Source organism: Argopecten irradians, chromosome 10, assembly GCF_041381155.1.
Source record: "Argopecten irradians isolate NY chromosome 10, Ai_NY, whole genome shotgun sequence".
NCBI classification, from domain to species: Eukaryota; Metazoa; Mollusca; class Bivalvia; order Pectinida; family Pectinidae; genus Argopecten; species Argopecten irradians.
This window is the reverse complement of record NC_091143.1, coordinates 15,784,155-15,856,243: the sequence shown is the minus strand read 5'-3', so window position 1 is coordinate 15,856,243 and position 72,089 is coordinate 15,784,155. Positions and strand designations below refer to the sequence as shown.

Below are 72,089 nucleotides of genomic sequence, written 5' to 3'. Positions count from 1 at the left end.
GACTGATTGGTGAGACAGACAACAGACTATGTGGTGACTGATTGGTGAGACAGATAACAGACTACGCGGTGACTGATTGGTGAGACAGACAATAGACTATGTGGTGACTGATTGGTAAGACAGACAACAGACTATGTGGTGACTTGTTGTTGAGACAACAGACTACGCTGTGACTGATTGGTGAGACAGACAACAGACTACGCAGTGACTGATTGGTGAGACAGACAACAGACTACGCGGTTACTGATTGATGAGACAGACAACAGACTACGTGGTGACTGATTGGTGAGACAGATAACAGACTACGCGGTGACTGATTGGTGAGACAGACAACAGACTATGTGGTGACTGATTAGTGAGACAGATAACAGACTACAAGTTGACTGATTGGTGAGACAGACAACAGACTACGCGGTGACTGATTGGTGAGACAGACAACAGACTATGTGGTGACTGATTGGTGAGACAGACAACAGACTACGCGGTTACTGATTGGTGAGACAGACAACAGACTATGTGGTGACTTGTTGTTGAGACAGACAACAGACGACGCGGTGACTGATTGGTGAGACAGACAACAGACTATGTGGTGACTGATTGGTGAGACAGACAACAGACTATGTGGTGACTGATTGGTGAGACAGACAACAGACTATGTGGTGACTGATTGGTGAGACAGACAACAGACGACGCGGTGACTGATTGGTGAGACAGACAACAGACTATGTGGTGAGTTGTTGTTGAGACAACAGACTACGCGGTGACTGATTGGTGAGACAGACAACAGACTACGCGGTGACTGATTGGTGAGACAGACAATAGACTATGTGGTGACTGATTGGTGATACAGACAACAGACTATGCGGTGACTTGTTGTTGAGACAGACAACAAACTACGCGGTGACTGATTGGTGAGACAGACAACAGACTACGCGGTGACTGATTGGTGAGACAGACAACAGACTATGTGGTGACTGATTGGTGAGACAGACAACAGACTATGCGGTGACTTGTTGTTGAGACAACAGACTATGTGGTGACTGATTGGTGAGACAGACAACAGACTATGCGGTGACTTGTTGTTGAGACAACAGACTACGCGGTGACTGATTTGTGACAGGTATGTCGTTATCCCATTGATTCTGTTACAGTCTGAAACACAACCTAGTATGATTACATAGCCTTATTGACCGCTAACTGTCCCCACTTCTAGGATACATACTTAGTTTTTGTATTCCTTCACTGAGATCTATTCACACCAAACGTGATGGCAAATCCGATTACAGGTTAACACAGGATAATAAGTTTATCTTATCTGCGTGTTATGTACCTTCTGTTGACAACGTGGTTTAGAAAGAAACATGTAGAATGTAGTATCTTTGTAATTTTAAGAAAAAGACGCAGATACGATTTTGTACATTGTAATGTTAAGAAGTCGTTTTGGAGAATTTTTTTAAAAACATTTCACTTCAAGAAGGAATAATTCTGATATGTCTCTTTTTGTCATTTTTCTAAAATAATGATTGAAATATTTCTACGTTACTATCAACGGATTGGTATACATCTTTAAGATATTTCTTCAGAGTAGACACATATACATGTGATTAAGGAGCCAAGTTCAATGATAAAATGCTTCTAGGAAATATTCAAAGAATTATATATGGTTGGTCGTTCTCTCAATCACTATCATTTCAAAACACTGCTGGTATTGACCATGGCGACAATGTCTTGTAATGTTTAATGATTTTGAGACATTGTTATTATTCCTTTTTGATTTATATATATTTAAACACACATTGATGTTGTTGGAAGATATTGCTTTGATTTTATATTTGAAGTATTCTTAGATATTGGTAACCACCATACCTTTTGTACATTTCCATCTCGTAAAGCAATCTTTCTCATAGTTAATTGCGGTCCACACATGTGGTGACCGCAATGCACCCTGGGAAAATTGGTCTTAGAGGTAATGTGAAGCGTATTTGAAGGAAAATGTAAATATTCACATTTTCTAGATTTAGAAAGGAAATGTTTTATAATCGGTAGATACCTGGATGGGAATGTATAGCATAGGAAGCTGTATCTTCATAATGTTATTTTATAGAGCTAATGTTTAATGACTAATAGAACTAGTTAACTAGTAAGAAATACATTTTCTCAATTCTTTACTTGGTAATTTTATAGGATATACAAAAATTTATATATTCTTCGATTTATAGGACAAGAAAAACTGACGAAGATAAACTTAACTAGCGTCTAACATGGGTACTATTACTCTCGGTATTATGTATCATTGAAATTCAGGAAAAACAGTAGAGTTTTTAGAATAAAAAAACCCACCTGACAGTTGCTATTACGTGATGTTATTCATGTTTGTAATGCGAGCAGGTGCGTATCTGAGTGGTAAAAACCAAACTTCCTATTTTCTAGGATACAATACGGATCTGTATATACAAACATTCGGGCTCTATTCAAACCGCACTTGAATGGATGACAAAATGACTGATTTTCAGACAGGAATCTGCACCTGCATTTAAAGATCATCCGCGTACCATATTAGATTGGGTTGCTATGACATATATCATGGGAAGGAAAACTCATATTGAGCTTTGTAACACAGATGTGAATTCGATTTAGTAAGGACCGCGTTTGTGAAGCAGTTGTTACTATACACGATACATAAATTGTACAAGTTTCATTATCAAAAGATATATTAATAAAACGTTTAAACCATTTGATTTATAAATACATACTTTGTCTTCAATTCAATCTGACTTCCTGTTCGGCCGCTTTCATTTTCTTACATTGATATGTAGATATTGCGAGAATGGTGCGGAATCACACAGTTTGTAAACAATTTTTCATGTCCTTTTGAAATTAAAAATAGTGATATCATATTTGTAAACTGTATGTATATATTCTTCAAGTTTAATGAAAAGTATTGTTAAAATATTAACAAAACACAGGATACGATACTCGAATTTCTGGCATGCCTGTTCTCAAACAGGTTTGCTTTTAGTCAAAACAACAATTTTTTTTCTTCTCTCGCAGATGTGATAGAAGTTCATGTCCCGGTGAGTTGACGTGTTACATAAAGGTGGTCAAATATAATTTATACATTTAACTGGAGATAATTAAACGATAGATGCTAGAATGAATATACGTACCCGGCTTACTATACCTTTAGGCCGGGTACGAATTGGTCCCTATGTGTCGTAGTGGAGCACTGCCTCCGAAAATTACTCGGGCATAGGTTTTCATACTTTTTTGTAGGTTTCCGATTGTTTGCATTTGCATATTATTTTTGTCCAAAACAAACATAACTACCATTCTTAATATCTACCGTACAGCTCACAAGACGTCAAATTCACAATTTGTGGACTTAACGTATAAATTCCCTTCAGAAAGATCTTCAAATGTAATATGTAAAAAAAAACAATAAAGCCTCGATGAGAATTTGATATTTTATGTGGTTTAGTTTTATTGCCTAGTAGGTAAGCGATATCAAACAAGTACGATAAAATTCAAACAAATGTTTTATAATGGTTTGCATAATCATTAATTTGCTCCATTAGCAGTAATAGGCACCAATTATAGCTCTAAAGACGACACCATTTTCTGTCTAAAAGTCTTTTGAGCTACAATATTGCAGCTAGATAAATGCGTGTATAAACTACAACAGCTTCTTCAAGGCAATATTTTAGAAACATGTGAGATAAGAGTAAGGTATGGCACGAATACAATGACACCGTGTTTAATTTTATAATTATCTAAGTGTAATATTGATGTTGGTCAATTATACATCTGTATAAAACATTGATTAGAATTGTCATATTTCAATTAATCTTGTCATCTTCGCCTCTTCCACGCTACCATTTTAAGAAAAAGTATTTTATAATTTATACATTTTTTGTGTTGGTTGTTGATTAGGTTGGATATGCTGACTGGGAGTGTATTTCGGGGAGGCTGCGGTATGTTAACGTTGTGAGCTCTACTTGTAATGGTGGAGCCATATTTTATAGTACTATCTCACTGAAACACACGATCAGTCTATAATCTATTTTTGTACACCATCGTTACATATGTTTCCATGATAACAGGAAAAATCCAACAATTGAAGGTCAGCAAAAGTCATAACTTAGGTGCTCGTCTGATATGTACAAAAAGTTTCATGGAGCTGTATTGAATGGTTTTGGAATTATAGTCCGGAAACAGAAAGAAACAGTGATTTGGTATTTTTGAATAAGTGTTCCTTGGTAACGTAAAGCGTTCCAAAATTGAAGGTCCGCAATAGCAAAAGGCACAACTAGGGCATTTGTCTGATGAATACATAAAGTTTCAAAGTTTCAAGGAACAGCATTGAACGGGGGGTAAAAATGGGAAAGATATATAACCATACTACAAAATACTGCTGGAAACAGCTATGTCATTTCGTGGAATTCGTCATATAGACTATTTACTCCTGTTAAAATGGATTAAACTTTATCTGAAGGGTAAGTTATTATTATTGCTTAAGTTTAAGTTTAGCTTCATGATTCTGGTACATAATTACCTTGTTATGCATTTTCATTAAAAACCATTCTGTACAACAATACAGAGGTAAAACGCATAGAATAGAATTAAATTATATCAACAACATTTTTCCAAAAATGTGTTTTAAGTATATCACCTTAAGATATGAAAATTTTATGAATTCCACATTATTCACTACGAGGAATTCATTTTATTTACTTATTTTTTTTCAATTTTATGGAAATAAAATGTAAAATGCAGGGAATTCGAAATTATTCATGTTTAAACTAACTTTATTTGTAATGCGTATGTAAATAGAGATTTAAATGCCATAATGTACAAGTTTCATTCTGCATGATTGCATAAGCGGTAGTGAAATGTTTTCGACATTACGTAAGCAATGAAGTAACTGACAGGCAATTTTAACTGTCTTTAAAAATATTATGATCAATGAAAGAGTGGTAGAAATGAGAGGGCAACTAATCAAATTCTACATAACCTATATATTTTCATGTTTATTCCAGGCATATCATCGTAATCTAGAACTTAAAAAATATTTCCAAATACTTACATCAAAATCTCAGTAACGTGAGGTTAACGGAACCATGAAAATATTTATCCCGATAACAAGTCTATATGTCATCAATTACATATTACGGATCGGCTACTCGCAGTATTCGTTTGACCGTCAATAACATAACAAGGACTGTCTACACTCCATAACATAACAAGGACTGTCTACACTCCATAACATAACAAGGACTGTCTACACTCCATAACATAACAAAGACTGTCTACTGTCTATTATATAACAAGGACTGTCTACACTCTATAACATAACAAGGACTGTCTACACTCTATAACATAACAAGGACTGTCTACACTCTATTATATAACAAGGACTGTCTACACTCCATAACATAACAAGGACTGTCTACACTCTATAACATAACAAGGACTGTCTACACTCAATAACATAACAAGGACTGTCTACACTCTATTATATAACAAGGACTGTCTACACTCCATAACATAACAAGGACTGTCTACACTCTATAACATAACAAGGACTGTCTACAGTCTATAACATAACAAGGACTGTCTACACTCAATAACATAACAAGGACTGTCTACACTCTATAACATAACAAGGACTGTCTACACTCTATAACATAACAAGGACTGTCTACACTCTATAACATAACAAGGACTGTCTACACTCTATAACATAACAAGGACTGTCTACACTCTATAACATAACAAGGATTATCTACACTCTATAACATAACAAGGACTGTCTACACTCTATAACATAACAAGGACTGTCTACACTCCATAACATAACAAGGACTGTCTACACTCTATAACATAACAAGGACTGTCTACACTCCGTAACATAACAAGGACTGTCTACACTCTATAACATAACAAGGACTGTCTACACTCTATAACATAACAAGGACTGTCTACACTCCATAACATAACAAGGACTGTCTACACTCTATAACATAACAAGGACTGTCTACACTCCATAACATAACAAGGACTGTCTACACTCTATAACATAACAAGGACTGTCTACACTCCATAACATAACAAGGACTGTCTACACTCTATAACATAACAAGGACTGTCTACACTCTATAACATAACAAGGACTGTCTACACTCCATAACATAACAAGGACTGTCTACACTCCATAACATAACAAGGACTGTCTACACTCTATAACATAACAAGGACTGTCTACACTCCATAACATAACAAGGACTGTCTACACTCCATAACATAACAAGGACTGTCTACACTCTATAACATAACAAGGACTGTCTACACTCTATAACATAACAAGGACTGTCTACACTCTATAACATAACAAGGACTGTCTACACTCCATAACATAACAAGGACTGTCTACACTCCATAACATAACAAGGATTGTCTACACTCTATAACATAACAAGGACTGTCTACACTCTATAACATAACAAGGACTGTCTACACTCTATAACATAACAAGGACTGTCTACACTCTATAACATAACAAGGACTGTCTACACTCCATAACATAACAAGGACTGTCTACACTCTATAACATAACAAGGACTGTCTACACTCTATAACATAACAAGGACTGTCTACACTCTATAACATAACAAGGACTGTCTACACCCTATAACATAACAAGGACTGTCTACACTCTATAACATAACAAGGACTGTCTACACTCCATAACATAACAAGGACTGTCTACACTCCATAACATAACAAGGACTGTCTACACTCTATAACATAACAAGGACTGTCTACACACTCTATAACATAACAAGGGACTGTCTACACTCTATAACATAACAAGGACTGTCTACACTCTATAACATAACAAGGACTGTCTACACTCCATAACATAACAAGGATGTCTACACTCATAACATAACAAGGACTGTCTACACTCATAACATAACAAGGACTGTCTACACTCTATAACATAACAAGGACTGTCTACACTCTATTACATAACAAGGACTGTCTACACTCTATAACATAACAAGGACTGTCTACACTCCATAACATAACAAGGACTGTCTACACTCTATAACATAACAAGGACTGTCTACACTCTATAACATAACAAGGACTGTCTACACTCTATAACATAACAAGGACTGTCTACACTCTATAACATAACAAGGACTGTCTACACTCTATAACATAACAAGGACTGTCTACACTCCATAACATAACAAGGACTGTCTACACTCAATAACATAACAAGGACTGTCTACACTCTATAACATAACAAGGACTGTCTACACTCTATAACATAACAAGGACTGTCTACACTCCATAACATAACAAGGACTGTCTACACTCTATAACATAACAAGGACTGTCTACACTCTATAACATAACAAGGACTGTCTACACTCTATAACATAACAAGGACTGTCTACACTCTATAACATAACAAGGACTGTCTACACTCCATAACATAACAAGGACTGTCTACACTCTATAACATAACAAGGACTGTCTACACTCTATAACATAACAAGGACTGTCTACACTCTATAACATAACAAGGACTGTCTACACTCTATAACATAACAAGGACTGTCTACACTCTATAACATAACAAGGACTGTCTACACTCTATAACATAACAAGGACTGTCTACACTCTATAACATAACAAGGACTGTCTACACTCCATAACATAACAAGGACTGTCTACACTCCATAACATAACAAGGACTGTCTACACTCTATAACATAACAAGGACTGTCTACACTCCATAACATAACAAGGACTGTCTACACTATATAACATAACAAGGACTGTCTACACTCTATAACATAACAAGGACTGTCTACACTCCATAACATAACAAGGACTGTCTACACTCCATAACATAACAAGGACTGTCTACACCCCATAACATAACAAGGACTGTCTACACTCCATAACATAACAAGGACTGTCTACACTCCATAACATAACAAGGACTGTCTACACTCCATAACATAACAAGGACTGTCTACACTCTATAACATAACAAGGACTGTCTACACTCTATAACATAACAAGGACTGTCTACACTCTATAACATAACAAGGAATGTCTACACTCTCTCTATAACATAACAAGGACTGTCTACACCCTATAACATAACAAGGACTGTCTACACTCTATAACATAACAAGGACTGTCTACACTCTATAACAAAACAAGGACTGTCTACACTCTATAACATACCAAGGATTATCTACACTCCATAACATAACAAGGACTGTCTACTCTCCATAACATAACAAGGACTGTCTACACTCTATAACATAACAAGGACTGTCTACACTCTATAACATAACAAGGACTGTCTACACTCTATAACATAACAAGGACTGTCTACACTCTATAACATAACAAGGACTGTCTACACTCTATAACATAACAAGGACTGTCTACACTCTATAACATAACAAGGACTGTCTACACTCCATAACATAACAAGGACTGTCTACACTCTATAACATAACAAGGACTGTCTACACTCTATAACATAACAAGGACTGTCTACACTCTATAACATAACAAGGACTGTCTACACTCTATAACATAACAAGGACTGTCTACACTCTATAACATAACAAGGACTGTCTACACTCTATAACATAACAAGGACTGTCTACACCCTATAACATAACAAGGACTGTCTACACTCTATAACATAACAAGGACTGTCTACACTCTATAACATAACAAGGACTGTCTACACTCTATAACATAACAAGGACTGTCTACACTCTATAACATAACAAGGACTGTCTACACTCTATAACATAACAAGGACTGTCTACACTCTATAACATAACAAGGACTGTCTACACTCTATAACATAACAAGGACTGTCTACACTCTATAACATAACAAGGACTGTCTACACTCTATAACATAACAAGGACTGTCTACACTCTATAACATAACAAGGACTGTCTACACTCCATAACATAACAAGGACTGTCTACACTCCATAACATAACAAGGACTGTCTACACTCTATAACATAACAAGGACTGTCTACACTCTATAACATAACAAGGACTGTCTACACTCTATAACATAACAAGGACTGTCTACACTCTATAACATAACAAGGACTGTCTACACTCCATAACATAACAAGGACTGTCTACACTCTATAACATAACAAGGACTGTCTACACTCTATAACATAACAAGGACTGTCTACACTCTATAACATAACAAGGACTGTCTACACTCTATAACATAACAAGGACTGTCTACACTCCATAACATAACAAGGACTGTCTACACTCTATAACATAACAAGGACTGTCTACACTCTATAACATAACAAGGACTGTCTACACTCTATAACATAACAAGGACTGTCTACACTCTATAACATAACAAGGACTGTCTACACTCCATAACATAACAAGGACTGTCTACACATCCATAACATAACAAGGACTGTCTACACTCTATAACATAACAAGGACTGTCTACACTCCATAACATAACAAGGACTGTCTACACTCTATAACATAACAAGGACTGTCTACACTCTATTATATAACAAGGACTGTCTACACTCCATAACATAACAAGGACTGTCTACACTCTATAACATAACAAGGACTGTCTACACTCTATAACATAACAAGGACTGTCTACACTCTATAACATAACAAGGACTGTCTACACTCTATAACATAACAAGGACTGTCTACACTCCATTAACATAACAAGGACTGTCTACACTCTATAACATAACAAGGACTGTCTACACTCTATAACATAACAAGGACTGTCTACACTCTATAACATAACAAGGACTGTCTACACTCTATAAACATAACAAGGACTGTCTACACTCTATAACATAACAAGGACTGTCTACACTCTATAACATAACAAGGACTGTCTACACTCTATAACATAACAAGGACTGTCTACACTCTATAACATAACAAGGACTGTCTACACTCTATAACATAACAAGGACTGTCTACACTCTATAACAACATAACAAGGACTGTCTACACTCTATAACATAACAAGGACTGTCTACACTCTATAACATAACAAGGACTGTCTACACTCCATAACATAACAAGGACTGTCTACACTCTATAACATAACAAGGACTGTCTACACATCCATAACATAACAAGGATTGTCTACACTCTATAACATAACAAGGACTGTCTACACTCTATAACATAACAAGGACTGTCTACACTCCATAACATAACAAGGACTGTCTACACTCTATAACATAACAAGGACTGTCTACACTCTATAACATAACAAGGACTGTCTACACCCTATAACATAACAAGGACTGTCTACACTCTATAACATAACAAGGACTGTCTACACTCTATAACAAAACAAGGACTGTCTACACTCTATAACATACCAAGGATTATCTACACTCCATAACATAACAAGGACTGTCTACACTCTATAAACATAACAAGGACTGTCTACACTCTATAACATAACAAGGACTGTCTACACTCTATTATATAACAAGGACTGTCTACACTCTATAACATAACAAGGACTGTCTACACTCTATAACATAACAAGGACTGTCTACACTCTATAACATAACAAGGACTGTCTACACTCTATAATATAACAAGGACTGTCTACACTCTATAACATAACAAGGACTGTCTACACTCCATAACATAACAAGGACTGTCTACAGTCTATAACATAACAAGGACTGTCTACTGTCTATTATATAACAAGGACTGTCTACACTCTATAACATAACAAGGACTGTCTACACTCTATTATATAACAAGGACTGTCTACTGTCTATTATATAACAAGGACTGTCTACACTCTATAACATAACAAGGACTGTCTACACTCTATAACATAACAAGGACTGTCTACACTCTATAACATAACAAGGACTGTCTACACCTCTATAACATAACAAGGACTGTCTACACTCCATAACATAACAAGGACTGTCTACACTCTATAACATAACAAGGACTGTCTACACTCTATAACATAACAAGGACTGTCTACACTCCATAACATAACAAGGACTGTCTACACTCTATAACATAACAAGGACTGTCTACACTCTATAACATAACAAGGACTGTCTACACTCTATAACATAACAAGGACTGTCTACACTCTATAACATAACAAGGACTGTCTACACTCTATAACATAACAAGGACTGTCTACACTCTATAACATAACAAGGACTGTCTACACCTATAAATAACAAGGACTGTCTACGTCTATAACATAACAAGGACTGTCTACACTCCTAACATAACAAGGATGTACATAATAACAAGGACTGTCTACACTCTATAACATAACAAGGACTGTCTACACTCTATAACATAACAAGGACTGTCTACACTCCATAACATAACAAGGACTGTCTACACTCTATAACATAACAAGGACTGTCTACACTCTATAACATAACAAGGACTGTCTACACTCTATAACATAACAAGGACTGTCTACACTCTATAACATAACAAGGACTGTCTACACTCTATAACATAACAAGGACTGTCTACACTCTATAACATAACAAGGACTGTCTACACCCTATAACATAACAAGGACTTGTCTACACTCTATAACATAACAAGGACTGTCTACTGTCTATTATATAACAAGGACTGTCTACACTCTATAACATAACAAGGACTGTCTACACTCTATAACATAACAAGGACTGTCTACACTCCATACTCTATAACATAACAAGGACTGTCTACACTCTATTATATAACAAGGACTGTCTACACTCTATTACATAACAAGGACTGTCTACTGTCTATAACATAACAAGGACTGTCTACACTCTATAACATAACAAGGACTGTCTACACTCTATATAACATAACAAGGACTGTCTACACTCTATAACATAACAAGGACTGTCTACACTCTCCATAACATAACAAGGACTGTCTACACTCTATAACATAACAAGGACTGTCTACACTCTATAACATAACAAGGACTGTCTACAGTCTATAACATAACAAGGACTGTCTACACTCTATTAATAACAAGGACTGTCTACACTCTATAACATAACAAGGACTGTCTACACTCCTATAACATAACAAGGACTGTCTACACTCTATAACATAACAAGGACTGTCTACACTCCTATAACATAACAAGGACTGTCTACACTCTATAACATAACAAGGACTGTCTACACTCTATAACATAACAAGGACTGTCTACACTCTATAACATAACAAGGACTGTCTACACTCCTAACATAACAAGGACTGTCTACACTCCATAACATAACAAGGACTGTCTACACTCTATAACATAACAAGGACTGTCTACACTCTATAACATAACAAGGACTGTCTACACTCTATAACATAACAAGGACTGTCTACTGTCACTCATAACATAACAAGGACTGTCTACACTCTATAACATAACAAGGACTGTCTACACTCTATAACATAACAAAGACTGTCTACACTCTATTATATAACAAGGACTGTCTACACTCTATATATAACAAGGACTGTCTACACTCTATTATATAACAAGGACTGTCTACACTCCATAACATAACAAGGACTGTCTACACTCTATAACATAACAAGGACTGTTCTACACTCTATAACATATAACAAGGACTGTCTACACTCAAACATAACATACATAACAACAGGACTGTCTACTGTCTATAACATAACAAGGACTGTCTACACTCTATAATATAACAAGGACTGTCTACACTCTATAACATAACAAGGATGTTACACTCTATAACAACAAGGACTGTCTACACTCTATTAACATAACAAGGACTGTCTACACTCTATTATATAACAAGGACTGTCTACACTCTATTATATAACAAGGACTGTCTACAGTCTATAACATAACAAGGACTGTCTACACTCTATAATATAACAAGGACTGTCTACACTCCATTAACATAACAAGGACTGTCTACACACTCTATAACATAACAAGTACAGTCTACACTCTAATAACATAACAAGAATGTCTACTGTCTATTATATAAACAAGGACTGTCTACACTCCATAATATAACAAGGATTGTCTACACACTCCATAACATAACAAGGACTGTCTACAGTCTATAACATAACAAGGACTGTCTACACTCCATAACATAACAAGGACTGTCTACACTCTATTATATAACAAGGACTGTCTACACTCTATAACATAACAAGGACTGTCTACACTCCATAACATCACAAGGATTGTCTACAGTCTATAACATAACAAGGACTGTCTACTGTCTATTATATAACAAGTACAGTCTACACTCTATAACATAACAAGGACTGTCTACACTCTATTATATAACAAGGACTGTCTACACACTCCAAAACATAACAAGGACTGTCTACACTCTATAACATAACAAGGACTGTCTACACCCTATAACATAACAAGGACTGTCTACACTCTATAACACATAACAAGGACTGTCTACACTCTATAACAAAACAAGGACATTCTACACTCTATATATTACCAAGGATTATCTACACTCCATAACATAACAAGGACTGTCAACTCTCCATAACATAACAAGGACTGTCTACACTCTATAACATAACAAGGACTGTCTACAGTCTATAACATAACAAGGACTGTCTACAGTCTATAACATAACAAAGACTGTCTACTGTCTATTATATAACAAGGACTGTCTACACTCTATTATATAACAAGGACTGTCTACACTCTATTATATAACAAGGACTGTCTACTGTCTATTATATAACAAGGACTGTCTACACTCCATAGCATAACAAGGACTGTCTACTGTCTATTATATAACAAGGACTGTCTACACTCTATAAACATAACAAGGACTGTCTACACTCCATAACATACAGGCTACCTACATACAAGGACTGTCTACACTCTATAACATAACAAGGACTGTCTACTGTCTATAACATAACAAGGACTGTCTACTCTCTATAACATAACAAGGACTGTCTACACTCTATTACATAACAAGGACTGTCTACACTCCTATATATATAACAAGGACTGTCTACACTCTATAACATAACAAGGACTGTCTACACTCTATAACATAACAAGGACTGTCTACACTCTATAACATAACAAGGACTGTCTACTGTCTCTATAAATAACAAGGACTGTCTACACTCTATAACATAACAAGGACTGTCTACACTGTCTATTATATAACAAGGACTGTCTACACTCTATAACATAACAAGGACTGTCTACACTCTATTATATAACAAGGACTGTCTACACTCCATTACATAACAAGGACTGTCTACACTCTATAACATAACAAGGACTGTCTACACTCTATATTATATAACAAGGACTGTCTACACTCTATAACATAAACAAGGACTGTCTACACTCTATTATATAACAAGGACTGTCTACACTCTATTATATAACAAGGACTGTCTACACTGTCTATTATATAACAAGGACTGTCTACACTCTATAACATAACAAGGACTGTCTACACTCTATAACATAACAAGGACTGTCTACTGTCTATAACTTCTATTATATAACAAGGACTGTCTACACTCTATAACATAACAAGGACTGTCTACACTCTATAACATAACAAAGACTGTCTACTGTCTATTATATAACAAGGACTGTCTACACTCTATTATATAACAAGGACTGTCTACACTCTATTATATAACAAGGACTGTCTACACTCTATAACATAACAAGGACTGTCTACAGTCTATTATATAACAAGGACTGTCTACACTCTATTATATAACAAGGACTGTCTACACTTCATAACATAACAAGGACTGTCTACAGTCCTATAACATAACAAGGACTGTCTACACTCTAATAACATAACAAGGACTGTCTACACTCCATAACATAACAAAGACTGTCTACTGTCTATTATATAACAAGGACTGTCTACACTCTATTATATAACAAGGACTGTCTACACTCTATTATAACAACAAGGACTGTCTACACTCCATAAATATAACAAGGACTGTCTACAGTCTATAAACATAACAAGGACTGTCTACACTCTATTATATAACAAGGACTGTCTACACTCCATTAACATAACAAGGACTGTCTACTGTCTATTATAACATAACAAGGACTGTCTACACTCTATATATAACAAGGGACTGTCTACACTCTATTATATAACAAGGACTGTCTACACTCATAACATAACAAGGACTGTCTACACTCCATAACATAACAAGGACTGTCTACACTCTATTATATAACAAGGACTGTCTACACTCTATTAATAACAAGGACTGTCTACACTCTATAACATAACAAGGACTGTCTACAGTCTATAACATAACAAGGAACTGTCTACACTCCATAATATATACAAGGACTGTCTACACTCTATAACATAACAAGGACTGTCTACACTCCTATAATTATAACAAGGTACAGTCTACACTCTATAACATAACAAGGACTGTCTACACTCTCATTATATAACAAGGACTTTCTACACTCCAAAACATAACAAGGACTGTCTACACTCTATAACATAACAAGGACTGTCTACACTCCTATAACATAACAAGGACTGTTCTACACTCTATAACATAAACAAGGACTGTCTACTGTCTATTACAAACAAGGACAGTCTACACTCTATAACATAACAAGGACTTGTCCTAACACACTTATTATATAACAAGGACTGTCTACAACATAAAACATAACAAGGGACTGTCCTACACTCGTATAACATAACAAGGACTGTCTACACCTATAACATAACAAGGACTGTCTACACTCTATAACATAACAAGGACTGTCTACACTCTATAACAAACAAGGACTGTCTACACTCTATAACATAACAAGGATTATCTACACTCCCATTAAACATAACAAGGGACTGTCTACTCTCTATTAATAACCAAGGGACTGTCTACACTCTATTATACATAACAAGGACTGTCTACACTCTATAAATAACAAGGACTGTCTACTGAGTCTATAACATAACAAAGACTGTCTACTGTCTATTATATAAAAAGGACTGTCTACACTCTATTATATAACAAGGACTGTCTACACTCTATAACATAACAAGGACTGTCTACACTCTATAAATACCAAGGACTGTTCTATGTTTCTATTATAATACACAAGGACTGTCTACACTCTATAACATAACAAGGACTGTCTACACTCTATAGCATAACAAGGACTGTCTATAACAAGGGGGGGGAGGGGGGTGTCTATTATATAACAAGGGGCAACTGTCTACACTCTAATAACATAACAAGGACTTGTCTATACACACTCCATACATACACATAACCAAGGACCAGTCTAACTGTCCCATTTAACATAACAAGGACTGTCTACACTCTATATTATAACAAGGACTGTCTACACTCTATATACAGGACTGTCTACACTCCATATACAATGACTGCAGGGACTGTCTACACTCTATAACATGTCTACACTCTATAACATGTCCCAACAAACCATAACTAAGTGGGACTGTCTACAGATCCTATAACATGGGAATCTACACTGTATAACATACTTTATACATAGGGGAGTCTAGGTATTAACATAACAAGGAACACTGTCTACACTAGGGGAATATTACATAACAATGGTCTACTGAGGTATTGAAACATAACAGGAGGACTGTCCTACTCTCTTGAAACATAACAAGGAGTGAGTGGGGTACTACAGGGGAATACACTGTATTGAAATATAACAAGGACTGTCTACTCTATTAACAAACATAACAAGGACAATGGAGTGACTACTATAGGAACATAACAAGGACTTACACTACTAAACATAACAAGGGAGTGTCTGTAGGGGGAACTATCCTATAACATAACAAGGACTGGAGTGACTAACATAACAAGGGACTGTCTAAAACACTCTCTAGAAACATAACAATGGAGTAACACTACAGGAAATGTCTACTGTCTATTTAACATCACAAGGACTGTCTACACTATCTATGTTATATAACAAGGGATGTCTACACTCTATTAAAACTTAACAAGGACTGGCTACACTCGTATAAACATAACAAGGACTGTCTACATACTCAACATCTACAGTGACATATACAAGGAGTGTCTACACTCTATAACCATAACAAGGACTGTCTACACTCTATAAAACATATCTTGATCCTCTATAGAACATAACAAGTGACACTGTCTACAGTCTATAACATAACAAGGGACTGTCTACATATATTATATACCAAGGGACTGGTATACAAGGACTGTCTAAAACATAACAAGGACTGTCTAACTCTATCTATATCATAGACTCTAGGACTGTCTACAATCCAAAACATAACAAGGACTGTCTACACTCCATATAAAACATAACAAGGGACTGTCTACACCCTATAGTAACATAAACAAGGATGTCTACAGCTCTATAATTTACTATCTATAACATAAACAAGGACTGTTACAGCAATCTATAACATACTAAAACAAGGACTGTCTACTCTGCGATCATTAACGATAACAAGGACTGTTACAGTCTATAACATTAATCTCATAAGACTGTCTACAGTCTATAACAATAGATAAAAAGACTGTGTCTACTGTTATATATAAACAAGGACTGTTCTAAACTCTATTATATATACAAGGGACTGTCTTACGACTGGATACATAACATAACACAGGACTGTCCACTGCTGATCTATTACTAACAATGGATGTCTTACACTCCATAGCATCAACAAGGGACTGTCTACTGTCTAATATATAAAAGGATACTGTCTAGCACTCTAATCAACATAACACAAGGACTGTCTACATCCATAACATAACACACGGACTGTCTACACTCTATAACATACAAACAAGGACTGTGGGTACGTGTGCTATTAGTATGGAACAAGGATCGGTCTACTCTCCTATAACATAACAAGGTCTGTCTACACATCTTATCGCATATACAAGGACTTGTCTACAATGGTATATTAATATAACAAGGACTGTCTACCACTCTTATAACATAACAAGGACTGTTTTTAATGTCTACTCTATATACTAATCAAGGACTGTCTACACTCACTCTATTACATAACAAGGAGTGTCTACAGGAACCATTAACACTGACATAACTTACATAACAACAAGGACTGTCTACTGTCTATATATATAACAAGGACTGTCTACACTTACTATAACATAAAGGAGGACTGTCTACACTCTATAACAAAACAAGGATCTGTCTACACTCTACTACTACATAACAACTGTAGGGACTCTATAACATAACAAGGACTGTCTACACTCTATATACATAACAAGGACTGTCTACACTATATAACATAACAAGGACTGTCTATACATGGACTGTCATAACAATGGGACTGTCTACAGGAAAACATAACATCCTACACTCTATACTAACAAGGACTGTCTATGTCTAGTGACTACATAACATCCTCTCTACATACTGACACTCCTATTAACATTAACAAGGATGTCTACACTACATAACCATAACAAGGACTGTCAATACACTCTATAACAGGAACAATCCTGTCTACACTCTCTATACTGACAATGGAGTGACTACAACAGGTCTATAACATAACAAGGACTGTCTACTATGGAGTGACTATAACAAGGGACTGTCTACACCATCCTCTCTCTTATAACAAGGACTGTGACTACAGGAACACTCCTATAACTCTAACACTGACAAAGGAGTGTCTACACATAAAGGATAACATAACAAGGACTGTCTACTCTTACTACACATAACAGACTACAGGACTGTCTACATCTGTCTATACTGATAACAAGGACTGTCTACACTCTATAACATAACAAGGACTGTCTACACAGTCTATAACATAACAAGGACTGTACTACACAATAACATAACTACAGGACTGTACTACACTCTATAACATAACAAACAACTTACTTGGACAATGGAACATAACACAAGGACTGACTCTACAACATAACAAGGACTGTCTACACTCTATTACATAACAAGGACTGTCTGACTACAGGAAATCATCCTCTTAACATACTGACAATGGAGTGTACTACAAGGAACCATCTCCTCTTACTGACAAACAAGGGAGTGACTACAGGAACTACATCCTATAACTTACTGACAATGGAGTGACTACACCAGGACCTCTACACTCTATACATAACAAGGACTGTCTACACTCTATAACATAACAAGGACTGTCACTCTCATACTAACAATGGAGTAACTCTATTACATAACACATGTCTACAGTCTTACTCTTATAAACATACAGGAATCCTCTCTCTCTATTACAAAGGGACTGTCTACTGTCTACTGTCTAGTAAACAACAACTGTCTACTGTCCATACAATATCTACAAGGACTGTTAAACATAACAATAAATGGAGTGGACTGTCTACTGACTCTCTTACAACAATGGACTGACTACAGGAACATCCTTCTCTACTCTAACATAACAAGGACAATGGAGTGACTCAGGAACATAACAAGGACTACTCTCTACTGACATAACAAGGACTGTGACTACAGGAACAATACACTCTCACTAACAAGGACTGTACACTATAACACAAGGAGTCTGGGGGTACTCTCTCTTACTGACAAGGAACCATACAGGTCTACTAACAAACAATGGACTGTCTACATAACATAACAAACTGTCATACACTCTATCATGGACTTACTACTGACAATATATAACTAGGACATCCTACACTCTATTATATAACAAGGAGTGACTGTCTACACTCTATTATATAACAAGGACTGTCTACTCTCACTCTACTGACACTCTATAACATAACAAGGACTGTCTACACTACTATAACATATAACAAGGACTGTCTACACTCTATAACAAACAAGGACTGAACCATACACTCTATTATATAACAAGGAACTGTCTACACTCTTACTGACATATGGAGTGACTACTGAACCTACACTCTATTACATAACAAGGAGTGTACTACACTCCATAACATAACACTGTCTACACTTACTGACAACATGACAAGGACATCCTCCACTCTTATGACAATGGAGTACTACAGGAACCATCCTCTACTCTAGTAACATAACAACCATCCTCTCTTCTACTGACATAACATAAGATGTCTACTGTTATTATATAAACACAAGGACACTGTCTACACTAACAATAACAAGGGACTGTCTACACTCCATAACATAACTTACTGACAATGGAGGACACTACAGGAACCATCACTCATTACATACTGACAATGGACTGACTACACTCTATAAACATAACAAGGACTGTCTACACTCTCTCTCTTACTGACAATGGAGTGACTAACAAGGAACCTATCCTCTCTCTTACTGACAATGGAGTGACTACAGGAACCATCCTACTCTCTTACTGACAATGGACTGTGACTACAGGAACCATCCTCTCTCTTACTGACAATAACTACAGGACATCCTGTCTTACTCAATATGACTACATAACAAGGACTCTCTCTACTGACAATGGAGTATACTACAGGACTGTCTAATGACATCCATCCTCTCTTTACTACATAACAAGGACTGTCTACATCCTATACTTATAACAAGGAACCTACCCCACTCTCTTACTGACAATGGAGTGACTACAGGAACAACCTACTCTCTTACTGACAATGGAGTGACTACAGGAACCATCCTCTCTCATACTGACAATGGAGTGACTACAGGAACCATCCTCTCTCTTACTGACAATGGAGGACTACAACCATAACTCTCTTACTGACAATGGAGTGACTACAGGAACCATCTCTCTTACTGACAATGGAGTGACTACAGGAATACCTAACAAGGAACCATCTCTCTCTATACTGACAATGGAGTGACTACAGGAACCATCCTCTCTCTTAACTGACAAGGAACCTACAGGAACCATCTCTCTTACTGACAATGGAGTGACTACAGGAACCATCCTCTCTCTTACTGACAATGGAGTGACTACAGGAACCATCCTCACTCTTACTGACAATGGAGTGACTACACTACAGGAACCATCTCTCTCTCTTACTGACAATGGAGTGACTACAGGAACCATCCTCTCTCTCTTACTGACAATGGAGTGACTACAGGAACCATCCTCTCTCTCTTACTGACAATGGAGTGACTACAGGAACCATCCTCTCTCTTACTGACAATGGAGTGACTACAGGAACCATCCTCTCTCTTACACTGACTGACAATGGAGTGACTACAGGAACCATCCTCTCTCTCTCTTACTGACAATGGAGTCCATCTCTCTTACTGACTACAGTGACTACAGGAACCATCCTATCTCTACTACTCTTACTGACAATGGAGTGACTACAGGAACCATCCTCTCTCTTACTGACAATGGAGTGACTACAGGAACCATCCTCTCTCATTACTGACAATGGAGTGACTACAGTGACTACACAGGGAACATCCACTCTCTCTATACTGACAATGGGAGTGACTACAGGAACCATCCTCTCTTTACTGGACAATCTTACTGACTACAGGAATCTTCTACTGACAATGGAGTGACTACAGGAACCATCCTCTCTCTTACTGACAATGGAGTGACTACAGGAACCATCCTCTCTCTTACTGACAATGGAGTGACTACAGGAACCATCCTCTCTCTTACTGACAATGGAGTGACTACAGACTACAGAACCATCCTCTCTCTTACTGACAATGGAGAGTGACTTACAGGAACCATCCTCTCTCTTACTGACAATGGAGTGACTACAGGAACAATGGAACCTCTCACTTACTGACAATGGAGTGACTACAGGAACCATCTCTCTCTCTTACTGACAATGGAGTGAGGACTACAGGAACCATCCTCTCTCTCTTACTGACAATGGAGTGACTACAGGAACCATCCTCTCTCTCTACTGACAATGGAGTGACTACAGTGACTACATCCATCCTCAGACTATCTTACTGACAATGGAGTGACTACAGGAACCATCCTCTCTTACTGACAACAATGGAGTGAGTGACAATACAGGAACCATCCAAACTGATATCTTTACAATGGAGTTACTACAGGAACCATCCTCTCTCTTACTGACAATGGAGTGACTACAGGAACCATCCTCTCTTTTAAATCTTCTGACAATGGAGTGACTACAGGAACCATCCTTCTCTTACTGACAATGGAGTGATGGAACCATCCTCTCTTACTCATACTGACAATGGAAGTGACTACAGGAACCATCCTCTCTCTTACTGACAATGGAGTGACTACAGGAACCATCCTCTCTCTTACTGACAATGGAGTGACTACAGGAACCACCTCCTCTCTCTTACTGACAATGGAGTGTACAGGAACCATCCTCTCTCTTACTACAGGAACCATCCTTACTGACTCCAGAACCATTCTCCCTCTCTTGCCTGACAATGGACGTGACAACAGGAACGCATCCTTCATCTCTTACTGACAATGGAGTGACTACAGGAACCATCCTCCTCTCTCTTACTGACAATGGATGTGACTACAGGAACCATCCTCGGCCTCTTACTGACAATGGAGTGACTACAGGAACCATCCTCTCTCTTACTGACAATGGAGTGACTACAGAACCAATACCATTCTCGTTACTGACGATGGAGTAGACTACAGGAACCATCCTCTCTTACTGACAATGGAGTGAGAGACTACAATGGAGTGACCATCCTTTTCTCTTACTGACTGGACATGGTAGTGACTACAGGAACCGAGTCCTCACACTCTTACTGACAATGGATCGAGTGACTACAGGAACCATCCTTTCTCTGACAAATGACTCCTCTCTCTTACTGACAATGGAGTGACTACAGGAACCATCCTCTCTCCTTACTGACAATGGAGTGACTACAGGAACCATCCTCTCTCTTACTGACAATGGAGTGACTACAGGAACCATCCTCTCTCTTACTGACAATGGAGTGACTACAGGAACCATCCTCTCTCTTACTGACAATGGAGTGACTACAGGAACCATCCTCTCTCTTACTGACAATGGAGTGACTACAGGAACCATCCTCACTCTTACTGACAATGGAGTGACTACAGGAACCATCCTCTCTCTTACTGACAATGGAGTGACTACAGGAACCATCCTCTCTCTTACTGACAATGGAGTGACTACAGGAACCATCCTCTCTCTTACTGACAATGGAGTGACTACAGGAACCATCCTCTCTCTTACTGACAATGGAGTGACTACAGGAACCATCCTCTCTCTTACTGACAATGGAGTGACTACAGGAACCATCCTCTCTCTTACTGACAATGGAGTGACTACAGGAACCATCCTCTCTCTCTTACTGACAATGGAGTGACTACAGGAACCATCCTCTCTCTTACTGACAATGGAGTGACTACAGGAACCATCCTCTCTCTTACTGACAATGGAGTGACTACAGGAACCATCCTCTCTCTTACTGACAATGGAGTGACTACAGGAACCATCCTCACTCTCTTACTGACAATGGAGTGACTACAGGAACCATCCTCTCTCTTACTGACAATGGAGTGACTACAGGAACCATCCTCTCTCTTACTGACAATGGAGTGTGACTACAGGAACCATCCTCTCTCTTACTGACAATGGAGTGACTACAGGAACCATCCTCTCTCTTACTGACAATGGAGTGACTACAGGAACCATCCTCTCTCTTTCACTGACAATGGAGTGACTACAGGTAACCATCCATACTCTCTACTGACAATGAGTGACTACAGGAACCATCCTCTCTCTTACTGACAATGGAGTGACTACAGGAACCATCCTATCTCTTACTGACAATGGAGTGACTACAGGAACCATCCTCTCTCTTAAACTGACAATGGAGTGACTACAGGAACCATCCTCTCTCTTACTGACAATGGAGTGACTACAGGAACCATCCTCACTTCTTACTGACAATGGAGTGACTACAGGAACCATCCTCTCTCTTACTGAACAATGGAGTGACTACAGGAACCATCCACTCTCTTACTGACAATGGAAGTGACTACAGGAACCATCCTCTCCTCTTACTGATAATGGAGTGACTACAGGAACCAAACCTCTCTCTTACTGACAATGGAGTGACTACAGGAACCATCCTCTCTCTTACTGACAATGGAGTGACTACAGGAACCATCCTCTCTCTTACTGACAATGGAGTGACTACAGGAACCATCCTCTCTCTTACTGACAATGGAGTGACTACAGGAACCATCCTCTCTCTTACTGACAATGGAGTGACTACAGGAACCATCCTCTCTCTTACTGACAATGGAGGAGTGACTACAGGAACCATCCTCTCTCTTACTGACAATGGAGTGACTACAGGAACCATCCTCTCTCTTACTGACAATGGAGTGACTACAGGAACCATCCTCTCTCTTACTGACAATGGAGTGACTACAGGAACCATCCTCTCTCTTACTGACAATGGAGTGACTACAGGAACCATCCTCTCTCTTACTGACAATGGAGTGACTACAGGAACCATCCTCTCTCTTACTGACAATGGAGTGACTACGGGGAACCATCCTCTCTCATACTGACAATGGAGTGACTACAGGAACCATCCTCTCTCTTACTGACAATGGAGTGACTACAGGAACCATCCTCTCTCTTACTGACAATGGAGTGACTACAGGAACCATCCTCTCTCTTACTGACAATGGAGTGACTACAGGAACCATCCTCTCTCTTACTGACAATGGAGTGACTACAGGAACCATCCTCTCTCTTACTGACAATGGAGTGACTACAGGAACCATCCTCTCTCTTACTGACAATGGAGTGACTACAGGAACCATCCTCTCTCTCTTACTGACAATGGAGTGACTACAGGAACCATCCTCTCTCTTACTGACAATGGACAAATGGAGTGACTACAGGAACCATCCTCTCTCTTACTGACAATGGAGTGACTACAGGAACCATCCTCTCTCTTACTTACAATGGAGTGACTACAGGAACCATCCTCTCTTACTGACAATGGAGTGACTACGGGGAACCATCCTCTCTCTTACTGACAATGGGAGTGACTACAGGAACCGATCCTCTCTCATACTGACAATGGAGTGACATACAGGAAACCATCCTCTCTTTACTGACAATGGAGTGACTACAGGGAACCATCCTCTCTCTTACTGACAATGGAGTGACTACAGGAACCATCCTCTCTCTTACTGACAATGGAGTGACTACAGGAACCATCCTCTCTCTTACTGACAATGGAGTGACTACAGGAACCATCCTCTCTCTTACTGACAATGGAGTGACTACAGGAACCATCCTCTCTCTTACTGACAATGGAGTGACTACAGGAACCATCCTCTCTCTTACTGACAATGGAGTGACTACAGGAACCATCCTCTCTCTTACTGACAATGGAGTGACTACAGGAACCATCCTCTCTCTTACTGACAATGGAGTGACTACAGGAACCATCCTTCTTTACTGACCAATGGAGTGACTACAGGAACCATCCTCTCTCTTACTGACAATGGAGTTGACTACAGGAACCCCATCCTCTCTCTTTTACTGACAATGGAGTGACTACACAATGGACATAACATCCTCCTCTCTTACTGACAATGGAGTGACTACAGGAACCATCCTCACTCTTACTGACAATGGAGTGACTACAGGAACCATCCTCGTCTCTTACTGACAATGGAGTGACTACAGGAACCATCCTCACTCTTACTGACAATGGAGTGACTACAGGAACCATCCTCTCTCTTACTGACACTGGAGTGACTACAGGCAAACATCCTCTCTCTCTTACTGACAATGAGTGACTACAGGAACCATCCTCTCTCTAACTGACAATGGAGTGACTACAGGACCATCCTCTCTCTAACTGACAATGGAGTGACTACAGGAACCATCCTTTCCCTAACTGACACTGGAGTGATTACAGGAACCATCCTCTCTCTTACTGACACTGGAGTGACTACAGGACCCATCCTCTCTCTTACTGTACACTGGAGTGCGACTACAGGAACCATCTCATCTTACTGACAATGGAGTGACTACAGGATCCATCCTCTCTCTTCCTGACAATGGCGTGACTACAGGAACCATCCTCTCTCTTACTGACAATGGAGTGACTACAGGAACCATCCTCTCTTTTACAGACAATGGAGTGACTACAGGCACCCATCCTCACTCTTACTGACAATGGAGTGACTACAGGAACCATCCTCTCTCTTACTGACAATGGAGTGACTACAGGAACCATCCTCTCTCTTACTGACAATGGAGTGACTACAGGAACCATCCTCTCACTTACTGACAATGGAGTGACTACAGGAACCATCTCTCTCTTACTGACAATGGAGTGACTACAGGAACCATCCTCTCTCTTACTGACAATGGAGTGACTACAGGAACCATCCTCTCTCTTACTGACAATGGAGTGACTACAGGAACCATCCTCTCTCTTACTGACAATGGAGTGACTACAGGAACCATCCTCTCTCTTACTGACAATGGAGTGACTACAGGAACCATCCTCTCTCTTACTGACAATGGAGTGACTACAGGAACCATCCTCTCTCTTACTGACAATGGAGTGACTACAGGAACCATCCTCTCTCTTACTGACAATGGAGTGACTACAGGAACCATCCTCTCTCTTACTGACAATGGAGTGGAGTGACTACAGGAAACCATCCTCTCTCTTACTGACAATGGAGTGACTACAGGAACCATCCTCTCTCTTACTGACAATGGAGTGACTACAGGAACCATCCTCTCCCTTACTGACAATGGAGTGACTACAGGAACCATCCTCTCTCTTACTACTGACAATGGATGGATCCTCTCTCTTACTGACAATGGAGTGACTACAGGAACCATCCTCTCTCTTACTGACAATGGAGTGACTACAGGAACCATCCTCTCTTCTTACTGACAATGGGAGTGACTACAGGAACCATCCTCTCTCTTACTGACAATGGAGTGACTACAGGAACCATCCTCTCTTTTACTGACAATGGAGTGACTACAGGAACCATCCTTCTCTTACTGACAATGGAGTGACTACAGGAACCGTCCTCTCCCTTACTGATAATGGAGTGACTACAGGACTTCTTCTCTTGACTCCTTGACTGTGGTAGGACATGACTAGTATTAACAGTTATTATAAAAACGAATGCCTAGGATGTCAGCTAAAGTAAGACGGTAATCATAACATTAAAACCTACTGGTTCTTAGATTAAACGATTGTTTTAGATGTGTAATTGTACAATTTTAACTCCATTCCAAGCTGATTGTCCATTAGTACATCTTGTTATGCCCATTTTTGAGTTATGACAACTTCATTGCTTGTCATTTGCCTGATTGTAAGTGTGAAGATTCCAAAAGATGAATAATTAAGGTTAATTTTATACCAAAGATATAATCAAAATTGAATATTCAGTTATGTATTTACATTTACTTGTCACTTCATTTTCAAGAAAACCCTGCTGATACATTTCCATACGAAACATTGAAATATTTCTGGTTTATTTTAAGGCTATTACAATACTACGTTCCACGTAAGGAATGCAGTTTAGGTTTCTGTTGAAATAGTAACGAACTTCAAAGAGAACCGCATGAAGTGAAGTTTGAGAGAACCGATCTTCTTAAAAGCATGTTTTTACTCAAATATAAAAAACAACACGACAGTCCTCATAGGTATCCACAGGGTGCGTTGTCAGTGTCGACTGAATGAATGAATCCATCGCCAAGGTGGATGTAGCTAACATTTAATGTAGATGGTAAAAAACACCTGGATTTTAGTATTAAAAAGTCAGGCCCCTTCATATATATAAATATCCATGTTTGTACCTTCTCCATTTACCCTGGTTGTATCCCGGCGTTTACACATGTTTGTGGGGGATGTTATACTTTTGTCCGTTACGGTCCCCTAGCGACAAAAGTATCTCGAAGGTTGCGAAGGATGGCGACAACACCAAGAGAAATCCAAGTTAATCTGATAAACACTTCAAAAATAATAGAAAAGTAATTTCTTTAACCATCATTGCATTGGGTTTTAAAAAGTATTCTCAAACGTTGATGTTTATTTGAATGACGTCACTATGACGTCAATCATTGCGTCTACGTGAATACAGACAGCCTAATCTATTTTAAAGGTATTAAGATTTCCCAAAAGAAATTGATACAAAGTACAATTTAACAAACTTAAATAACTTAAATGTCTTAAGGGCTCGGCCAAGTTCGATTGCCACTTGCGATGGACCTTATTTAGCAGAGTTATGGCCCTTTGATTTAATAATAAAAAAGTAATTTCCCTGCAATAACTAATAAATATTAACCAATTTTCTTCAAGCTTGGTAACAAGGTCAAATGCCTTACGGGCTTGGCCAAGTTCGATTGCCACTTTTGGCCGACATTATGTAGTGGAGTTATGACCCTTTGATGTACTAAAAACGTCATTTTCTGCCATTCCCTGTGCAATAATTTTAACAAATGTAAACCAATATTCTTAAAAATTAGTATCGAAGTTAAATGCCTTATAAGAGCTCAGCCAAGTTTAATAGTCACTTTTAGCGGACATTATTTTACACATCTTACTTCCGAATAAGACTTTAGTTTATTTTTTCATGTTTCAACCAAGGTTAAAGTGAATAGTCGGGCAAAGAAAACCAGTCTAAATGCGTTCATTGGCCTTCCAAAAGTTCTCACATATAAATACGACGGTCAAGTTCTGCTTAGTTTCCCAGTTCTGACCATTAAAGTAAAGAAAAGTTGAAAGCATTGAAAGCGAGGCTGCGTGGAAATGTAACCACGGACATAGTGAGCCGGGAGGACCTTTTAAAATTTCTATACTTTAAATTAATTTCTTCGTACGCAGACAGATTTTGACGAGAGATTTTATTTTTCCATTTCATAAGAAATTATACTGGATACATTCACACCATTTTTACCGACTTTAGCCATCCTTGCCCGACTGTTCACTTTAAACCTAACCTCAATAATGTTTACCTACAATATGTCCTGAAATCAGGGAAAGAAAATTCCACGAATTTGCTTGTTACAACCATACATAGTTTCACATTGAAATGTTGGCTATATGTACAAATATTATTGAGTCACTACAAAATAATCTTTCCAGAATGAAGTAGTGCAGCTGACAGAGTCGGGGCTGACGTTTAATGGTGAAGGATACGGAGTGAGAGGCCAGAATTACTATGGGATCGATATTGAATTCTACCATCCTGTTGACCCAGAGGTCAGTATTGTGAAATTAAATCAACTTACCTGTTTATAAGACAATTTACTTGAACCAACTGTCTTTTGTGGCTACTAACTTTTCTGTTTCAAATCATTTGAGATTGAAAGCGGATTTGAAATTGGATGGAAATACCTTTGGGTTGAATTGTGAAAGAATTATGGAAGATATTAATTCACGACGATAAACTTTTGCGAATTTAACTCGGTTATAAAATTCGCAAAATTATTCAAATGCAATTGGAAGTTAGTTAACTATTTAAAACAAAGTTATATTTTTACCTGTGCTTTGAATATTTTACAATTACTCAGTGTCATATACTGTCCTTGGGTAATATACATAAGGACACTAGTAAAAGATACTTTGTTAACTTCATTTTAAATTTGTAGTTGAATGGCTTTGATAAAAAAACATAATTTTTTATGCCCTTGCTATGAAATGAAGAGACAGATATGATGTTACCCATGACTGTTCCATCACAATTCAGTTTTATACAATAAGGGATGCAAGTGTATTCACAATATTTCAACTTTTCATTAATATTCAATTTTTATATCACACATGGTATCTTCTGTAACAGGAAAGCAAGTACAGAGTCCTAGGACGATGTATTGAGTTTCAAATCAAGAAGAGTGGTGACGGTGAGATATGGCCACGACTGACATACGATAAAGTTAAATTACCATGGCTAAAGATTGACTTTGACAAGGTGGCTTACGATGATTCAGAATCTGAGAGAGAAGAAGAAAAGGTTTGCTTCTGAGTTTTCATTACGGATCTCTAGTTATCCCATGTTGGCTACTGTATAATATAAAATATTTGTGTGTACTTTCTTTTGTGGTTAGTAGTACTTTTGAAATAATTTCCTTGATATAAAATATTTGTGGTAAGCTGATTGCAGGGCTCGAATTTCAGGCTATTTTACTTGCTTTTTACAAATAAATATACCAGAATAGCAAGTGAAAAAAAAGTGAAAAAAATATGCACTAGCATATTTCAGCAAGTGGTTTTTATTATGGACAACTGTAAAAATGACAAAATGGTTTTGAAAAATTGTTTTAGTGGAAAAAATGGGGACACAGTTCTTATCATAATGTTGTTGATATACCTATACACTTCACATTATCATACAAAAATAAATGATTTTATATATAACAAAATAGTAATTTGAATACAAATATTTAATTACAAGTAAAAATATTTTAGCAAGTACAAATTAAGGGCACTTGCTATTTTTAGCAAGTGACAAAAAAAGTAAAATTTGAGCCCTGGATTGAGCAATCTTATTGAATTTTGTGTTTCATTACTTCACTATCATTTAACACATACATATATACTGAAGGGGTTTCATTATCTTTCAGAAGAGGCGGTACAACTGCAATTTCATGGAGTACTTTTCTATACCATCTGTATTATATCTAATGCAATTTAGCCCAAATCAGGCGGTACCACAGCTAGGTTTAACTGGCAGAAAGTACCGGGTACTGCCTAATATTGAAACCCCTGATTACTGTATACATGTATATATATATAAAGTTATGGCATACAATTAGACAATAAAAATCATTGATACAGTGCAAATTTTAGTGATATTTAAACATTTAACATTTATGACTTTCTCCAAACTGTTGTGTATTACACATTGAATATAATTCATTTTACAGAATCCTGCACATGATGAGTATATGAAACATCTAGAAAATGAATTACTATCTGACAGAGATGCAGGTAAATGTTTTAAATCTCTTTGGGTTTTGGATATATTTGACAATTTCCTGTCAATAACTTGATATCATTGTGCACCAAACAAATTATTCATGTGTTGTTATATTTTTCTGTGATATTCATTAATTTTTTCACCAGTTTTATATTTTTACATTAGGACACAGCATAATTAAAAAAAAAAATATTCTTGCAAATATTGTTGTATTTATATAATTACTGTCTTTGTAAAGCTGTGATGGTGTAATCCAAATCATGGCATGAATGACTTTGTTCTTTATCTTCATGAAATGGATCAGTTGTTTTTAAAAAAATCAAATTTATTGGTAAAATAAAAACTCAAATTATTTCTTTAAACTTAAAAGATTTAGATTTGTTAATGATTGATGTTGGATGAAGGTCGTTGTAAATATTTTTTAAATTCTTTTTACTCATATTGTAATTTTGATTAATGACAGTCACAAGGTCCTCATATAAAGTAATCCAACTCTTGTTTATAGCGTTACTTATGTCTGTTGATACTACCTGGTCACATCCCAATATCATATTGATTCTATGACACTATTAGTGCAACTGAAGTAATTTCCAGTATTCTTTTGCGATGAAATTGTTACGTCATATTCTGAAAGTATTTTCAAATTTTCAGGAAGTTAATGTGTCTTCCTCAATAGTAAATACAAGTGTCAGCTGCATGGTCCATTATTATAACACATTACCATGGTAACATAAACAGCGACAATAATCATTTATAATATTGGATGAGTTTATATTATCCTATATCTTTGAACATTATCAACTTGAATTCTCTTTCTCTAATGACTATTGTTTATATGTATACGTGTCCTTGTTCTTTTTTTAGCTTTCTCTTTATTTCACTAAAAAAAGAAAATGAATCATTACCTTTGAGTATTTACCTGGTAAATTATAGTTTTTACCCCTGCCATACATAATGGTAGCATATGTTTCTCTTGTATCTTCCTGCGACAGATACTCCTGCCTTAGGCATTAAACCTGTGATAATTCATGTTTATTACACAGGGGTCTGGATGTAAGAAAGCCTTATCGGGTATTATGCTGACATAATGATTACATTTTGTAGGTATGATGTTTTATGCATTATGATGTCACTGAAAATGGTGCTCTCAAAGGCTGAACCTGGGAGCAGAAAATGTAATATCAGCAAATAATGTGATATGAGAAAAAAATCCTTTACATATACTTGAACTGAATACGAAAAAAGGGATATTCCATTCACAGAGTAATAATTAATTTTCTCTTTGTTACTGGCTTTCTGATTGGCCTATTCATTTTTTTCATTCAACGATGGGGGAAAAAAATCCGAGAATGGCGCGGAAATTCCGATGTTATCGTGACGTCACAATAGAAACATTGACGTTGCGTATTGTTTTGGAAAAAATATTCCCCTGGAAAAAAAATCAATGGAATCGTACGTGTAAACGTATTTCATTTTATAACTAGCCTGGGAAATTAATTATAAGCATTGAAGTCACAATTTTTTAATTTCATCGGGTTATGAAATAAATTTTGTTTGCAAACTTTTGTGAGAATCCGCTACGCGGATTCACACAGTTTGCAAACAAAATTTCTTTCATACCCCGATGAAATTAAAAACTAGTGACTTCAATGCTTAAATAAAATAGGTAAAAACCTCGACTTTTATTTTATTTTCCTTTTGAAATTTTAGAATTTATTGTTGTTTAGGAAATTTGAATAAGACTTGTAAAACTTGAATATCTTGAAATAGGTCTCTACTAAGGTCTAATAGGACATAAAAGTCTGTACACTTTCAAACTCACTATCAATTAAATCTTTGATGTTTGTGGGGCTGCAGTGTCCGAGTGGTTAAGATGTCCCCACATATTAATTACCACAAGCCTTCCCTATCTGGGTCTTATGAGTTGGAATCCCATTTACTGTTCATGAGATGTTTACTTATTAAACTGAACAAGTTGTTTGATGTTCTTTGTTGTGATTTCAGAGCCGTTTCCTGACGTAAAGACATGTTACCTGTTTGGATACAACCTACTTCAGTTTATTGGCTTCACTTACATCTTCACAGTACTCACCTACAACTGTGTCAAGGACGTTAATTGTAAGTTTTACCACAGTACTCACCTACAACTGTGTCAAGGACGTTAATTGTAAGTTTTACCACAGTACTCACCTACAACTGTGTCAAGGACGTTAATTGTAAGTTTTACCACAGTACTCGCCTACAACTGTGTCAAGGACATTAATTGTAAGTTTTACCACAGTACTCACCTACAACTGTGTCAAGGACATTAATTGTAAGTTTTACCACAGTACTCACCTACAACTGTGTCAAGGACGTTAATTGTAAGTTTTACCACAGTTCTCGCCTACAACTGTGTCAAGGACATTAATTGTAAGTTTTACCACAGTACTCACCTACAACTGTATCAAGGACATTAATTGTAAGTTTTACCACAGTACTCACCTACAACTGTATCAAGGACGTTAATTGTAAGTTTTACCACAGTACTCACCTACAACTGTGTCAAGGACGTTAATTGTAAGTTTTACCACAGTACTCACTACAACTGTAAGGACATTTTGTAAGTTTTACCACAGTACTCACTTACAACTGTATCAAGGACATTTATTGTAAGTTTTACCACATTACTCACCTACAACTGTGTCAAGGACGTTAATTGTAAGTTTTACCACAGTACTCACCTACAACTGTGTCAAGGACGTTAATTGTAAGTTTTACCACAGTACTCACCTACAACTGTGTCAAGGACGTTAATTGTAAGTTTTACCACAGTACTCACCTACAACTGTATCAAGGACATTAATTGTAAGTTTTTACCACAGTACTCACCTACAACTGTGTCAAGGACGTTAATTGTAAGTTTTACCACATTCTCACCTACAACTGTGTCAAGGACGTTAATTGTAAGTTTTACCACAGTTCTCACCTACAACTGTGTCAAGGACATTAATTGTAAGTTTTACCACAGTACTCACCTACAACTGTGTCAAGGACATTAATTGTAAGTTTTACATACTCACCTACAACTGTGTCAAGGACTTAATTGTAAGTTTTACCACATTCTCACCAACAACTGTGTCAAGGACGTTAATTGTAAGTTTTACCACAGTACTCACCTACAACTGTGTCAAGGACGTTAATTGTAAGTTTTACTGCATTGTATTGCCTTCAATCTTTATCACAATTTTTGAAATAACTAAAGAAAATAATAATATGGATATTTTGGATTACATCATCAATACTCTGAGGATTACTAGAACTGTCGTTATATCCATTCCCAGAATATATCATAACAAAACTGAAGACTCGGTGTGCGATAACTGATGAGATCGATAGTTTGGTGCTTTGATATACATAAAAAAAATTAATATGGTACACTGAGGTTGACTGTATAGCTATAGCTATGGAGTGTGAACATTGCTCTCTTTTTAATTTTCAAAGGAAATCTGCAGGCCAGTGATTGGTTATTTTTTTTCTCCTGAATTACCTTTAGTTTTGCTATGATATATATATGCTATAATGACAGTGGTAGTAGCTCCTGGAGTATTGAAGTGGGTGCAGAGTTAAAAGTTGCTCGTGCAGAAACTAACAAATCACATTCGGTGGGGATTTTGTGGCCTTTAATTTCTGTTTTCATTTCAGATGCATTTTCTAACACATTGGAAATAGCTGGGTCACAAATGCTTTTTGTACAGTTGGCTGCTGTCCTGGAAATTGTCCATCCTTTACTTGGCTGGGTTAAATCTAGTCCACTTCCAGCTTTCATGCAGGTATTGGCAATATAAAAAATAAATTAGTGATTGAGTGAGTGAGAAGATAAATGCAAATAAGTTCAACTTCCTTTTAAAATGAAATATTTGTTAGAGAGTCAAATTGATTTTGAGGTAAATTTACTTTTTTTCTTGACACCAATATGTTACTTTTTAAAAGTTTTAATTTATTGAATCGTGATGACATCATTTTTGTTTGAAATTTAAGCATAATGTAACACAATTGTCTGCAGTAGATCAAAACATCAAACAGTTTCACAATTATGCATACATACAAAGAAATATGAATAACGTCTTGTTTTAAATTATCAAAGTCAAATTTATAAAATTTACATTTGTATGTTCAAACTGATACTTATAACCCTTTTTGATGCAAAATGTATTTGTAGGTTACAGGTCGGAACTTTGTGCTGTTTATTGTCGTAGGACAGGAGCCAAGACTACACGAAAACTCTATGTTGTTGGTGCTGTTTCTGATATGGAGTTCCATAGAGGTGGTTAGGTAGGCATCAAATGTTACAAGAACAGGACTATGTGTGGTCAGACTGGAGTTCACCAGGGGAATCTCCTTTGTCAGATGAAAACTAGCTAGGCCTCCCTTGGTATTGTTTCACAAGGCAATTCACTTATATAACAAAACAAAACCTATTTTTGATATATATGATAGAATTGTGAATTTTTTCCTTATATTTTTGGTGCAGGCATACTGGAACTATTATTTTTATTCAAATCCAACTGTAATACCAAATGTCCATGTCTTATCCCGTTAAATAGATTTCACTGTCATTTAGTGACACAAACAAATAATACAATAAGAGATACCTGTGAGAGTTATTCTTGTAAGAATTAACAGCATTGACGTTGCACAATGCTAAACACACTCATTTTGTTTAAATTTCAAGCGGCGTATCATACAAATATCTGTAATGGTTATGATATTCTTAGCATCTAATTGAATTGGAAACTTCGGGAACAATATATTTAAAAAATACTATATAGATTTTTTTTCGTTCACTAGATATCCCTTCTACATGCTGTCCTTGCTTGGGAAGAAGAGTGATGTGATAACGTGGTGTCGCTACACAGCATGGATACCGCTCTATCCTGTGGGTTTTATCTCCGAGGGTAAGTTATCCCGGAAGGAATTGAGATAGCCAGTTAAAGAGTTATATACCATCATTATGGTACTGTAAATCAATGTCTATTTTTATACATAATTTAAATGGCACAATTCGCAGACCATAAGAAATAGCAAATATTGATCACTGTGTCACATACAAGTACAATATAGCGTGAAAATTTGAGTATTAATCCTGAAAGGTAATCGTGACGAAAATAATGGGTTAGTGAGAGAGTTATAGACCTTATTGTCTATGGTTTTATTTCTGAGGGTGAGTCATCATGTGAGGAATTAGTCAAGTCACATTTAGTCACATAAATATATGTTCTTCAGATTAATTTATACGCGATTTTTTATCTTCTTTTCAATGTTGTAAAATTTTGATGTAAATTGTGAAGAAATATTTGTAGTCTAAGGGAGATAATTCCATTATTTTCGTTTTTTTTCCAGCTACAATTATTGCCATGGCCATCCCATACTACGAGCAAACAGAGAAATTTTCAGTATTCCTTCCAAACTCTTCCAACATGTCATTTTACTTTCCATGGTTTTTAAAAATCTACATATTCCTTTTCTTCCCAGGTAAGTAAAAGAAGGATATTTGACACAAAGCAAAACTGCAAGTTTATCACAAAGTATCTGAAATAGGTTTTCGGACTTTTTAGAAAGTTAACTCTCATAGATAAAACCCCAAAAGTTAATGAATTTTTATTTAAACTTATTTCAAAGTTGAATTGCAAAAATAACTTGAAATTCATTATCATTGAAACTTTTATAAAAGGAAAGAAAGAAAAAAACTATTATTAAATAATGATTTTGTATGGTTCCAACAAATAACAGTATCAGGTAAATTCTTTAATGAAAAAAAAACTTGAGGTTTGGTGAAACCTGTCTATAAAGACCACACAAGGGACAGTCAAACCTGTTTATAAAAAACACCCAATGAACAAAGAAAAAGAATCTTTATATTTGATATTTTTACTTCATTAGCTGTATAGGGTTGAAATAAACCAATTGTGACCTCAAGGAAGTGGTCTTATTAAGAAGGTGGTCTTTATACACAGGTAGTGGCTAAGAAGAGGTTTAATATAAAGTGTACATCAAAACCTGTCTATAAAAACTACCCAAGGGATCAAGAAAGTTGTCTTTAATATATCCAAGTAGCCTTTATACACATTGTGTGTTGAAATAGGCCATTTTGGTTCATGAGAAAATGGTCTTATTATAAACAATTGGCCTTTATACACAAGTCAAATTGTGTGTTGAAATAGACCATTTTGGTTCATGAGAAAATGGTATTATTATAAACAATTGGCCTTTATACACATTGTGTGTTGAAATAGACCATTTTGGTTCATGAGAAAATGGTATTATTATAAACAATTGGCCTTTATACACATCAAATTGTGTGTTGAAATAGACCATTTTGGTTCATGAGAAAATGGTCTTATTATAAACAATTGGCCTTTATACACATTGTGTGTTGAAATAGACCATTTTGGTTCATGAGAAAATGGTCTTATTATAAACAATTGGCCTTTATACACATTGTGTGTTGAAATAGACCATTTTGGTTCATGAGAAAATGGTCTTATTATAAACAATTGGCCTTTATACACATTGTGTGTTGAAATAGACCATTTTGGTTCATGAGAAAATGGTCTTATTATAAACAATTGGCCTTTATACACATTGTGTGTTGAAATAGACCATTTTGGTTCATGAGAAAATGGTCTTATTATAAACAATTGGCCTTTATACACAATTGTGTGTTGAAATAGACCATTTTGGTTCATGAGAAAATGGTCTTATTATAAACAATTGGCCTTTATACACATTGTGTGTTGAAATAGACCATTTTGGTTCATGAGAAAATGGTCTTATTATAAAACAATTGGCCTTTATACACATTGTGTGTTGAAATAGACCATTTTGGTTCATGAGAAAATGGTCTTATTATAAAAAATTGGCCTTTATACACATTGTGTGTTGAAATAGACCATTTTGGTTCATGAGAAAATGGTCTTATTATAAACAATTGGCCTTTATACACATTGTCAAATGTGTGTTGAAATAGACCATTTTGGTTCATGAGAAAATGGTCTTATTATAAACAATTGGCCTTTATACACATTGTGTGTTGAAATAGACCATTTTGGTTCATGAGAAAATGGTCTTATTATAAACAATTGGCCTTTATACACAAGTCAAATTGTGTGTTGAAATAGACCATTTTGGTTCATGAGAAAATGGTCTTATTATAAACAATTGGCCTTTATACACAAGTCAAATTGTGTGTTGAAATAGACCATTTTGGTTCATGAGAAAATGGTCTTATTATAAACAATTGGCCTTTATACACAAGTCAAATTGTGTGTTGAAATAGACCATTTTGGTTCATGAGAAAATGGTCTTATTATAAACAATTGGCCTTTATACACAAGTCAAATTGTGTGTTGAAATAGACCATTTTGGTTCATGAGAAAATGGTATTATTATAAACAATTGGCCTTTATACACATTGTGTGTTGAAATAGACCATTTTGGTTCATGAGAAAATGGTCTTATTATAAACAATTGGCCTTTATACACAAGTCAAATTGTGTGTTGAAATAGACCATTTTGGTTCATGAGAAAATGGTCTTATTATAAACAATTGGCCTTTATACAGAGGTCAAATTGTGTGTTGAAATAGACCATTTTGGTTCATGAGAAAATGGTCTTATTATAAACAATTGGCCTTTATACAGAGGTCAAATTGTGTGTTGAAATAGGCCATTTTAGACCCTAAGAAAATAGCCTTATGATTAACAATTGGCCTTTATACAGAGGTCAAATTGTGTTGAAAAATACCATTTTGGTCCCTGAGAAAATGGTTTTATTTTAAACAATTGGCCTTTATACAGAGGTCAAATTGTGTGTTGAAATAGACCATTTTGGTCCATGAGAAAATAGTCTTATTATAAACAATTGGCCTTTATACAGAGGCCAAATTGTGTTGAAATAAACCATTTTAGACCCTGAGAAAATAGCCTTATTATAAACAATTGGCCTTTATACAGAGGTCAAATTGTGTTGAAAAATACCATTTTGGTCCCTGAGAAAATGGTCTTATTATAAACAATTGGCCTTTTTACAGAGGTCAAATTGTGTTGAAATAGAGCATTTTGGACCCTGAGAAAGTGGTCTTATTATAAACAATTGGCCTTTATAAAGAGGTGGTCACTTAGGCAGGTTTTGCTGTATATGTGTTTGTGTAACAGTAAGCTATCATCAGAGTTCCTATGGTTCTGTTTTTATTTGTAAAATACTAAGAATGCACCTGTAAAAATTTTGACTCAAGTTGTATTCTTTCTTTTTCAGTGGGGTATTTCATGATGGCAACCATGAGCAAACAAAGACAAAAGGCCTTAAAGTCAATTCAGCTGTTCAAAAAGAAGAGAGACTAGGAGCCATAATTGTAGAGTTACAATGAATCATTTTTAAGATTTATAAAAAAAGAAAGTGGATAAGGTATGACTCACGGTCGATAAGTCCCACCTTCCGGTGATAGAGACATCATATTGTTATGTAATTTTTGTGAAGTCATAATCACTGGAAGTTGGGACTAATCCACAGTAAATCATACTTTACCCATATCGTTTTGGTAGCTTGAAACCCTCATATTGCATACTTTATTTAGAGATAGTTAGATATATAGCACATTTGACAAATCACATCAATGACTTTTGAGCGGTCCTGATATGTCAAATTGCTTTATTTTATAGTCAGGATTTTTTTTTATTTCAAGAATTTCATCTATTCAGGTATTAATGTATTTGCATTTTGTAGAAGCTCTTTGATTTAATATTTTTGGGTTGTTCAATGTGAAATTTGAGAGACAACTTCAAAGTGATTTTAATGATTTTCAAGCATTTTTGTATTGTTATTTTGTTAGTATGTGCCTATTGAATGGATGGTTATATGAATATACATGCTCCAAGATTCAGAATACAATGAAACCTTAAAAAAATAAAATTGAACAATGAGTTGAATGCTAATTTATAAGCTAATGATCAATTTTTATTCATTGTAGTCCCAGTTGTCATTTGATATATAATAGCTAAATCAATATGCATTAACTCATTTTTCGGATATTTACACATATACTACCAGTTCATAGAAAGTTACATTTCTTTTATGAAATAAGCTGTGTTTGATCATCTTGTGGTTTGCAGTTTAAAGTATTTGAAAGTGATCTTTTATGGTAAATAGCAAAAGTAAAGTTGCTATGTAGTATTGCTACAGAGATATCTGTAGTTGGTTCAATAGATTACAATCAAATGGAGTTATTTCCCTTGGCGTGTTCATCTGTGATTAGCTCAGGAAAGGTTGTTTAACTTAAACACGGATGTAAGAAACTTTTTATTTTTTTTATACACTTAAAAAACAAGTAAGATTGTTTTGAATGTTGTTAGTCTTTGGCCCTGTTAAGATGTTGTGGAATTTCAGAACTATAGACTAGTCTGATTTTGTTAAGTATATAGATGTTGAAGTTTAAAAAAGGGATGTTTTTCTCTGTAGTCTCTGGGGCCTCAAATGGGGCTATACCATAATTGTTATAATTTCAAAGTTAAATAGTGGTAACAAAATTTGCTGTCTGCTCTTGAAATATAGATTGGCTTTTCACATTTTTTTCCCAAATGAAAAAAAAAACAGTTTTGAAAGATTTTTTAACTGTTTTGATTTTGTTAAATGATGTCTGATTGTTGTTTGGGGTGTGTGGTATTTTGTTACATGTGTATTATTTTGTTGATTTTGTTATATTTAATTTAGCTCTTTCACTGGTAACAATGGTCTTAATGGTGTATTAGACCTTTTTCCAGATTATTTAAAGTCAGTTCAGAGACATTATTTTATTTATGTATTTTATCAGTCCCAGCCAAACTTTATACTAAAGTTTAAAAGAATAGCATTATGATTGGCACTGTCCCTTTGACATCAGCAAACAAGATTGGACTTTATATTCTGTGTCAAACATTTGTTATATAATTGCATGATTTGGATATTTTTTTCTGCTCTCTTTATCTATTCATGATTTTATTTAGTTTTTTTATAGTTTCCTTATTTTTAGCTCACCTGGCCTGAAGGGCCCATGAGCTTATGTCATGGCGCCAAGTCCGCTGCCCATCTCTCCATCAACATTTCCTTTAAATCGCTACTTATTATATAGTTCTGCATGGAATGAAACCAAAGTTGGCCAGAAACATAATTGGGAGAAGGGGAACAGAGTTTGTATACATTTTGGCTCTGACCCCCAAGGGAAGGAGGGGCGGAGCCCAATAGGGGAAATAGAGGTAAAACATTTAAATCGCTTCTAGTCATAGAGTTCTGCATTGAATGTAACCAAATTTAACCAGAAACATCCTTGGGGAAGGGGAATGTAATTTGTATAAATTTTGGCTCTGACTAACTGGGGGCAGGAGGCACTGGGCCCAATAGGGGAAATAGAAATAAATCCTTTAAATCGCTACTTATCATAGAGTTCTGCATCGAATGTAACCAAAGTTGGCAAGAAACATCGTTGGAGGGAAGGGGAAAAGAGTTCAAATTTTGGCTCTGAGGGGGGCACGAGCCCATTAGAAGAAAAGAGGTTAATCCTTTAAAATTCTACTATATAGTTCTGTATGCTGCCATGAATATCCTCTGTGGAAGGGTAACAGAATTTGTATAAATTTTTGCGCTGACTCCCTGGTGCAGAAAGAGTGGGTCCAAATAGGGAAATTAGATGTAAATCTTTAAAATCCTTCAGAAAAGAAACAATGATCCTGTATTCAGAACATTAATTGGCATTACAATAACCAGGTGAGTGATACAGGACCTCTGGGCCAATGATTTTGTATGGGTGTTAAATTTCAAGGATCTACATAACCTGCAGCAGTAGATATCATATTTCATTCAGAAAGTTTTGATTTGAAAAATTAGTTAGAAATAATGTTGAGAAATTTTGATAAGTAATTTATAATGGGGACATTTTGTTTCTTGTACCGGTAAATATTTTAAAGATTAATGTTTATCAATTTAATAGACTTCAATGTTTTTGCACTGTCTAATGTGTACAAGTTCATGTTTACATGAGGATTTTGCAATTCATTTGTAGCTTTTTTACCCTCTATTTCTCAAGAGTTGTTCACAGGAATGTTGAGGAAGAGGCTTGATATTGGAGTGGTCTCCCTTATGTCAAATTTTTGAAACCAAAAAGGGAGGAGGTAACATATATGGGCTTTACATTACATATGATAATATAGAAAGAGAATAAGATATTAAAAAAAGAGTAAGATGTTAATAAGAAGTTAAGAAAGAGAATAAAATGTAAGAAAACAAAGTTATTAAATAGATATTAAGACAGAGGTTGCAGCTTTCCGTGAAAATTTGTTTAATAAATGCAGAGTGAACCCTTAAAGATGCTCCACCGCCGACAGAGCATAAATGGTATTCATCATTTGAACAATAATTGGTGTTTAATCGTGTATATATATGTCTAATTAACACAAACAATAATATAGAATAATTTATTTCGCCTTTGGTGCAAGCGCAATCAGTACTTCATTCCATATAGAATATAGTAACATGGATTTTTTTCGGGATGCAATTAATTTTTTTTTCATGTTTTTAACTTGAAGTAAAATTAGAAGCTCAAACTTATTGATGGTGGTAATGATGTAAAGTTAGTAACCTTTATAACTGAAGAAAAATACTAAATCGTCTGCTTCAATTTTTTATAGTGAAAAAATACCATTTGTCAGCAGTGGAGCATCTTTAATTATGTACAAAATGGGGGAAAAAAAGAAAAAAAATCAGAAAAAAATAAAAATAAAGGGCATAGTGCCATGGAATTTTTCCACAATTAATTATTTTTATCTTGAATTATAATAAGAAGTTCAAACTTTTCAATGGTGGTAATGGTGTAAAGTAAGTAATTTTTGTAACTGAAGAAAAATACTAAATCGTCTTGTCCTGCTTTTAATAGAGAAAACATACCATTCATCAACTGTGGAGCATCTTTAATATTTATCTATCCAATACGCATACATTTGTGTTTATTTTTGATTGAAGTATACTTAGAAATGTATTGATATGTATTTGTGCAATATAGAGCATGAAATGCTTGCAGACTTATATTATTAAACCTTGGTTGTTCCTAAGGGTAACTTTAAGCTTTCTACCTGTATACCAAATCTTGTTCAAATCATATGAAATCAACATAGTATAACAAAATCATAAGCAATAAAATTAAGACAGTATTGAATGTTTTCCTAGTGTAAAATCCAAGTTTTTTATTTTGTAATATGATTATAACAATTTTATAGATAGATCAATGGTACAGTTTATTTGTTATTTTTATTTGACAACTTTTTCTGTTCACTAGAATGTCTGTCAGTACCAGATGATAAAGCATTGGTGCTACTCAGTGGAATGGTAGAATGACTAGCTGTATTTGCAGTGATTTATGTAATTTACATGATTTACAATGATTTATACAGTATTTATTTTATAATGTGTTCTGTGTATGAAAATAAGACGGGGTTTGGCTAGTTATTCAAATGCAATGTAGTAAAAAGTTAGAAAGGTTTCCATTAAATGTGAAATGAGAATACATTATCTTAACAAATAAAGAAGACATTAAAAAAACGTTTCTGTTCAGCATGGCATTATAATAAAAAAAAGTTCATTTATGACTGTTAGGAAAACTTATTTTAAGTTTTTATTGGTGCACTTGAAAAAAAGTTACACATGTCAAAATATCTGGCTTGAAGAGTTCAGTTATCAGTACAATTATCAGAATTTTAGACTATTATTTTTGCTCAAGACACATTTTAACGATCTGTGAACAAATGACAGCAAATAAAGGCTTAAGGAATTCTGATGGACACAATTTGATAGTATACCAGCAATATTCTTTTGGTACTTTAAGACTATGGGATGTATTAACACAGATTGGGTGTTTTTAGAGAATATTCATGTGTCTAGATATCAACATTGTGTTTTATATGTTTTATTTTTGATAATAAAAATCCAAATATGGAAAATGAAGATTTGGCTTATGTTTCCTTTATGAACGGTGATGCTGATTTATTGGGAAAAGGTTGGGTTTTTTTTCCAAATCAGCAAGGTATGGTGGTCTCACCTCTAATAACCATATAAGCTAGCTGTTACCAAGACTTGAAAGTGAAAGTAGGAAATAAAATTTGGTTGTTTTGATTAGTTTTATGTCCTATTATACTGCTTACTCCTTTACCATATAACTTTTACAAAATTACATACATGTATAATTAACCATTCATGTAAATATTACAATTTATCATTTAAAGTCATGAAAGGCCTTCCATTGATGTTGGACTGATGAGATTACCAGCCAAGGTCATTAAAGGACATGCCAAGTTCAGATGGTAGAGGAAAGCGGGGGAAACCACTGACTCAGAGGTGGAAAGTTTGTGGTAATATGTCTTGACATTTTAACCATTCGCTGGAGATGGGGTACAGACGTCAAGTATATGGTGGTAATTGGGTACACACATCCAGTATATGGTGGTGATGGAGTACACACATCCAGTAGATGGTGGTGATGGAGTACACACATCCTGTATATGGTGGTGATGGAGTACACACATCCAGTATATGGTGATGATGGGGTACACACGTCCGGTATATGGTGATGATGGGGTACACACGTCCAGTATATGATGGGGTACACACATCCAGTATATGGTGATGATGGGGTACACACATCCAGTATATGGTGATGATGGGGTACACACGTCCAGTATATGGTGATGATGGGGTACACACATCCAGTATATGGTGGTGATGGGGTACACACAACCAGTATATGGTGATGATGGGGTACACACATCCAGTATATGGTGGTGATGGGGTACACACATCCAGTATATGATGATGATGGGGTACACAAGTCCAGTATATGATGGGGTACACACATCCAGTATATGGTGATGATGGGGTACACACATCCAGTATATGGTGATGATGGGGTACACACATCCTGTATTTATTGGTGATGGAGTACACACATCCAGTATATGGTGATGATGGGGTACACACGTCCAGTATATGGTGATAATGGGGTTCACATATCCAGTATATGTTGATGATTGGGTACACACATCAAGTATATGGTGGTGATTGGGTACACACATCCAGTATATGGTGGTGATGGAGTACACACATCCAGTATATGGTGGTGATGGGGTACACACATCCAGTATATGTTGATGATGGGGTACACACATCCAGTATATGGTGGTGATGGGGTACACACATCCAGTATATGGTGGTGATGGGGTACACACATCCAGTATATGGTGGTAATGGGGTACACACATCCAGTATATGGTGGTGATTGGGTACTCATATCCAGTATATGGTGGTGATGGGGTACACACATCCAGTATATGGTGTTGTTGGAGTACATACATCCAGTATATGGTGGTGATGGGGTACACACATCCAGTATATGGTGGTGATTGGGTACACACATCCAGTATATGGTGGTGATTGGGTACACACATCCAGTATATGGTGGTGATGGGATACACACATCCAGTATATGTTGATGATGGGGTACACACATCCAGTATATGGTGGTGATTGGGTACACACATCCAGTATATGGTGGTGATGGGATACACACATCCAGTATATGGTGGTGATTGGGTACACACATCCAGTATATGGTGGTGAAGGGGTACACACATCCAGTATATGGTGGTGATGGGATACACACATCCAGTATATGTTGATGATGGGGTACACACATCCAGTATATGGTGGTGATTGGGTACACACATCCAGTATATGGTGGTGATGGGATACACACATCCAGTATATGGTGGTGATGGGGTACAGACATCCAGTATATGGTGGTGATGGGGTACACACATCCAGTATACGGTGGTGATGGGATACACACATCCAGTATATGTTGATGTTGGGGTACACACATCCAGTATATGGTGGTGATGGGATACACACATCCAGTATATGGTGGTGATGGGGTACACACATCCAGTATATGGTGGTGATTGGGTACACACATCCAGTATATGGTGGTGATGGGATACACACATCCAGTATATGGTGGTGATGGGGTACAGACATCCAGTATATGGTGGTGATGGGGTACACACATCCAGTATACGGTGGTGAAGGGGTACACACATCCAGTATATGGTGGTGATGGAGTACAGACATCCAGTATATGGTGGTGATGGGGTACACACATCCAGTATATGGTGGTGATGGGGTACACACATCCAGTATATGGTGGTGAAGGGGTACACACATCCAGTATACGGTGGTGATGGGATACACACATCCAGTATATGTTGATGATGGGGTACACACATCCAGTATATGTTGATGATGGGGTACACACGTCCAGTATATGGTGGTGATGGGGTACACACATCCAGTATATGGTGGTGATGGGGTACACACATCCAGTATATGGTGGTGATGGGGTACACACATCCAGTATACGGTGGTGAAGGGGTACACACATCCAGTATATGGTGGTGATGGGGTACAGACATCCAGTATATGGTGGTGATGGGGTACACACATCCAGTATATGGTGGTGATGGGGTACACACATCCAGTATATGGTGGTGAAGGGGTACACACATCCAGTATACGGTGGTGATGGGATACACACATCCAGTATATGTTGATGATGGGGTACACACATCCAGTATATGTTGATGATGGGGTACACACGTCCAGTATATGTTGATGATGGGGTACACACATCCAGTATATGGTGGTGATGGGGTACACACATCCAGTATACGGTGGTGAAGGGGTACACACATCCAGTATATGGTGGTGAAGGGGTACACACATCCAGTATATGTTGATGATGGGGTACACACATCCAGTATATGGTGGTGATGGGGTACACACATCCAGTATATGGTGGTGATGGGGTACACACATCCAGTATATGGTGGTGATGGGGTACACACATCCAGTATATGGTGGTGATGGGATACACACATCCAGTATATGTTGATGATGGGGTACACACATCCAGTATATGGTGGTGATGGGGTACACACATCCAGTATATGGTGGTGATGGGGTACACACATCCTGTATATGGTGGTGATGGAGTACACACATCCAGTATATGGTGGTGATGGGGTATACACATCCAATATATGGTGGTGATGGGGTACAGACATCCAGTATATGGTGGTGATGGGGTACAGACATCCAGTATATGGTGGTGATGGGGTACAGACATCCAGTATATGGTGGTGATGGGGTACACACATCCTGTATATGGTGGTGATGGAGTACACACATCCAGTATATGGTGGTGATGGGGTACACACATCCAGTATATGGTGGTGATGGAGTACACACATCCAGTATATGGTGATGATGGGGTACACACATCCTGTATATGGTGGTGATGGAGTACACACATCCAGTATATGGTGGTGATGGAGTACACACATCCAGTATATGTTGATGATGGGGTACACACATCCAGTATATGGTGGTGATGGAGTACACACATCCAGTATATGGTGGTGATGGGGTACACACATCCAGTATATGGTGGTGATGGGGTACACACATCCAGTATATGGTGGTGATGGAGTACACACATCCAGTATATGGTGGTGATGGGGTACAGACATCCAGTATATGGTGGTGATGGGGTACACACATCCAGTATATGGTGGTGATGGAGTACACACATCCAGTATATGGTGGTGATGGGGTACACACATCCAGTATATGGTGGTGATGGAGTACACACATCCAGTATATGGTGGTGATGGAGTACACACATCCAGTATATGGTGGTGATGGAGTACACACATCCAGTATATGGTGGTGATGGGGTACACACATCCAGTATATGGTGGTGATGGAGTACACACATCCAGTATATGGTGATGATGGGGTACACACATCCAGTATATGGTGGTGATGGGGTACACACATCCAGTATATGGTGGTGATGGAGTACACACGTCCAGTATATGGTGGTGATGGGGTACACACATCCTGTATATGGTGATGATGGGGTACACACATCCAATATATGGTGGTGATGGTAAGTTTTAAACTGCATGGAGACCTAATATTTGGTATGTAGCAAGCTGCCATATATTGGATTCAAGTTTGTAAATATGAATGACCTTGACCTTCATTCGAGGTCAGGTCAATAATAAATTTTTAAATCTCCAATGACTTCCTGTGAAGTTCCAGAAGGCCTGATGTTAGGCCTGTGGCATGCTGACATACATGCCTACAAAGTTTGTTAATATTAATGATCTTGACCTTCATTCAATGTCACATGTGCCAAAAATCCTTAAAGGATTTGTGCAGTCAAAAATGATAATTTCAGTTTTTGCTGGAAATGGCTTTATCAGCACGTGTAGAAACCTCTCCTTGCCGCACGCGACCGGAATAACCTGTAAGCCGTCGATATCGAGGTCAATTTTTTTCTAGCTCTAAACCGTGTGACGTCATAATAGTCCGTGGCTTATAGCTGGGCCGTTTTCGATTATACGGTTTGACTGGTTGGACCTAGTTGTTCGTTTATTAATTAAAGACGGACCTGATGATTTTATATTGTTTTCAGACGAGCCTTGACAAAGCCCTCACAGGCCTGTATAAAAAACTGCAGGTCCGCCAGGATTTATACTTGAAATAATGGCTTTAATCAACGGTCGAATCGGTTGTTCCGAATAAACGAAAACGGCCCTATACTAGCTGTACTAAAACTTATGTGCTATCACTTACATCGAGGGTCACAGGAAAAGGCGATCAACGATTTTTTATGATTACTTTTGAGTGAAGTTAATCGTACAATAACTTTGGCTCGAATGTAAATAACTAAAAGAGTGAAATTCGATGTTTCAAATACTCTAATTTATGCTCTAATAGCAGGTATCTTCGTGTAATTATGAAAGAAAATGCACACAGAAACAAAAGTTTCGGATTTAAGTTTTAATTAGATCATATTTTCCTGTAGTCTGTATCTTTGATACATTGTGAATTACTAAGTTTGTGACTGTAAAACTTAATTTTATGTAACAATTTAAGAAATCCTTGATTAAAGCATCAAGGAAATGATGATTGACGTACGTATATACACACCGATGATTGATCATTACAAACATTGTGTTGTGTGTTGCTAACCGAATAAATTGAGATACATTTATCAAAATACCGAAAAAACGTTTCAACATATGGTAGAAAGAATTTATTTTTGATATCATAAAAAATCTAAATATTGAGATGTTAAGCAAAACAAACTATTTTAAGACCGTGCGGTCGCTTTCAATTTTTAATTGATACGAGTAGATACTCCGAGATAGATATATAATTAGCCATGCCTTTGGTTTGATGGTTATGTAATACCTGGACCAGGATGTTGTTTACCTGTACACAACGCCATTCATCGAACTCACCTGTAATTACCTGGCCGCGGGCAATTTGCTATTCGGTGGACTATGTCGGGTATTTGCTATTGTCTTACTGTCAATCAGTTTAGGACATCCGTTAATTGGATTGTGATTTGAATTATGGAAATCCCGTACATCTATGCTCTAGGTTTTTTATTGTCACCTCCATTTTTAAAATGAAGATGTAAATTTAAAGCAAATGGAAATAAAATATCCCTGATCATACCTAGGAATATATATTACATATATATATATGTTGTACACAGGTAAAAAAATAATGGAAGTTATTCAGAAACAAAAATGGTTCTAAGAACTATTTCAACTAAAGATTTAACCTTAAAAATTATTCCAGTCTAGTACTGTAATTACGGAATCGTGGCATATAGCAATCTCCCGTAATTTCTAAGATATTAGTAAAATTTCTTAGCCTTTTTTAAAAGGTACAAGATATTATATCTATATACAATGCCTGTATACAAATAATTTCATTTTTCATTTGAACACTATATGTGGTTACTTTTTGGATTATACGATAAATGTTCATATATCCAGAAACATATATAAATTACGTATATATGTTTCTCATATATCATACTATTAAATCTCGGTATGATATACAAAAGGATCGACAGTGAATATACTATTTTAAGGATTTAGTATAATTTTGAATTTAAATCTACACTTATACTGTAATTAAGAAACATATACCAGAAATATCATTGATGTATTTCTGCTTTTTAGTAAACGTTATGGATAAAGTTTTAAAGGCAACAATATAGATATACATATTATTTTCGGTATAAGTTTGGTACTGTAACTCCAATATCACATAACTGATAACCGTCCACATTTTATTTTTACTCAAAACTGTGCCGTGTTTGCATCGTTATGGCAGAAGTTTGAAATAAAAACATGCTAAATTTTGTGATTTTACTCGGAAAAAGATAGTGTTACATTACACTGGGTTTTTTTATTACACAGAAATTTACATAATATGCTAACTAAATCTCAGTCCAGACTGATTCGAACATCATTTTGATATCGCTATCAAATCGGACTGATTATCTAATCTAAAGTTAGATATATGCTTGTTTGAATGTTTGAAATTGTGTAAATGGAATGTATTGAAACAGAAAATATATACTTAAAGCTGGAATAACCATGTTGAAAGGAATAATAGATTATGTAGAAACTATGAACTCTTCGAAATAGAAGATGAATATCATTTTTTATTTATTTGTCCAAAATTTTCAGATATTCGGAGAAAATACATTAAAAACTATTTTTGGGTAAAGCCATCTGTTTACAAAGTTATTGAATTGCTAAATACACATAACATAAAAGATCTTAATTTATTAGGCAAGTACATAATTAAGGCAAACAACAGCAGAATCACTTAATCACATATGTGCATTTTAATTTGTCTATGATAATTTAGTGTTTACCCTTGTTGATTGTATATATGTATATTTTATGTTAATATTCCAATAAGTTGTATACTTTCGGAAATAAAGAATTTCGAATTTCGAACCATTTACTCGAAAAACTCAAATTGTAGATCTAACGTACTGTGACATCACAAGACCACGCTTAGCTCATTATCTCTGAACCGTAGTCGACACTACCCGTAAATCACGACCAAAACCAACCGATAGCGCTAAAAGCTAGGCGATTCGTTGGGTGGGACTTAATTTTTCATTCATCCAAAGCAATATCCTGACGTATTATCAAAAAAAAAAAATTTGGCTGCACATATCCTTTAATCTTCAAATGACTTCTTATTAAGTTCTAGAATAACTAGAAGGCTAATATTAGCAGAGATTTAAATATAATTACTATTCAAATCTCTGATATTAGGCATGTTGCATGTTGATATCAGTGGCTTGCAATTTTGAGAATAATTACGACCTTGCCCTTGATTCTAAGTCACAGGAGTAAAAAATTATAAAATTACTTCGTATAAAGTTATAGAAAGCTTAGAGACCTGATATTAGACCTATAGCGTGTTGACATAAATGCCTACCAATTTGTTGATATGAATGACCTTGACTTTCATTCAAGATCACCCGGAACAAAAATCCAAATATCCTTGTATTGTAATATGTGATAAAGTGCTACAAGTTTTTTTATATGGTGTATCTTGATTTATATTCAAGGTCACAGGGGCCAAAAATCTTCAAATCATCAAATGAAAGGCATAGAGACCTGAATGACCTTAACTGAAATTCATCGTTGCTGAAAAGGCCGTTAAATTGTTCAACGACAATTTCTCACAAATGGTAAGTAGATAATGCGATTATTCAATTAAAAGAATATATATATATATACATATTCAGTCTAAATATCAAGTGATGCTGCTTTGTTCCAATGCGTGCCGTGTGCCGTACAAACAGTAAGTGTTAAGGAGATCTGGGTATCCGATACCCGTCCCGCCCTTTGTTTGTACCAAACATGCTCTGCTGTCTCCCAGAGCCTGTGCGTGATGTCGAGGACTTGGCACCGCTGGTGTACGTCTCGCGATGGAGAGCTTGGAATTTAGATACGCTGTTTGGCCTTGTTGTGGTCTATACGGGCGGGTACGAATCCGCATGATATACCCAATTGATATGACCTAGATGTGTTAAATGACTGATTGACCGGTAGACTCAATTAGCCAATTATACTTAAGATTCAAACTTGACCGGGAAAAATATTATCGGCAGTGGACAGAACTAGTACTCTAAAACAATAAGACTGCTATGCAATATTGAAAGAAAGATTTTTTTTTTTATTTTTCTCTATTATAAACATAGATCAAATACCAGCGAGTGTGTTTACAGTGTAAATTCATTGTATGGTAATATGCGAAGGCATAAAGAAGTATTCGGTCGCTATTTTAACAATTAATCAAATTCTTAAACACACTTCTGTCTGTTGATGTTCATGGTGTTGTCCGACATTGTTTATATGGTAGTAGGCTTCGTAGATGCGGCTCTGTCAACAGATGCATTATGTGTGAACAGTTTAGTAAAATACTAAGTTACTCTAGTGAAATAGCTTAAAATTTCTTTTTAAAAAAATAACTAATACTAGACGATTAAATGAGGAAGAAAAATAGTTTAAATTTCACGTGATTCCGGAAGTATCCTGTCTGATGCGATTGAAATACATGTTTTTGCAACTTAAATTGCAAAACAAAACAAAACAAAAACTCCCAAGAAAACCCGTCCGTGCAGGTGAAAGGATACATCATAACAAATAACATCAGAAAATCTAAACTTCCTTCTTATCATTTACTCTTCAAAGGGCAATCAAAGTTTTGAAGCAAGTACAATTTTTTAAAGCTACTGCTTTGCTTGGGTTTGGAAAATACGATTATTTAAAAGTTTGGCCAAACATTTAAATGCACGCTTAAGATGAAAAAATATTTTTAATTGCAAATGAAAACTACGACACACCGGTAGCATACATCTTCTGTATCTTCAGTGTTCGTGTATAAAACTGGTCGTATCAAAGTTTTCAAAAGTTAGTTTTAGAATAAAACATAGGATCATCAGATGTAAACAAGCCTTTTAAAGGATTACACGATGTTTTATGAATGAAATCCTAGCATAGTTATTCTGCCCATTGATAAAATTGAATTAAATATTTTTTTTATTCATCAACACAAATGTTGCGTATTTTTCGAGCATTATGGAACTTTTTGAGAAAGTTGGGTGGCCCTTAAAAGGGCCTTTGGGTGTTAAAAGAAAAAGAAGAAATCTACTTCTTAGCTGCTTTCTTTACAGTCTTTTTAGCCTTCTTTGGAGATTTTTTCGCCTTTGTTGCTTTTTTAACTGGCTTCTTCGCTTTCTTGGCTGCTGGTTTCTTGGCCTTCTTCGGAGACTTTGCCTTCTTCTTTGTTGCCTTTTTAGGTTTCTTGGTCTTTTTGGTTACCTTTTTAGCCTTCTTTGGCTTCTTGGCCTTCTTCTTTTTTGGTGTCTTCTTTGGTTTCTTTGCCTTCTTCTTTGGTGCTGGCTTTCCAACCCTGAATCGTCCGGTAGCTCCAGTTGCAGTGGATCCCTTGGGTCTCACTAGGGCACCAGTCTTCAATCCACGTGCTAAAGCAATCCTCACATTCACAGTCACTCTGCTTGCAGTTACATACTTGCTGAAGTTAGCCATGATGTACTTTCTAATAGCTGGAACAGACGACCCTTTCTTGTCCTTCATGGCTTTGATACCAGCAACGACCATGGCGAGGGTTGTTGGTTTCTGAACTCCTCCCTTCGCTGGCTTCTTTGCTGCCTTCTTGGGGCTTGAAGCTGGTTTCTTCGCTGCCTTCTTCTTGGGACTTTTCTTCATCGCCACCTTAGCTGGGGAGGCACTTCGGCTCCTGCTTCTACTCCTCGATCTAGAACGTCTTCTTGGACTTACTGCCATTTTGATACTCGGTCAAATGCAAGTGTGACAAATCACCGAGCTCCCGGGCATATATAGATTTCACTCGAACCTCATCGAAAGCACCCCATGATATAAGAAAAGTTTTCAATGGCGGCCTATTCAATTTTGGGAATGTGTTTGTAGAGTCATTTTTTGTTCAAAATAAAGAATTTTTTAGCTATCTTTAATATAAAGTATACAGCTATGCCGATTGGGGTATTAAGGAAGAACAAAAATTAGGTTTTACATTTTTTTAAATAATTTATTTCTATAGCTATTTAGGATCAATTTGTGACAGAAGTAGCATGTGCATGGCCTACATGTCGATATTTATGAAAAATAACATGATTTCTTGCTTACTTCCAAATATTTGTGAACATATTTACAAATTCTGATATAAATCTGTACTAATTATCTCTAAAACATACGCCACTCTTTATTATTTTAAATTCCTTATCATTTTGAATTTCATAATGAAAAACACACGCCGCCGACATTTTGTGTTGGGCTCCTGCATAACGACAACACAGACACAAATGTTCCACTATTATTAAAACAAATTGATAATAAAAAGGGTATATGAATATTATATCCATATCATAGTAACCAAGTTTATTATTGGCACCTCAAAAGGTGTATAAATGGAACTTATCGCTCATTTTGAACGAAAAATAAAATCGATGTAACAATATAAAAGTTAACAATTAACGTTATGCGTCATAACAAAAATGGCGACGAGAAAAAACAATCGCAAGTGTGTCAAACTAAAAACACACAATGATTGTCATACATTTAGAATTATTTCCAGTAAAAACAGACAATTCTTCTAGTCCTTATGCGTGTTTATTTAGATACATATCCTTAAAAACAAAATCGTTCTTATGAAATAGAAACAATATCTGTGTAACAAAAACATTCGCGAAAGATCGATCTGTTCGATTTGCAAGTCAAGATGAAAAAAGTGCTGCATGGTCAACAAATGGTATTTTGATCTAAAATATTGTCTGATTTTTATATTTTTTAGCATTTTCCTACATACAACTGACTTTTAACTAAAACATGTCTGCTTTCTCTGTTTTATTTACTGTAGGGAAAGGAGAAGCTGGCATGTAGGCATGAGAGGGACCCATACTCAGTAGGGCCTACTGCAGACAGAAAGCAATGAAAAATAAACAATTCTAAAGCATTTCTTAATCCAAGAAATAAGATCTTCCTGTAAGTTAACGTTATAACCTGCTAAAATTATTATGCAGAATAAAAAATCTTCAGTGATGAAAATATATACATTTAGATTGTAAAGCTTGAATCTTATGACATCTAGGACTAACTAGATATTTTAAAATTAGAGCAATTGTATTTTGATCTACAATATTTTTGAAAAATATTTAAAAAAAGTAATAGTAAAAAAATAGTTAAAAAAACTAAGCCTAACGTTAGATCTAGATTATAAAAAAATCTTAGTTCTCATGAAGTTTCAGTTTTTTGCTATTAGTATTGATAGTGATATAGCTAAGCTATGATCATCAAAATAGACAGAAAATCTTGTTGAATTTCATAAAAGATATGAATGGATTGATATTTCAGCTGATGTGATTTATAGATTAAAAAATGTATATTAATATAATATGATTTCTATGTAAGTTACCAAGTTTCAACATTGTTTTATTAAATTTACTTTTAAAATTTTCTTATTTAATTTATTTATTTATTTAATTTATTTTTATTTTCATTGTTTCTTTGTCAATATCACGCAAAAGCTTGTTCAGTAGGCTTGATTTCGCTCCTTTCACCATTGTTAATTAAAAATAGTAACTGTCAAACCGGCTTTAAAGAGCACATGTATATAAAGGACATTTTTGCTTTGTCACTTTGGTGTCCTTTAGAGACAGGGTTGACTAGGTATACATTTTCAAATGATTCTACGGTATTAAAAATATGATTTTTTCTGTTTCGGAAAGGTAGTTGGCCTTTAAAGGGACAATATTCAGTCTAAGAGTACATTAAAATTTGCATTTATTAGGAAATGCATTTATTAGGAAACAAACCGGTTCTTATGAAAATTAGATTAGATCTAGTTGGTTTTACCCTGATATGTCAGAAAAGCCACTGTAATGAAATGTATGTGAAAGTTCAAACTTGCTTACTGTCCGCCATTACACATACAGTAGTGGTCAGATGTCTTATATGTCGAGGTCTAGCCCTTGCTATTGTAGTAAAGAAAGTTTTGTATAGAACTACTCATATCGCTCTTACAATTAGTGTGTTAACCTTATTAGATGCATGTTCTTGTCTCTATATGTGTGTATCTCATGTAATACATTTTGTATGTTTATATCTCTATATGCACGTGCCTGTCATGCACTAAAACTGTATTATGTATTGGACCACTTGCCATACCTGTCCTACAGGTAGGGCGTTAGAACTGTACCTGCTACCCCTATTGCATGATCTTAACAGGCGACTAAATTTAGGATCTTATCTATTCTCTTCTTCCTAACTGACTTTATCTTTCCTAATGCCTCCCTTGGCACCGCCTCACTTTTGGCCTTGAGTTGAGTGTTCGCCCCTGTTAGGAAGGCTTTGGGTTCTGTCCTCTGGCCGAGACACACTAAAGTCTATAAAAGTGGTAGTTTCTGCTCCTGCTCAGCGCTCAGCATACAGGGAGTGGGACGACTGGTTCGCCCGTTGTCAGCGGCAGCATGCTTCAGTGATGTAGCACTATAAAAAGGGCATCAGTTCCACTTTATACAAGAAGACACAACAGGAATATACCACAGTCTCCCAAAACACTCACCTCGCACAACATACACGCAGCACACCGCATACATGGGAGACCGTCCTCACATGGCCATAGCTGTTAATGGAACGTTAATTAATCAAACAAACAAACAAACAAATCTTGTCACACAGTTACTGTGTCTGAGTGAATAAAAAAATATTGTCTAAAAATAATTTCACCAACTTTTTAGTGGTTATGTATTGCATTTAATTCACGAACGTGACTTTGGTTCGGGTATGGGTACAGCATACATGTTATACCTGCTTAATCGTATTGATCAACGATTTGGAATTTCAACGGTATCAATCAAATTACATAACAATGTCGTGAAATATGTCAATATTTCTTGTTATATGTTTTATAAGGAATATAGAACAATACATTAATGTAATATTTTGTTTCATGGCTATGTAACAGAATTAGCCTCATTGAATGGTTCCTTTAACTTTCTTCTAAAAAAAAATGCCGTAAATCATCATTTAACCATAAAGTCACGTTATGATTTTTTTTCTTCTTCACTCGCTTAGATCTTCAAAAAAAAAAAAAAAAAAAAGAAGTAGATTTCCGAACAAACTTCCTTATAGCGACCTCCTTTCCCTGACTCTTGGAATGGTCTAGTGCTGATTGTACTCAATATTTACTAACTTTCGTGTTTTGACCACATTTCTTTGTTTCGTTTTGATGCACATCTACTGCAGTGGATATTCAAAAGCATACCTATACTGAATGACTTGGAATATAGGTCAACTTTTATGATACTAAATGTATGTATGTATAGAGTGTATATATATAGAAACAATTTGTGTCATTGGATAATTATCTACACGCCGAAAACCTGGGTTCGATCCTTGGTTCACCAAAATCAATAACGGACAATGGATAAGAGTCGGATTAAGATTAAGACAATTTCAATACAATTTAACAAATATGAATTATAATGCATCGTGAGAGTTGTCTCCCCTTGCGGGTAGGTATTGATTGTGACGTCGTTTTCTCTGAAAAGTATGACGTTACATTCGCAAACACATGACGTCACAATCAATATTTACCCCTGACTTTTAGCAGATCTAGAAGTCAAGTAGCCATTTCTAAGAAACTACTGAGGAGTCGAAACAAAAAGCATATAGAGATGTACTGCAAGCTCAAGAGTCAAATCTGATTTTTGTGGAGTCAAAAACACTCTCATGGGTTTACGGATGCCCTGTACAACTCTATACTAAGAGAATCGGTTCTTCTTTTCGTTTCGTAAGATATCGTCATAACTGAATTTTTTGATTTTTCATTTCCTGTTTATTCTAAATCATGATTTTTAACTTCCACAAATTTCCCCCCAAATAAGGACAGTAATTTAAAGTATATGTACGCGCTTTGAAGGTTTATAAAAAACGCTCGTTATTTTCAGAAATACTTTTTATTATATGATAGCCAATAAATAGATAATCTAAATAAAACAAATCGTTCTAAAATAACAATTTGAGAGTAAACCCTACGGAGACCTCTTATCGGTAATCTTTCTATAAATATTGTGACATCGAATTCTGATTTCGTCAATCAAAATCGCTGTGTATTGGATCTGTAACGAATCAAAATCGACATTCCTTCGATTTAAACGGGTTTATGGTGACATAACGAAATTGGAAATAAACTAGGTATGTATTTCTCCTAAACATTGATTACTATGCCTTTCATTTACATAAATATTACCAAAAAAATTCACTGAGATAAATTAAAACATTTTATGATTATTTTAAAAGTTATTAAAATTCACGATTTTGATAAGAAATATCAATAGTTACCTAGTAATCACCCTATGTTAAGAATTTCAAGGGCATCCTAACACGAAAGAATGTCTCTTTTAAATTAGTTACAATTGAAATTAAAAGTCTTGATTTGAAATTGACCAATATTAATTTCACAAAACTCAATTTAATTGACCACTTAAATTTAATATATTAAGCATTACATCAATAATTCACGGAGTCCTGTTTTTTAAACAATGTAAATGATTTTGAAACATGAATTTCCAGAATTCTACACCTAGATGCACAAATGAAAAAATCTCAAAATGATAGACACCAAATACGTTAAATTATTTCATAAACGTGTAACTTTGATCAAATACTCTCTGAGCATTTTTCTACTCAAAAGAAAATAAGCTTTGAATATTTGATGCATGCTACTTTAATCCGCCACAATCCACCGGATCACAGAGTTAATCAACAAAATCAAATGGTAAGAGTGTCAGAGTTTGTCCAATGTTAATTACTGCTTAAATCCAGTTATTTTACACAGTTTGGGTGCCCACGTATTTCAAATCAACATCCGACTATGATTTCACTGTCCTTCACATATATATATATATATGATTGTCAATAGTGTATTAGTAAACAATTAGATGAAATTTGTTTTTCTACTTACAATCCATGAACGTGAGATGGAATTTACACCACAGTTTAAGCATCACAGAGAACGGATCTTTGCCACGGCGTCATACTGCGTCTTCGAGGATGATTTCCAGTGGCTGGCGTCGGCGTCGGCAGGGTTGCGACAATGGTCTTAAGACCTTTAATGGCCTGTTGAAGCTGCTTAATAACATTTGTCTCCCTTTGAATTTCAGCTATTGCGTTGTTCTCTACTTCTGCCAAAGTGACGAAAGGATTTTTTTCAAAGTTTTCCACCTTAGCATGAGTTTGGTTGATACTAAGAAGAGACGCCTGGACACTTTGAGCGAGTGTATCAAGTTGGTTCTTGATGCTGTTTATGTCGGCCTCTTCCTGAGATAGTGTGTTACTCACACCGGTGACATTCCTGGTGAAGTTTGCCACTTGTTGTTCAAACGATTTCAGGTTTTGTTGATATATTGGTATCTTTGTTAGGATCTGTAGGAGGTTCGCGCTCCATTTGGTGTTCAGTGACTTGATCTCGTAATCCAAATCCGCGGTGTCGTTCTCGTAGGCATCGACACGGAGTGTCAATGTGAGTGTGTCGGAGTGGATTTGGTTAAGTTGACGGTCGGCAGCTGTCAATGGCAGTAGAACGTTGGCTATCTTGACGGTAATGTCATCATTCCTGGCGGTGGAAACCAAGGCCCTAGCAGCCACAGCGGCGGACGTTGTGATAGACGCATTAACTAAGTCCACGAAGTCCTGTTCAACGGTATTGAAGTAAGGACTTGCGACCCTTGGATGGCCACCCAGTACAACTACTTCCTGCTCTAGCGAATGAAGCTTTGTCATGGCGCGTTGTAAACGCTGTTTTTGTTGCTGGATCCTCATCTCCATAGAGGTCCGCGTGATGGACTGACGCCTGGCACTTTCTACCATGAAGCTGGTCATGTTTCTGATTTTCATTTCCGCGTCTTGTAAGGCCAGTCGTAGTAGCCTGTTAGGATCGGCTGGAACAGCTCTGTTAGAACGCATGTCAACATCACCACTGGTATCAGGTTCATCGTGTAAAACGTTAAGAAGATATTTAAGACTTTGAATATCTGTCGCCAAAGAATCGAGTTGTTGAGAGGCTGTATGCTGTGTCTGCCTGGCGTAGCCGACAGATGTCTGCAACTCTTTGGTCAATGCTGTGTTTGCTTCTCTGATAGCTTTAAGTCCTTCGAAACTTCCGGTCAGTCCATTAACCTTGTCCTCTAAATCCTGGTCGACCCCTCCTAAGGCCTGACAGGAACCTCCAGTTTTTGGCACATTGTAGTGAAAACTGCACATGTTGCTCGCAGAAATCCATGGCACCATAAGTATAACAGCAAAAACTATTTTCAGCCCAGCCATTTTGTTTTTTTACAAGGTAATTGTCAATGGTTGTAAATCTGAAGTGGGGTATAATCCGCCTGGCTGTAAACAGAGGCTAGATATGGAATGTTAGTAAGGAACTGTTTCGACACCTTACGACTCCGGCCGTATCACGTGTAACCAGTCTTGTTTGTGATACTGTGGACCTTATCTGGCGGGGTTGTCACTCGATTGATCAGGGGAGTCCACACAACAAACATTATATAGCAGTCTGTTCCCTACCGCGGGGCGTTTCGTCCAGCATGGTCCCTCAGGGTACCCTTCATGCCAATCTAATCGCTGTATAATAATGTTTAGAAGATACGAGGAAATGTTCGCTAGTGGCCTAAGTGGTTACTCTAAAACCCCCACTCAGTGAAACCTCTATACGGATGTTGTCCTGCTCTGTTATCTTGGTTACGTGGTTGATCAAAAGGTTGTTGGTTTTTGTTAATGTATCCGAGGTGGCCCGTGGTAAAATGTTACCCTCTATTTGATGCCTTTGAACTCTGCTGCTATGTATCTTTTTCGTTGTATTTACGTTGCTTTGTCGGATTGGTATAGTGTTTAGACAGTGGCGACTCTTGGCCAGAAGAACGCGGTAGTGGGTGGCGGGATGTGATTGATGGCTAAACGTGACGGATGTAGGATGGGCAGTCTGGCTAAGTCTATCAGATAGACACATGATAGACAATACTAAAGCATTTTAGAATATTCCCACATAACAAACAATTAATCACCTTTGTTAAATGATAAAACACCCCTTTTAAAAAATAATTGTATGGTTGTTTTTTATATGGTATTCTCATAATAAAATGATAAAATGAGAATTTGAAAATTATATTTCAAAGGTTAAAAAGGAAAAAAAATAAAAATAAAAAGGACAACTACCCATTGTCTTTACAACTTTTGAATATCATAGTTCGGAAAAAATTCCTTTAAAAAGTGTGTTTTTTCAAGTTATATGTGGCAAAACTGGACGAACCATTTTGACATATTAATCTAATGAAAATCATTAAGTTTGATGCATTAAGCTTCGGAAATCATTTAAATGGGCAGACAAACATGTATGATGCATCATAGACATTGGTTACAACAAAAAGAGTTTATGCACTGTAAAAATATTGTTTTTATGATTTTGTGTGTTTAGATGGAGACATACCTGCATAAATCACTTCACAATTACTAATACGTAACTGTAAATATATGAAATGAAATAGAAGACCATGCACACATTGGCTCCATGGTAGGACTGTAGGTACTCATTTCACCGCACCGAATATGTAAATACTTTTGGCAGTTTCAGCTTCTATTTGTACTAAAATGAACACCGATTCATTGCAAGTAATATAATTCTTATATAATTTTATTGGTGAATAAAATTTTGAAAGATCTTCTTATTCGTAAGAATAAAAATGACGGCACATAATACTTTAAGATCAGCAAAATAACATAACTGTACAATTGTAGGCCTAATCTCTATTCTAAAACACGATAGAAATCACACTTTCATTACAGTGAATAACTCTTACTATATCTTTTTATATATTTTGAAAAATATAATATATCACAATATCATAAAATATGCTATCTCTTGTAGAACTGGCCCTTTGGATTACCAGTGCCTTGATCCACTGGGTCATGTTAACACCGATGGTTACATCATATTTTATTCATGCGGCAACACTTACTTGTGGTTATGATATTATAATAATATGTACTTAATAACCTTTCAACAATTTCACGACTTTTAGTAAAATTAATGGGAACAAAATATTCACTTTCGTAATAATGGAACAAATCATGGGAAAAAATAATGAAATCAATTACATAAAGGTGGTCAGAATGAATAAAGTTATACTAAAGTATAATTCAAAATCAATATTTATTAAATAGGGACAACATGAAAAAGACTATTGACTGTTACACGAAGCAGATAAATGCCTTGACACTAATACATACTATAAACCCTCTTATTACCGTGGCGACTTGGTTTTGAGTTTTCATGCCCAACAACATTTGCACAGCGATGTAATATCGCGATTTAATGTTCTTGAAGTTGAATCATTTTCGCTGCTTTTTTTTTCGCGAATTCATATCGCCTACGAAATATCCGAAAACAGGTTGGATTACAATATCCTATTGGAGTACATTCCTAAGAATAATGACTTTACAAAAAATGGCGACACCAAACAAAAGATTCAGAAACTCATACATATAATGTAATTATATAGATAAAAATATAATTTAGGCTATACTTTTCAGGTTATATCATTTTTGTAAAACAAATTCTCCAATATCACTTCAATGACAAAGTTTGATATCAATTCCTAATAAGTATATTTCTAGTGCTGATATTATGCATATGATTTGCTTGATGATGTAATTTGGAGAGTATGTTGAACAATCATCGGACATGTCATCTCTGACAGAGGAACGCGGTAGTGGGGTACGGCATGTGTAATTGATGGTGGTAAAGAAGGATGTATAATTGGTAGTCATACAGACACGGCACACTACAAACAAACATTTCAATATCAAACAAACACTTTGTTGACTTCATTACACATTTCACTGAAAACGACAATCCTTGGTATAGTTGGTAAATATTTTTATGATCAGATTCAGATATCAGATTTCTTCTCGCAATAAAACGACGGAAACAGGAAAAAGGCAAACATATCTTATAGTTATGATAAAATATTTTGTCATATTTTTTAAAACAAAGATATTTTTTTCATCTTAAAGGGACAATTCAGTCTAAGAGAAAAATTAAAATTTATACATATATCGGATAAAACCCAGTTCTAATGGAAATTAGACCAGTATCTTTTTCTGTGATATGCCAGAAAAGCCCATGGTGGTGAAATGCGTGTGTAATGTTCAAACTCGCTCGCTGTCCGCCATTACACGTTGTGGTCGAACATCTTGTATGCCGAACCCTGTCCCTTGCTCGTAGAGTAATGCTACTTTTGTCTAGAACTGCTCCAATCGCTCTGACAGTTACCTTATTAGGTGAATTGTCTTGCCTAAAAAATCATTTTAACACATCCACAGTGGTTATGTAGTTCATTTGTTTAACGTGCGTGACTTTGGCTCGGATATGGGTACAGTGTACATATTGTACCTGCTTAATCGTATTGATCAACGATTTGTAATTACAACTGTATCAATTAAAATACCAAATAATGACGTGGAATTTGTCAATATTTTATGTCATATGTTTCATAAGAAATGTAGAACAATACTTTTATGTCATATTTTGCTTCTTGGTTATGTAAAAGAATTAGCCTGAGTGAATTGTCCCTTTAATACTAGACGCTCTTATATTATATGATTTTTTTTCTCGAATATGCTCTATAAAAAGACAATTTAATTCATAACTAAATTGGACAATTTCACAGTGATAGAACTGTGATTATCATGCTACTACTCCTTTTTGTACATCACATCACTTTCAAGAAAATAATTATTTACCCATTATCATGGCAAATACCTGATTTGACATGCATTTACTTTAAGATTTTTCGTTGGACTTATTTTTAATCACTGGTATATTGAGTCTGCGAGTTACAAACAATAAAGCGAAGGTTAATTAATATTTTTTAAATTTTCCTGGGTCATATAAATGATGAGGGTTGCGTTAATACAAATTATCAATTAACACGAAGTTATCAATATATATACATCTTTGTCAGAATTATTTGAAACTTGTAATCAACACAAAATAACTAAATCTTTTACAGTACATACAATTTCAGTTTGAACACATGTCTAATAGCAGAACATAAAGCTTAAAACTGTTGAAAAATTTTTTTGGAGAGCGAGAATTGATCGCAAAACATCTTTTTTATCACGTCATATTTTAGATGGCTAACTGTACGTCACAAAAATCACTTCAATACTAGCAGAAATCGGATCCAATGTGATATGAGAACTCCGAAGTATGACGCACATGTGCGTTTCGTCTTTTTGCTAGTGGAATTTTCGCAGAACCTTTTATTGAAAAAGTTTAAGTCATGTTCACGTACTTTTTCCACTTAAATTTCAATATATCATTATGTTTTCTTTGTTTTAATATGTCATGGTAATAGAAAACGCAAAAAGATAAAAATGCATACTCTATCTGATTCGTAAAGGAATCAATATACTTTATATTCAGCAGCATTTAATTTCTTTATTTAGATATTATGTGCGTTGTTGATGAACAAAATAGAATTCTCGGTTCTATCTTGTTCGAATACAAAACAGGTTATACTATATGACTGGTTATCAGAACACATTATTGTGATAAATTTGACACGAATATCTTGATCAAATAGAAAATAATTGCTGGGAAACCTATACGAAATCAATGTATCCAACACATCAAGGTTTTATATTCAACTTTTGTCAGATTCCATAGCAAAAAAGGATAATGTCATTATGGAATGAATATGCTTCTTATTTTAACATAAGAATGCGAAATGTTTGTGTTATGATAAAACAAAGAGGAAGAGGATCTTACGTAGTTTATGAATGTTTTATCCTATCTGGCGTGTTTTCATTTCAAAGATGTTTCCAGGATGCATTTTGGAAAAAAAAGCTTTATATGGGAAAAACCGATAGTTTCAGGTAAATGACAAATCTTAGTCACAGTCGTGAGAACCGGATCGTTTGAATTACAATATGCTGAGGGGTAACCTTGTACATGGACAAATATTTATATAGTGTGATAGAAATGTTGATGGGATTATCAAGATAAATTCTGGGATTATAAGACATGTAGAGAGCTATTGTCTTTGTTTACCTGTTTATCTACCTGTAATCAGATACCAGGTAACTGATTCGGCATCAGCTATTTCATTTTTAGACACACACCTTTCCAGTATTTCACCCTCTTGATTATTTTAATACATATTTCCGTCCTCACACAAAACCACTTAACTAAAACATAATTTGTTATGGTTAATTCTACAAAACACCAGAAATATGCAATGTTCTCAGAACATTTTAAAGTGATTAGTTTCGTTTCAGTTTGGACTGGGGTATTCCTTAAAGAATTATGCTTCAAAACAGAAACTGTGCGAATTTGATTATATTTCAAGGATGTCATTTTCAAAACAACGAGATTTTTTCATAATCGGCAAGAACGAGGTTTTAATTATTTTAATAGTACTTGGTCAGAATCGAAATCGATTAAGCAGTAATATCAAAGATAAAAATCATGAAGGGGACATGCTGCATTAAACTTTTAATAATTAGATTAAACTCACGCATGTGGAGATAAAACAAAACATTCAATGCACTATTATTCTATAATCTAGAAACATACTATTAAAGTCTCTTTGAATAAAATGATTAATATAAGGTAAAAAATTCACAAAGTCGTGAAAATAATGGAACAGTGATGCAGGATGTTCAGACTCTAAAGATCGACCAAGTCATAGGTAAAAAGGAAATTGTCAAACTGTTTTAGAAGGGAAATCGATATGAATCGATTATTTTGCAAAATAACTCATCTTTAAAGAATTCTTAGCTAAAAAAGTAATAGTGTTCAGAATTTTAATGTTGTTTCAAATGCGAACGTATCAAAAAAGCAATAAATTACGTTGAAACATAAAGGACTATCAGTATTTAATGAAGTACAAGATCCTCAAGAGGAGAACGCAGATTCAAATGCAATCGGCAGTATTAACATTGGACCAGTCAAGACCAGAAGAATCAGAAGACTAATGGAAACACAAGACAGGTTAATGAGTTCCAAATGAGTTGAGGATGGCCACGATGATGATAATGATGATGATGATGGTGATGGTGATGATGATGATGATGATGATGATTATGATGATAATGACGACGACGACGACGACGATGATGATGATGATGATGATGATATTGTTGATGATGATGATGGTGAAGATTATGATGATGATGATGATGGATGATGATGATGATGATGGTGACGTCGATAATGATGATGATGATGATGATGATAATGATGATGATGATGATGATGATGAATATAATCATAATCACGAAGAACCTTATATCTAACCACATATCACGTGTATTTGTAAATTACGGTTATCTTCCGACGTACCATTTAAACCATTGAAGTTCAGAACTGAGTGCAATAAAGTCATGGTCATATATCACACAGACTACTTTATGAATCAAAACAGCATACAGTTTAAGTCATATGTCATATGACGACTGGGAAACGACACGATAAGATTTAAAATATTGTCGGCTCCTTAGATTTGGGTTCCATTAAGGATAATTTAAGCGAATGGTGTCAAATCCTGTAGCAGTATCCAGCCTATTGGTATTGACCAGAACAGACAACTCAATTCTATAGGTCATCGTCAGATTGCCCGAATAAACATATATACTAGTTAAGAATCTAGTTGACATACATTTGTGACCCAACCACAGATATATGTCAACTAAGGTATTAAAGACTTTATATCCTTTCCGATGTTTAGACCAAGTGTCCTTACTAAAGACAATATTTTTGTATTTTCCCGACCGTGACCTTTTGATTTGTATTTTCCCTACTGTGACCTTTTGATATAAAAAATGTACATTGTTTGGTACGTTATTATCTTGTTCATTTACCAAAGGAACAATAAAGAAAAAGAACCCAATGCATTATTGTGAGGTAACAGAAACCGGAATTTAAGATTCGAACATAATGTTTATACATATCTACAAGGATAAACAACGATATTTTACCATCCCTTCTGATTGGCTTAATTTCCTATCAAATTAACAAGCATAACGAGCAAACGCAATTCTGTATTTATGCCCAAAGAATACTTTTCGTTAAAATGGTATACTAGTATTTTACTAAAAGAAAGACCCAATGAGATTTCTTTCTTGTCTTTCTTTAGCTGCCTGTCAATGAAACAGCTAATGCATAGGTTAATAAATGAATTTATACAAATCCTACATCGATATAACATTAAATTGAAATAGTTAAATATTGTCTTCATGTGTTCAAAGATCCCATGACAAAACAAATGATATTCTTTTAAAATTTGAATTGCATTTTTTGTAATTTATTACTTGGTTTACACTATGTTCCCGGCGACCACGGTAGCCCCGTTTACCCGAAACGTGGTGCACCGTGGAATTTTGGCTATTTTTGTCTCTGTATTCAAGTTGACCTAGGTCTTGTGAAGTTTTGGCACGGTCTTTTACAGACCACGTGGTGGACCGTGGATGCAGGGGAAAGTGCTGTTCCCGGAGGTTAAAGGTACACTACGGCTTTAGCACGGTCTATCAAGGATACCACTACGTTCTCTCTAGTCCTGTTACGATCTGATGAGGTCTGATACGTTTTACACGTTTTGATCAAGCTCCGATACGTTTTTCACGGTCCGCCAAGGCTTACTAAGGATGAAAGTCTGATTCCGGGCTTTTTTGGAGCAAATGAAACAATATTTATTGCAGAAATGTCATTTCAAACACGTTTTAATTACAAAATGTGTTAAAAGAAAAGGAAATCTTAACCATATTTGGTATAAACATATAATTATTATAGCCAAGTGCTTCTACTCACTTAATCTGCCTTTTACAATAATAGGTTTCGTATAATTTGATGGTGTAAATGTGTTTGATAATGACTATTTCTATCTATTAAAACAAATAATTCCAAAAAGTAGCAAAATGCACCAGGCAAGGCAATGATACTCTATCATATATTGCTTGCAACGTTAGACCGTAATAGGACGTAACACGCCGTATTACGTCGGGCTTTGAACCACTACAAGCCGTGATGTGCCTTAACAGAACGCATCAAAACGGCTATCACCCACCTTGGCTAGCCGTCTAAACCTTGACAAACCGCCACAAAACGTGCAGGCAATCTTCATCAACCTTGGCAAAACGTGGACAGAACGTCACAAAACTTGAAATCACCGTGAGATTCCCGGGAACGTGCTTGCTGCCCGTTCCACCACGGACCGTCTGGAAGTTTTGTTAAAGTCTCGCACGCGCTGTTACGTTTTGTTACGTCAATGTTGTTTTATTACGTCCTGTGGCGTTCACCATCTGTACCGTGACTGCCGTGGCAAATTTTTTGACAGTTTTTTTTGACAAAAAAATCTGGCACGGCATCCACGGTAATCACGACCGCTCACGTTTGTCTATCACGTCCTTCTGCGTTGTCTCACGTTGTCTCGCGGTCACCACGTTTTGCCCACGGTGGCCTGAAACGGGGCTGTCGTGGCCGCCGGGAACATAGTGTTAACCTAAACGACTTTTAAACTCCTATGATACATTTTACTTTCAACATGATCGATAACTGATTTTTTGTATTCGCTAACATTGCTATAAAACTTCTGCTATATAAGGCCACCTTGATGAATTCACAAATGGAAAATTTTAACACAATTCGACCGCTTGGCTATAAAGACCATTTTATTCATCAACCCTTTAATGTGGATTTTGTTGACATGATGATACTTTGTCTGCCCTGTAAAAACCAAAGAATGCTTATATCAGTTTATTATGGAATTATTCATTGATAGATCAATTTTAACATTTTATAAAATTGACTTATTTTGCTATTTCCTTTATTATTAAGATTTAGGTTGCGACGCAAAAGGATATAAGATCACTTGAGTACATTGTAACACTGTCTATGTAAGTGACCGAAAGTCTGGATGTATACAGTTCATGATAATCTGAGCTGAAATCTATCCTTATTACGACGTATTTTATCAAGGTAATTTGTTACATTTATAAAATACTATTCTCTTTGTATTCCCAGCAAGACTGGGTTTATTCAGGAAACGGATAATATGAATATAACATTATCGTTTGAAATTCGAATTTCTAGACTAAGACTTAAAAGCTGTAGGCGTTACAATGAAAGGTGATATTGAAATGTTTGGAATTTAGGAAATGAGATTTTAAAATGAATATATATAGGTATCAGGAATATTCTTTAGGTCAGATCTATTTTAGTTCAATAAAATGCGTTATGCATTGACCTGAAGAGGTATACGTTTTGTTTGTCCATTTAGTAATTCTGGTCATATTCACGTCCAAATGTGTTTACACATTCCTAGACGAAACAGACAAACAAACAACATTATCGTGTACACACAGGGCGATCTGGGTACCTTGTTCTACATTGCGGCTGATGAGGGATGGACATATCAAGCTGATACCTATCTATATGTTTATTAAGGATTAACCTGAATAGATTTTTTATGTTATGGAGATATAACACAAAAATCTGAGTGTACTCTAAATAAACCGCGTTATGATGAGAGTACACTCAGATGTTTGTGTTATATCTCCATAACATAAAATATTTATTCAAATTAATCCTTATAATTCAATTTACTAAAGATAATCTCTTCAATACTCAAAATTCATTTTGGGACTCTATTGTCTATGAAATCATTACGCCGTCGTCTCAGCCAATCAGAAGCAACGTCTTAAACGGCGACGCCATTTTTTCCTTTATGGGCTGATAAAGTAAATTTTTAAGCCAATGAAATTGCCCGTAACAAGCAAAATTGAATAATACAATGTATTAAGTTTTTATTATAAATTTTGGGTTAGCATTTGATGTTATTATTTTACCATTCTATGTAAGAGAATCTTATCGAAAGAGAGATGGATACAAATAAAATCTTAAGTTATTTGCTTATGAAAAAAATATATCAGTTTAGTTCAGTAAACATTATAAACATAATTGCATGTACGTTCATATAGTTTGGTAAGTAAAATATACCACTTTTTTCTCTACACAAATTGTTGCATACACTGTATTTATTGGCGACATTAAATTCAACCAAAAGATACTAAGATTGATATGTTTATTCTGGCGTTTTAACATAGTAGAACAAGTTCAAGTGGTTATGAGACCAGTTTGACCGGTTTACACGGACGGAGCATTTACTAACACAACCAAGGATACTGTTTTATGAGGGAGTTAGGAAAACATCATTGTTAAATAAAGATTCGGCGCCGTATCTTGTGAGATTTCCACTTGGAGTTGCTATGTTATTCCATTTGTCATCCAAAGCCAGTAAAACGTTTCTTGACAATTAGCATAAAATAGCATGTATGGAAAGAGGACAGGATAACTTTGCTTCTCTGTTTTGTTTTGTGTTAGTACCACCACCACCAAACATCCACTAGAAAGATTCCTTTCACCAAGGATGGTGCTGTACTTACAGGAAGTCTATCACGAGGGAAAGTGTACATGAAAAAGAATGCCCTTTCTGTTTTTGCCTATGAGTTCATAAATCCAGAAAATATACATAAAAACAACAACCATAATTTGATTGATATAGCTCAGAGAGTTACTAATTAGGCACCAATCTTAGTGTTTTTACATATTTTCAGAATAAGTCAAATTCAGTTGTGGCGCATTGATATCTTAGTTTACTTTGGTCAATGACTGTGTATGACAATGTACTGCTTTTAAAATTTTCAACCACAACGGGTATGATGTCATCTTTGTACTCGACGTTAAATTATTGCAGTTTATGTGAAAATAACCCCGAACTTCTAACTAATGTAGATGAGTGTAACAAGTGGAATTCTTGTTCAATGTTCGCAATCTAAACGGCGGTTTTAAGATACAATTACACAATCAAAAGTTCCCATAACAGAAGTGCAGTTAACTTGACTCACAGGTTGGAAGTAATCCGATTGGGAAGTCTATATAAACTTTATTGTTCTCCATATACTTTATTGGAATGGATATTTTATAGTATACAGTTGCGTGTTAATTGAGTAGTGAGTCATAATTGTCATGTGACCATTCTATTATTTTGTACGTCATCATTGTATGTTATTATTTTTTATATTTAACATGGTTTAATTTTAATAAACCGTTATTTTATATAAAATGTTATCATCTTTATAAAATGGCCATTTTCAATTCATTAATTTGTGTTGAGTTTTATGTGAAGCATGCTTAAATCTACTTTTGTAAGCGGCAGCTTTATTTTAGCGCTTTTCACACTGTCTATAGGATATTTTGTAAAAGGGGATATCCGGTATTGAACCACCGAATTGCGATAATTTATATCCACGGTATTACTTTATTATTTAGTTTTTTCGCATTCACGATAAAAAAACTGCGCTAAATAAGTATGTTTACGGCATCACGTTGCTGCGTCAAAACGTCATTTTCAATGTAATTTTCATAGGAAAGTTTGCATTTGTTTATTGTTGTTATTTTATATTATGCCATCGATATAGTTGTCCCGACGTTATAATTGTTATAAATCAAACTTTAAACTTTGATTCAGAAACGTAGTGGACATTGAAGTGTATTTCTGGGTCCAAACTATTAAATCGAAATAAGTTTACTTATATTACTGGTTGACGATATATACCGCACATTGGTTACACAAATGTTGCTTACACCATATTTACGGAAGGCGGCAAACCAAAACACACAGATTGATAGGTTTATTCTGGTGTTTTAACATAGCAGAACAAGTTCAAGTGGTTATGAGACCAGTTTGACCGGTTTACACGAACGGAGCATTTACTAACACAACCAAGGATACTGTTTTATGAGGGAGTTAGGAAAACATCATTGTTAAATAAAGATTCGGCGCCGTATCCTGTGAGAATTCCACTAGGAGTAGCTATGTTATTTCATTTGTCATCCAAAGTCAGCAAAAATATTCAAGACAATTAATATA

General features: G+C 35.8%; 2 protein-coding genes across 2 annotated transcripts; one reads left to right on the top strand and one right to left on the bottom strand.

The window, feature by feature from the left end:
• The first annotated feature begins 29,159 nt into the window (after positions 1-29,159).
• On the top strand, positions 29,160-44,050 carry LOC138333232 (very-long-chain (3R)-3-hydroxyacyl-CoA dehydratase-like). The gene is made up of 9 exons (XM_069281477.1): positions 29,160-29,328; positions 29,909-30,079; positions 30,993-31,056; positions 33,050-33,163; positions 34,730-34,857; positions 35,247-35,359; positions 35,876-35,982; positions 36,428-36,559; positions 39,341-44,050. Exons 3-9 carry the CDS (start codon positions 31,014-31,016, stop codon positions 39,424-39,426), a joined length of 723 nt encoding a protein of 240 aa, XP_069137578.1. The 5' UTR covers positions 29,160-29,328; positions 29,909-30,079; positions 30,993-31,013; the 3' UTR covers positions 39,427-44,050.
• An 8,624-nt stretch (positions 44,051-52,674) lies between these two features.
• LOC138332748 (sperm-specific protein PHI-2B-like) lies at positions 52,675-53,877 on the bottom strand. The gene has a single exon (XM_069280720.1). The coding sequence runs from the start codon at positions 53,863-53,865 to the stop codon at positions 53,206-53,208; it is 660 nt and encodes a 219-aa protein (XP_069136821.1). The 5' UTR covers positions 53,866-53,877; the 3' UTR covers positions 52,675-53,205.
• Between the last annotated feature and the right edge of the window lie 18,212 nt (positions 53,878-72,089).

Excerpts from the sequence above, each read along its gene's own strand:
- LOC138332748 (XM_069280720.1), bottom strand. The coding sequence starts at position 53,865 with ATGGCAGTAAGTCCAAGAAGACGTTCTAGATCGAGGAGTAGAAGCAGG.
- LOC138333232 (XM_069281477.1), top strand. The coding sequence starts at position 31,014 with ATGAAACATCTAGAAAATGAATTACTATCTGACAGAGATGCAG. Across the intron at positions 33,164-34,729 it reads CTGTGTCAAGGACGTTAATT|ATGCATTTTCTAACACATTG; the intron begins GTAAGTTTTACC and ends TTTTCATTTCAG. Across the intron at positions 35,983-36,427 it reads TGTGGGTTTTATCTCCGAGG|CTACAATTATTGCCATGGCC; the intron begins GTAAGTTATCCC and ends TTTTTTTTCCAG.